Here is a 72089-nt window from a genome sequence, read left to right as displayed (position 1 = left end):
ATATTTTATTGTTTTTGGTACAATCGTGAATGAGATTGCTTTCTTAATTTCTTCTTCTTCTGTTTCATTATTAGTGTATAGAAGTGCAACAGATTTCTGTACATTGATTTTATATCCTAAGACTTTACTGAATTTATTAGTTCTAGTCATGGTTTGGTGAAATCTTTAGGGTTTCTGTATCTAGTGCCATGTCATCTGAATATAGTTAGAGTTTTAGTTTTTCCTTACCAATTGCATGCCTTTTATTTCTTATGTAGTCTAATTACTGTGGCTAGGACTTCCAGTACTACTTTGAATAAAAGTGATGGTAGACATCATTGTCTTACTCTTGACTTTAGGGGAAATGCTCTCAATTTTTCATCCTTGAGTACAACATTGGCTGTGGATTTTTCATAGAAGGCCTTTATTATGTTAAGATATGTTTCCTCTAGACCCACTTTGCGAGAATTTTTTATCATGAATGGATGTTGTATTTGTCAAATGCTTTTTCTGCATCTATTGAAATGATCATATGGTTTTCTTTTTACTCTTTCTCTTATTGAGGTGGCATATCATGTTGATTATTTTACAAATTTGATCCACTCTTCTCACTTAATTGTGGTGTATGATTTCTTAAAACACATTGATTTGGTTTGCTAATATTTTGATGAGGATTTTTCCATTTATATTCATGAAAAATATTGGCCTGCAGTTCTCTTTTTGTGTCTTTTTATCTGGTTTTTGTATCAGGGTGATAGTGACCTTCTAAAAATGAATTTGGAAGTTTTCCTTCCTCTTTTATTTTTTGGAATTGTTTGAGAAGAGTAGGTGTCAACTCTTCTTTAAATGTTTGTTAGAAATTAGTTGTGAAGCCATCTGGTCCTGGACTTTTGGTTTTTAGAAGTTTTTTGATTACCTATTCAGTTTAATTGCTGTTAATTGGTCTGTTCAAATTTTCTATTTTTTTTCTGCTTTAGTTTTGGTAGGTTATGTTTCTAGGAATTTATCCATATCTTCTAAGTTGTCTAATTTGTTGGCATATTAGTTTTCATGATATTCAGTTACAATTGTTTTTATTGCTTTGGTGTTGGTTGTTATTTCTCCTTTTTCATTAGTGATTTTTTATTTGATTTCCCTCTTTCCTTTTTTTTTAAATAAGTCTTTCTAGAAGTTTATCAATTTTGTTGATATTTCAAAGCACCAAGAGCTGGCTTTTAGTTTCTATATCATTCACTTCTGCTCTAGTGTTTGTCATTTCCTTCCTTTTGCTGGGTTTGGGTTTTGTTTGTTGTTGTTGTTTTCTTTTATATCTTCTTTATATATAAAGTTGCTTATGTGAGATTTTTCTTATTTCTTGACATAGGCCTGTATTGCTATACACTTCCCTCCTAGGACTACTTTTGCTGCATTCCAAAGATTTTGGACCATTGTGTTTTTATTTTCATTTGTTTCCATGTAATTTTTTCTTTTTTGATTTCTTAGTTCATTGTTTAGTAGCATGTTATTTAATCTCCATATATTTGTGCTCTTTCCGGATTTTATTCTATTAGTTGATTTCTATACTCATAGCATTGTGGTCAGTAAAGATGCATGGTCTGACTTTGATATTTTTGAATTTGTTGAAACTTGTTTTGTGGCCTAATACGTGATCTATTATGTCCATGCACACTTGAAAAGGATGCATATTCTGCTGTTTTAAGATGGAATGTTCCGAATATGTCTGTTATTCAAAACCATTGTGTCCTTTTTGATTTTCTGTCCATCAATGTAGGTGAAATGTACACATCCCCTATTATTGTATTACTATTGATTTGTTCCTTTACATTTGTTGTTAACTGTTTAATGCATTTGGGTGCTCCCATGTGGGTGTACAAATATTTATAATTGGTATAGCCCCTTGTTGGATTGTCCTCTTTATTATTTTATAGTGTCCTTCTTTGTCTCCTGATGCGATCTTAGTTTTAAACTGGGTGACAGGCATTAAGGAGTACATATAATGTGATGATCACTGGTTATTATACACAACTGATGAATTATTGAAAACTACATCTGAAACTAATGATGTACTATATGTTGGCAAATTGAATTTAAATAAAAAATAATAAAGTCTACTTTGTTTAATATAAGAATTGGTACCCAGTTTTCTTTCAACATTCATTTGCATGACAAATGTTCTCCATCTGCTTACTTTCATTCTTCAGGTTCTTTTAGTTTGAAGTGAGTCACTTATAGGCAGCATGTGGTGGGTCTTGTTTTTTATCCACAGTGTCACCTTGTGTGTGTGTGTATGTGTGTTGACATATATATTAAATTAAAAATTAATCCACAAAGATATTCTTAGACATGAGTTTATGTATATAAACTCAAATATATATATATATGTATATATAGAAAAATAGCTGATTGTAATTCAATTTTGTTTTCAAAGAATTTTTAAATATAAGAGAACTTAAAAATATTCATTAGAAAATAAGATGTGATGTTTCTTAGTAATAATAACTGAATTTTTCTACATTTTTATATTTTAAAAATAGTTTCTAAGTGTGTGTATATAAAATATATGTAAATATATAACTTATGAGGATTTCCCTGGAGATCATTTAAATGTGTAATGAATGAATTCTTCTCACTTCTTTATTATTTCTTTATAAAATAGTTAAAGGAGTCATTTCATGGAATAGTTAAAGAATTTATTCTTAGTATCATTTTAAAATGTATGTTTTTAAATAAAAGTTGACCTACCTCTAGGATCTTCATCTTTGTTAATTGCAGATCTTACAAATATTTTTTTTAATTTTACATGATCCCTTATGAATAAGAGAGAAAAAGAAAGAAGAAAAGAAAGAGAAAAAAAAAAAAAGAAAAAGGTCCATGTAGAAATGTCTATTTGAGTTTAGTCAGGAAGCTGCGTTAGCTTAAGATATACATTTTTATGCATGTATATATCTTTACACATTTAGGGATACAAAATTTCCTTTTGTAATGCAAGTATAAATAGAGAATGGGAATTGTTAACAAAGCAAAAAAAGTTATAAACAGGGCTCTCAACTCCTGAACAGAGTAGATTTATTTTTGGAAATGGGTGATGGAAGGCTGGCATGGGTGAGCTTTTTGGCTCTGAAAGAGTCTTTAGGTAAAAGCTCTAGAGAGAAGGTGAGCTTGATCCCTAGATACTATTGTGAGGTCTGGAGTAAGCGGGCGAGGGGTGGGGGGGTGACTAGAGAAGAAGGTTGGGCAAGTTTAAAATGCTAGGAGCAGACATAGAGATATTTAAGCTTAAAATGTTTGTTATTTTGCAATGTTTCTCATCAGAATTTTGAAATGTCACATTGAAAAATGTTTTTTTTTAATTTAACTGACATTCACATATAATTTAAAATAATTATCTATTGTGGAAAAATTGAATATTAAAGTCTATTTGCTATGTATCTGTCTTCTGGTTCTCCTTTATATTTTTATTAACACATTGGAACCACTTTGACATTTTCCTTAGTAAATTAGAAATTGTCCCACATAAATTCAAGCACAGATATACTTAATACACACTAAAGGCTGTATGGTACTAAAGTTTCCTTAAAATGTCACTCGGAAAGTGCTTTTTGTCAGCTAAGATAACAAGTAAAAAGACAGTCACAAGGACATCATTCATATTGGAAATCTGAATTCCACATGAGAGTAAGTTCTTGCCAAGCAAATTCATAATGCAGAACATTTAGCAGGTGAACTTATGTTGGAATGGATAACTAATGACATTAAACCTTTGAATCATATAACTAAATTCTCTTTTTCTAATCTCATGTTCATCAAACAACCTTCTGAATAAAACATTTCCTGTATTAGTGTGCCTACGGGAAGAGAATACATGAACTCTGTGACAGAGAGACTCTTAAATTGTAAATAGGCATTCTGCTGTTATTTACGAGACTGATAACTTAGTTAATATGAACCATCTTTAAGGAATGCAGAAACCCCCTCCTGGGTGCAGACTGATCAGGTAAATGCAGCAATACGGTGTCTGACTCTAGGTGTCTATGTAGGAAGCCTATTGGATTGTTTCAGGCTATATTCCCATGTATCCTTGGTAATTATAAGCCTTTCCTTTACTCAAATTACAATATCTCTTTTGTCCTATCTGCTATCAGTCCATGTTTAATGAGAATTTTAGTAAAATAATCACCATATATAACCTTGAGCTAGAAAAACATACAGTACCATTCAATTTATCCATCCAGTAATTTCCCCTCCAATAATAATTACAATTGTATTCATTCTTCTTTCTCTAAAATGAGATGATCACTGTATTAATTATTTTGCATAATTTCAGATGTTGAATACTTCATCTTTTAGGAATAAAATTCAAAGAAGTCCATAAAACAAATATCCCTTAGATATATCACTTATGAAAATTTATATTATCACTTATATATATATAATTCCACTTATTAAATATCTCGTCACTTCATTATTTTTAATGAAAGAAAAGTTACTTGGACATATGATTATGATAACTAAGATATATATTATTTAAATGAGAAGTAAAATATTCTGCTACATATTCAGAATATTCTGAAAATGGATTTTTCTCATTGAAATAAAAATCTACCTTAGAAATTTAATCTTTTAAGGTACTTTTTTAGTACAATAACTATATTTTCAAGTGTCCCACTAAAATAAAGAGGTATGACAGAAAAATAAAAGCTTTATATGTACAATACATTTAAAAGAAATGGAAAAATTTCACCATGCTTCAGAAATAATTATAACTTTCTTCTCATATAGGAATGAACAAGTTTTGTTGGATGCCTCAACTCCTACATTCTTTTTGGTAAATACATTCAACATCTAGCGAGATGTCATTGCCCGGTATAAAATGTGAGCACATTCTAATTTTCAATTCCACACTGCATCACATAAATGGTATGTATTCTTTGCAAGAAGAGCTGAGATCTGCTGCCCTTGACAATTTTATATTCTCTTCTTTGTTTAACTTTTGGATGGTCAAATTGTCTCTTGCCTACACATTGATATAAAATCTTCTAAGACATGAGTGGCCTGGCTAGATTTGTGGTTGGAATTCACACAGATAATTTTGGTGTATGGCAGAAATGTTTCCCAAACTTGGACAAATCATACAGATGAAGTGGGTTACATCCCTGACAATTGATGGTTTTTGGAAGTCTCATGCATCCCACATTCCTAGAAACTTCCAAAAGAGATGGCAGTCTTATAAATTGATTAGAATGATAGTCTTTAAGAAATGTTAATCATCTAATCTAAGAACTCTCTCATTGCAAATTATTTTCTTTATGGGTGAGTTCTGTGTGTGTACTTATTTTGATGTTTAATAAAGTAAAAATCCTGACTTAGTTATACCGGTTTCTTCCCTCCCTCCCTCCTTCCCTTCTTTTTGTCATTCCTATTTTCTTTCTGTATAGCATATTTTTTTAATTTTTATTTATTTATGATAGTCACAGAGAGAGAGAGAGAGGCAGAGACACAGGCAGAGGGAGAACCAGGCTCCATGCACCGGGAGCCCGACGTGGGATTCGATCCCGGGTCTCCAGGATCGCGCCCTGGGCCAAAGGCAGGCGCCAAACCGCTGCGCCACCCAGGGATCCCTGTATAGCATATTTTAATAGACTTTGGGTGGGTAATAGAGCTCAATCTAATTTCCCCTATTTCCAGTCTAACTTGTGGGAATCACCACTCTCAGAGTGGAAAAACATTGTGACATTGGAACATTGGCAGCAGGAAGGAATGAGAGCAACAGAAAAGTACCCTTAAACTGAGATCATAGGCTGCACTGGTGCATTCAAGGAATTGATACATCTGAGATTAGTATTGGTCAAGTAGGATGGAAATCAATGGTTCAACAGCTTTTATCTTCTCTTATTCCATGAAGAAAGTATATTATACTATTAACACTTATGCGAAAACACACTTTCCTTTGAAAGTGACTATCTTATTTCCTAGCAAAGAATGAGGTATTTGTTGGGCATGGATGCACAGACAGAGGAAATCTCAGAAGACACAGGCATAGGCTGTAGCAAATTGTGCCATCTAGATATGATAACTCTAGAAAATCTAAAATGTGGTTGGAGTTATCATTCCCAACACCTGTCATATAGAATAATTGTATGATATCTAGCTGTTTGGCCAGTTTTAAATCTAAAGTTTTGGGATCTGACATAAAGACTCCTAACTCTGGGAAATGAACTAGGGGTGGTGGAAGGGGAGGAGGGCGGGGGGTGGGGGTGACAGGCACTGAGGGGGGCACTTGACGGGATGAGCACTGGGTGTTATTCTGTATGTTGGTAAATTGAACACCAATAAAAAATAAATTTATTAAAAACAAAACAAAACACCTTTCATTAATACTCTAATAGATGAAAGGAGAGCAACATTCCGTAATCAAACAATCTTGCTGTTATCTAATAAAGCATATTGAACCTCCCCCCAAAAAATAAAAAATAAAAAATAAAGTTTTGGGATCTGACAGAGATAGCCATAAATTTTTCAAACATCTGAGTACATAGTAGAGGAAAACATTTTTAATAAAAATACTAAAGCTCAATTTTTCCTTCAGAAAGTATCACACCTGTTCTTTCAGTTTCTACTTCCGATACTTTATTCTCTTATCCACTCTAGCTTGAATGAATGATACTAGTCTCCACATCTCCAGTTTAAGTTCTATCCAATTCATTCCTAAATTGCCTCCAGAATATTCTTTGCAAAATTATGCTCTTGTCAAGTTTACAAGAAATAAAAGTAAAAACTGGAGATTAAGAACTCAGAATCAATTTAATTAAAAAATTTGTACAGGCAAGCACCTATATACCAATCTAATCTCAAGTTCTTATCCTCACATGAACATTCTACAATTAGTTAAACTGGTCTCCCACTGATGTAAATAAACTTAAAGGCTTTATCTCCACAGTGTTACTTGTACTCTTCCCAATTCGGTAAATTTCATCCATTTTATTCTTTTTAAATTGTATCCTTTTGCAAAGTCCAGTTTAGAGCCAACAATTAACTGAATTATTTGTGAAATACCTAATCCAAAGGCATCCCTTTGTTGTCCTCCCTCAAAACATAGCTTTAAATCGTCTAAGCTATCTTTCCTTGCCAGTAGTTAAACATTAGTGTTTTATGTGTGATTTCATGTCAATTAAATTTCATGTGTATATTTATTTTCTCCACATTAGTGAGGTGTTTCTAGAGTCCAGAGCTCTCCATTTGTTAAATTCTCAAGCAGTTAATTGATTTATATATTAATCAGTGTAATTGTGGATGTCATCAAAGCATGAATTGTTGAAATAATCTTATACCCCATCAAAATTTTCAGTGCCAAAGTTTTAAGGCATGCTTGGATTTGGTTGGGGATATTCTAAATGATATCAGAAAAGTGCTGGATATCTGAAATTAATGTATTAATATAGTGCAATTCTGATTAGGAAGCTCAGCAGTTTATTTATTTTTTCTGAATTTGTTTAAGTTTTCAAGAGTGGATAAATGCACAGGATGGAAAAAAAATAAAAAATAAATGAATTGCCTTATTTTATTCAGAAAAAAATATAACGGGGGGTGGGGCAAGATGGTGGAGGAGTAGGGTCCCCAAGTCACCCGGCCCCACCAATTTACCTAGATTACTTTCAAATCATCCTGAAAACCTACAAATTCAACCTGAGATTTAAAGAGAGGGCAGCTAGAACGCTACAGAAAAGAGTTTGCGCTTCTAACAAGGTAGGAAAATGAAAAAAAAAAAAATAAATAAATAAATAAAATAAAATAAAATAAAATAAAATAAAATAAAATAAAATAAAATAAAATAAATAAAAAAGAATTAAGTGGGGGGGGGGGGCAGGAGGAGCCGTGCTAAGGCCGGTGGCAAGAGCCTCTAGGACAAGAAAGCCTAGCCCCGAAGAAGCACGAACTTTAAAAATCTGCTCCAGATTCTTCCCGGAGGGAATGGCACTCAGCAGAGAACTCGGGCAGGATCGCAGGAGGGGCAGTGGAGCCTCCAGGTCACCGGGGTCACTGATAGAGGAAGCGCACCCGGGGGAGAGCGCGCCACGGGCTGTGGGCTGCGTGGTAAAGGGCTGGACCCGGTGGGGCCTGGGGAGCAGCTCAGGTGGCGGCTCTGGGCAGAGGGGCTGCGGCTGCTGCTTGGGAGGCCGCTGCTCGGGGCATGATTACAGCAGCGCAAGCCCCAGATCCCAGGGCGCCGGGGGACACAGCCCAAGGATCCTGCGCTTCCCCCAGGACAGGTGGAGCGGGGAGGGCACAGGCCAGCAAGGACTCTTTTGCCACCAGGTGCCCCCAAGATGTGCAGATCAGCGCCCCCACCCCGCGAAGCATCTGGACCAGTAAGGACTGGGAGATTGCAGTACTTACTGGGGAAGCTGACTCCAAGGCTGGAGAGCTGGCCACAGCCAGTAGTGTTGTTCCTCTTTGTTCCACCCTGTACCTGGGAGGGGTGGGGCCGCCAGGGAACAGGGGCCTCATGGGGTAAACAGCTACCACTGAGCCTGCACCCGGTGGGGGGGGGAGGCAGCTCCCCCAGGTGCACACACAGAATCAGCACAGCAGCCTCTCCCCTAGAAGACCAGCTGGAAGGACAGGGGTACAGCAAGTTCTTGACCCAGCAGTGCTGGAAAGCTCCAGGGGAAGACGAGGGATTTACAGTATATAGAACCAGAGGATACCCCTCCTTGTTTTTTTTTTTTTTTTCCTTTTTTTCTTTTTTTCTTTTGTTCTTCCTTTTTCCAGTACAACTCATTTTAGCCACTCTGCGCTGAGCAAAATGACTAGAAAGAAGAACTCGCCACAAAAGAAAGAATCAGAAACAGTCCTCTCTCCCACAGAATTACAGTTTGGATTACAATTTGATGTCAGAAAACCAATTCAGAAGCACAATTATAAAGCTACTGGTGGCTCTGGAAAAATGCATAAAGGAATCAAAAGACTTCATGGCAGCAGAGTTTGCATCTAATCAGGCTGAAATTCACAATCAATTAAATGAGATGCAATCCAAACTGGAGGTCCTAACAATGAGGGTTAATGAAGTAGAAGAAAGAATGAGTGACATAAAAGACAAGTTGATGGCAAGGAAGGAAGCTGAGGAAAAAAGAGAAAAACAATTAAAAGAGCATGAGGAAAGGTTAAGGGTAATAAATGAGAGTCTCAGAAGGAAAAATCTACATTTAATTGGGGTTCCTGAGGACACTGAAAGGGATAGAGGACCAGAAAACATATTTGAACAAATCATAGCCTGGAACTTCCCTAACTTGGGGAAGGAAACAGCCATTCAATCCAGGAGATAGAGAGATCCCCGCCTGAAATTGACATTTAATAGTGAAACTTGCAAATTCCAAAGATAAAGAGAAAATCTTTAAAGCAGTAAGAGACAAGAGATCCCTAACTTATATGGGGAGAGGTATTAGATTAACAGTAGACCACTCCACAGAGACCTGGCAGGCCAGAAAGGGCTGGCAGGATATATTCAGGGTCCTAAATGAGAAGAACATGCAGCCAAGGATACTCTATCCAGCAAGGCTCTCATTCAGAATAGAAGGAGAGATAAAGAGCTTCCAAGATAGGCAGAAACTCAAAGAATATGTGACTACAAAACGAGCTCTGCAAGAAATATTAAGGGGAGCTCTGTAAAAGAAAGAGGAAGACCAAAGAAATAATCCACAAAAACAGGGACTGAATAGGTATTATGATGACACTAAGTTCATATCTTTCCATAGTAACTCTGAACGTGAATGGGCTAAATGATTCCATCAAAAGATGCAGGGTTTCAGACTGGAAAAAAAAAAAAAAAAAAAGAAAAGAAAAAAGAAAAAAAAAAGAACTATCTATTTGCTGTCTACAGGAGACTCATTTTAGACCTAAGGACACCTCCAGCCTGAAGATGAAAGGTTGGAGAACCATTTACCATTCAAATGGTCCTCAAAAGAGAGCAGGGGTAGCAAACCTCATATCAGATGAATTGAAGTTTATCCAGAAGACTGTAATAAGAGATGAAGAGGGACACTGTATCATACTTAAAGGATCTATCCAACAAGAAAACCTAACAATCATGAATATTTATGCCCCTAATGTGGGAGCTGCCAAGTATATCAATGATGAACCAAGTAAAGACATTTTTAGATAATAAAACACTTATACTGTGAGACTTCAACACAGCACTTTCTGCAAATGACAGGTATTCTAAGCACAACATCTCCAAAGAAATAAGAGCTTTAAACGATACACTGCATCTGATGGAGTTCACAGATATCTACAGAACTTTACATCCAAACGCAACTGAATACACCTTCTTCTCAAGTGCACTTGGTATTTTCTTCAGAATAGACCACAGACTGGGTCACAAATCAGGTCTTAACTGACATCAAAAGATTGGGATTGTCCCTGCATATTTGCATACCATCATGCTTTGAAACTTGAACTCATTCACAAGAAGAAAATTGGAAGAAATTCAAACACCATCCGCTACAAGATGAAAGGGTCAACCAGGAAATTAGAGAAGAATTAAAAAGATTGATGGAAACTAATGAGAATGAAGATACAACCGTTCAAAATCTTTGGGATACAGCAAAAGCAGTTCTGAGAGGGAAATACATCGCAATGCAAGCATCCTTCAAAAAACTGGAAAAAACTCAAATACACAAGCTAACTCTGCACCTAAAAGAACTGGAGAAAGAAGAGCAAATAAAGCCTACACCCAGCAGAAAGAAGAGAGTTAATAAAGATTCGAGCAGAACTCAATGAAATAGAAACCAGAAGAACTGTGGAACAGATCAACAAAACCACGAGTTGGTTCTTTGAAAGAATTGATAAGATAGATAAACCATTAGCCAGCCTTATTAAAAACAAAAAAGAAAAGATTCTAATTTAAAATCACAAATGAAAAAGGAGAGATCACCACCAATACCAAGGAAATACAAACGATTTTAAAAACACAATATGAGCAGCTATATGCCAATAAATTAGGCAATCTGCAAGAAATGGACGCATTTCTGGAAAACCATAAATTACCAAAACCGGAACAGGAAGAAATAGAAAACCTGAACAGGCCAATAACCAGGGAGGAAATTGAAGCAGTCATCAAAAACCTCCCAAGACACAAAAGTTCAGAGCCAGATGGCTTCCCAGGGGAATTCTATAAAACATTTAAAGAGGAAACAATACCTACTCTACTAAAGCTGTTCTAAAAGATAGAAAGGGGTGGAATACATCCAAACTCGTTCTATGAGGCCACCATCACCTTAATTCCAAAACCAAAGACCCTACCAAAAAGGAGAATTATAGACCAATCTCCCTGATGAACATGGATGCAAAAATTCTCAACAAGATACGAGCCAATAGGATCCAAGAGTACATTAAGAAAATTATTCACCATGACCAAATGGGATTTATCCCCAGGATACAAGGCTGACTCAATACTCGTAAAGCAATCAACATGATAGATCATATCAACAAGAGAAAAAACAAGAACTATATGATCCTCTCAATAGATGCAGAGAAAGCATTTGACAAAATACAGCATCCATTCCTGATCAAAAGTCTTCAGAGTGTAGGGATCGAGGGAACATTCTTCAGCATCTTAAAAGCCATCTACAAAAAGCCCACAGCAAATATCATTCTCAATGGGGAAGCACTGGGAGCCTTTTCCCTAAGATCAGGACCATGACAGAGATGTCCGCTCTCACCACTGCTATTCAACATAGTACTGGAAGTCCTAGCTTCAGCAATCAGGCAACAAAAAGAAATAAAAGGCATTCAAATTGGCAAAGAAGTCAAACTCTCCCTCTTTGCAGTTGACATGATACTGTACCTAGAAAATCCAAAATCCTCCACCCCAAGATTGCTAGAATTCATATAGTAATTCGGCAGGGTGGCATGATCCAAAATCAATGCCCAGAAGTCCGTGGCATTTCGATACACTAACAATGAGACTGAAGAAAGAGAAATTAAGGAGTCAATCCCATTTACAATTGCACCCAAAAGCATAAGATACCTAGGAATAAACCTAACCAAAGAGGTAAAGGATCTATACCCTAAAAACTACAGAACACTTCTGAAAGAAATTGAGGAAGACACAAAGAGATGGAAAATATTCCATGCTCATGGATCCAAAGAATTAATATTGTGAAAATGTCCATGCTACACAGGGCAATTTACACATTTAATGCAATCCCTATCAAAATACCATGGACTTTATTCAGAGAGTTGGAACAAATCATCTTAAGATTTTTATTGAATCAGAAAGACCCCGAATAGCCAGAGAATAGTGAAAAAGAAAACCAGAGCTGGAGGCATCACAATGCCAGATTTCAAGTTGCACTACAAAGCTGTGGTCATCAACACAGTGTGGTACTGGCACAAAAACAGACACATAGATCAATGGAATAGAATAGAGAATCCAGAAATGGGCCCTCAACTCTATGGTCAACTAATATTCAACAAATCAGGAAAGACTATCCATTGGAAAAAGGACAGTCTGTTCAATAAATGGTGCTGGGAACATTGTACAGCCACATGCAGTAGAATGAAACTGGACTATTCTCTTACACCATACACAAAGATAAACTCAAAATGGATGAAAGATCTAAATGTGAGACAAGAGTCCATCAAAATCCTAGAGGAGAACACAGGCAACACCCTTTTTGAACTTTGCCACAGCAACTTCTTGCAAGATACATCCACGAAGGCAAGAGAAACAAAAGCAAAAGTGAACTATTGGGACTCAGTCAAGATAAAAAGCTCCTGCACAACAAAAAGAACAGTCAACAAAAATAAAGACAACCTACAGAATGGGAGAAGATATTCGCAAATGACCTATCAGATAAAGGGCTAGTATCCAAGACCAATGAAGAACTTATTAAACTCAACAGCAAAGAAATAAACAATCCAATCATGAAATGGGCAAAAGACATGAACAGAAATTTCACAGAGGAAGACCTACACATGGCCAATAAGCACATGAGAGAATGCTCCGCATCATTTGCCATCAGGAAAAAAGAAATCAAAACCACAATGAGATACCACCTCACGCCAGTGAGAATGATGAAATTTAACAAGACAGGAAACAACAAATGTTGGAGAGGATGTTGAGAAGGGGGAACCCTCTTGCACTGTTGGTGGGAATGTGAACTGGTGCAACCACTCTGGAAAAGTGTGTGGAGGTTCCACAAAGAGTTAAAAATAGAGGACAGCCTGGGTGGCTCAGCGGTAGCACCGCCTTCAGCCCAGGGCCTGATCCTGGAGACCTGGAATCATATCCCATGCCAGGGTCCCTGCATGGAGCCTGCTTCTCCCTCTGCCTGTGTCTCTGCCTCTCTCTCTCTCTCTCTCTCTCTCTCATAAATAAATAAAATCTTAAAAAAAAAAAAAAAATAGAGCTACCCTATGACCCAGCAATTGCACTGCTGGGGATTTACCCCAAAGATGCAGTGAAACGCTGGGACACCTGCACCCCAATGTTTATAGCAGCAATGTCCACAATAGTCAAACTGTGGAAGGAGCCTTGGTGTCCATTGAAAGATGAATGGATAAAGAAGCTGTGGTCTATGTATACAATGGAATATTCCTCAGCCATTAGAAACGACAAATACCCACCATTTGCTTCAACGTGGATGGAACTAGAGGGTATTATGCTGAGTGACGTAAGTCAATCGAAGAAGGACAAACATTATATGGTCTCATTCATTTGGGGAATATAAAAAATAGTGAAAGGGATTAAAGGGGAAAGGAGAGAAAATGAGTGGGAAATATCAGTGAGGGTGACAGAACATGAGAGACTCCTAACTCTGGGAAATGAACAAGGGGTAGTGGAAGGGGAGGTGGGCACTGAGGGGGGCACTTGACGGGATGAGCACTGGGTGATATGCTGTATGTTGGCAAATTGAACTCCAATAAAAATATGCAAAAAAAAAAAACAAACCTAAATCCATAAAGCCACTGAAACCATATTAAATCAGATTGTCATGGAGGGAAGAAAATAGTTATGTGGAACAAAATGTAGAGTAATAAAAATATGAATCCAAATTTACAAATGAGATTTTAATAGATATATGAGGATGATATTATAATCAGCAAAGTATTGAATATTGAAAAAATGATTGATTATTGAATATTTATCTGGAAAAAGCTAAATTCATCCCTTTTCTTAAAAATAGAATGAAAAAATAAAGATCGTTAAAACATAAATGTAAAAAATAAGCCAATGACATTTCCAAAATAAATCTTAAAAATCTACTTATACTACTAAGAAAAAAGAGAGGTTATTAATTAAAACGAAAAACTCAGAAGTTAAAAAAAAACAAATATACTTGACTGGATACATGTTAATAAAATATATAATAACTGGTATCACACATTAAATTGAATTTAATTTAAAAATGTCATTGTCTAGTAAAACAAAAAAAAAATTCAGCAATTCTATCCTTAATAATCTGTCCCATAGAACAGAAAGTACCAGTATATAAGAATATGGATATTTATTATGGTATTACTTATGTTTGCCGATAATACCAAAACAAAGTGAACTCCTACTGACAGGTAAATAGTTGAATGTATTTTGCTATAAATCACATCTAGAAACACCATGTGATTTCTTCCTAAATCATTAGGAAGAATTAAATAGAATTTTGGTGACTTAACAGGATTCTCATATTGTATATACAAGTAAAAAGAACAAGATGTCATATCTTGTGTATAATTTGATATTTTTTGTTTAAAAGTAATGACAAAATCTGTGTATTTGAATTCTGTGTTTATGCCACATTTCATGTTATACATAATTATATGAGTAGATAGAAAGTTATGAAAAAAATAAATGCTTTCATTATATGAGGTACTTGAATGTTAAAGTATAATTTGGTAGAGGAAGGAGAAAGGTTGAGAAAATAAACAAAAAGGGAAATGGGAATGAGGAGAGCCTTTAAAAATACAACTATGTATAATAAATCACGTTCATAATTTTATGTTTAATTACATATGTGGAATATACAAATCATATATTTGGAACATATATATGTCATATACACAAGTGTATATGTGGACTATATATGCATATGTAAGGATATGTGTGTAGTGTGTGTATATGTATATATGTGTGTATGTGTGTGTACATACTGATATACATATAAATAAATAAATGTTTTTTGAAACTGAACTGCAACAATGTTTTCAAATTTCCACTGCTTTTTGTTTCTTCACTTGTACATGTGTGTATTTGATGGAAAAAGTTTATGATTAGAAAACACAAAGTACTATTTTAGCAATGCCACTGATTCTTTGAGCATATATACAAAATACTTCACAACTGACATGTTTAATAAGAATTATATTTCCTCTAAGTAAAGTCATTTCTTTAATATAGCTGTAAAACACTTTTTTTAATGAGACTCTTTAAAAAAAAGATTTTATTTATTTATTCATGAAAAAGGCAGCGAGAGAGTGAGGCAGAGGAAGAAGCAGGATCCACGCAGGGAGCCCGATGTGGGACTCAATCCCAGATTCCAGGATCATGCCCTGGGCCGAAGGCAGGTGCTAAACCACTGAGCCACCCAGGGTTCCCCTGTAAGACACTTTTTATAAGTTGTGCCTTAGTTATTTTATCTGCCAAAGCTAAACAGCCTCAACTTAGTAGTACAAGAGATACTTCTAATACATGTAGCTTTTAGGAGGTTCTGAGACAGTCTAGGAAAACAATAATACTTGCTCCACATATGTATTTTTTTCCTCATTAACTCCACTTTCAGAAATGTTATGTTTTCTTTTCTATTAACATGAATTGTTCATCATTTTTAACATTTTCAACACTCTAAGTAAATATGTACAAATCATATACTTCAATGTTTAAAATTGGGTTTATTAAAAAAAGATTCAGGTGTGCTTGAATGGCTCAGTTGGTTAAAGTGTCTGTTTTTGGTTCAGGTCAGAATCTCAGGTTCCTGGGACAAGCCTTGCATTGGGCTTCCTGCTCAGGGGAGAGTCAGCTTTTCCCTCTGCCCCTCCCCCTGCTTGTGCGCTCGCTCGCTCTCTCTCTCAAATAAATAAAATCTTTAAAAAAATAGCTTCTGAATCTCAGAAAAATTGTAAAATATCACATTTTTAAATTTATTTACTTTTTCTTTTTAAGGATTTTATTTATTTGTTAATGAGAGACACAGAAAGAGAGAGGCAGAGGGAGAAGCAGGCTCCTTGCAGGGAGCCCAATGTGAGACTCGATCCCAAGACCCTGCGATCATGCCCTGAGCCAAAGGCAGATGCTCAACTACTGAGCGGCCCAGGCATCCCAAATATCACACTTATTAACAAAATGTTTCTGAACTTTATTTACATGCTTAATCCGGAATTTGACTTCATTTTCCTTGCATACAACTAACCTAGTACCCCAGATTTTCAAATCTGTGATCAGTGCCATTTCTCCTAGAAACTAATCCTGATAAGTTGTACTGAACTCTACCCCCTTTGCTCTCCCACAACATTATGGCTGCTAAATAATTAAGCACTTACTTTTATTCTACACTCTTGAATTTAGGGATATCATTTTGGGGGTTTATATTTTTTGGAGATCAAGGTTATTGTTTCAAAACTGTATTTTCACCTCCCTAGGAGAATTTTGAGCATGAAATTTAAAAATATTTATTTAATGGGCATGTGATTAAGACCCAAAGGGCTAGCTAGCATTATGTTTTAAAGAAAAATACTAGATGAATCTCTATTGAGTTCAGAAATTAAAGAGGCATATTTTTACTATGGCCTGAATTGTGTCCTATTAAAATATATGTTGAAGTTGTAGTACCCAATATGATGATATTTGAAAATGGGGCCTTTGGGAAGTAATTTGGTTTTGATGAGTTTATGTGGGAGGGGACTTCAAGATGGGATTAGTGCCCTTGTAAGAAGACACATCTGAGAACTTGTTTCTCTCTCTCTCTTTCTCCCTCTCTCTAGCTCTACAGTGTACATGGTGATGGGGTGAACTGGCCAGCTCCAGAGCCCTCACCAGAGAATGAAACCAGCCAGCACTTTGATTATGAATGTTTCAATCTTCAGAAATATGAAAAATAAAGACCTGTTGTTTATGACATCTAGTCTATGTATTTTGTTATGACAGCCCAAGCTGACTAAAATATTCTCACATTTCTTAAAATGTTAGCCAGTGAAATTAAGCAAGAAATTAAACAAAAGAAAGAAATAAGGACTTTGGAAGGGAGAAGGGAAAGCTGTGATTTAGAGATTATATGCTTCAATAATTACAAAACTGTAGAGAATCAGTAGAAGAATTATTCAACAGATAAGGAAAATCAGTAATTTGGCTGATTGAAAGTTAAGACAGAAATTGCAATTATAATTATATACAAAAATAGTCATAAAAGAAAAGTATAAAAGGATATCAACCTCAATTGTATGATACCATTTATACTTAACAAAATAGTAGAAAAGTATATCTTTAAAAATATATGTGACCCACCAAGAAAAATTCCCAAAATTAATAATAATAATAGTGATAATATATAGTAATATAAATAATAATAGTAACTAAAATTTACTCAGTGATCATTTCTAGGTGCCATGTCCTGCTTTTAGCACTTATGTTCATTAACTTGTAATATTCACAACTCTGGATAGGTATTTTCATCCTTACTTTACTGATCAGAAAATTGAGGAACAAACACAAATTTTACATAGCACATCTCAAGTCATACAACTAATAATGTAAAACTAGTCTCTAACTGTATAGCACAAACATATTAATAGGAAGAATAGAGAATTCAGGATTCACTCTATAGTATATAGCACATAGTATACAGTATAGAGGATATAGATATATAATATATATAGTATAGTTATTTAGAATACAGAATTATCTATCTAATAAAAGCCAATAAGCCATGAAGCTATCATGCCCTTTTTTTTTTTTAAGATTTTATTTATTTATTCATGAGAGACACACAGAGAGAGAGAGAGGAGCAGGCTCCTTGCAGGGAGCCCGATGTGGGACTTGATCCTGGGACTCCAGGACTACACCCTGGGCTGAAGGCAGGAGCCAAACCGCTGAACCACCCAGGTGTCCTTATCATGCCATTTCTGAAAAAATAAAATAAAATATTTATGTGTCATTTCCTATATGCCATCCAATATATCTTGAACAAAATAATATTTAAAAAACACTAGCAAACTGAATAAAACAATGTATAAAAAGAATCATAACAAATGAAATTACCCCAAGAATGCAACTTTTTCCTTAGGCTTAAAATGAACACTTTTCAAAAAGAATTAACAGAAGACAAATTTCACCATTTAGAACAAGTTGAGCCTATGTCTGACAGTGCCTGAAAGACAATCTTTTTCAAATACAACAGAACACGTGCAATTTCAAGCAGCTGCCATGAAAACATTGTTCATAACCCATTACAAGAATGAATAACAGCCTCAGGAAGCTCTAAAAGATGCTATGGCAGATACTTATTATTAGGGAAGTCTAAAACAGTTGTTTTTTCTTTAAGATTTTATTTGAAAAGAGAGAAAGAGTATTAGCAGGGCTGGAGAAACAGAGGGAAAATTAGAGGCAGACTCCTTGCTGAGCAGGGAGCCTGATGCAAGGCTCAATCCCAGGACCCTGGGATCACGACCTGAGCCGAAAGCAGATGCTTAACCAACTGAGCCACCCAGGTGTCCCTAAAACTGCTTTTAAAAGAAGCTAAAGAATAGAAAATGAAAGTGAATAAACTTATTATACAGGAAAAAAAAAATAAAACGTCTAAAGTTACATGAAGCTCCTGGGTTGAGACGTATACTTGATGAGCAATCAGACTAAGCTTTTGGGAGAAGACAGTATAAAAGGTGGGATCCTGGAATGAGGATGTAAAAAAAGGATCAGAAAATGGGGACCACTCAAGAGATGGACAAAAAATTTTTGAAGAAACTGATTGATGCAGTTGAATTAATATTTATTTGAAAACTCTTGACTAAGAAACTAATCTCACACTGAATTAACTGCAAAGAGTAAAACAGATGCATTAAAGATTGTGTGATGGTTTACCAAACTTAGAATGCTTCAGTCTGGTGTGGGGAAGAAGACCCTCCCCCATGCACACCATTAGAAAGGGAATTAAATCAAGAAAAATAAATGGAATTTTTGCCAAACATCCAATTTAGGGCAAAGTTGCTGTGTAATGAGAGTGGAAAATCTTTCTAAAGTTTATGACAAAATCAGCCATGCAGATGAGGAGCTGGCCATCTATAAAATACAACCAAAATTTTTTTTTTTAGCCATATTAAAAAAAAAATTATTTTTATTGGTATTAGTGATTATACAGTGGCTTGAATGAAACCTAATAGGATTAGAATACTCAGATAATGTTTCATAGCTGTAGATTATTTAATCTGACTCAAATTAATTCTTGCATTTAATTCTATTTTTAAGTAACATAATTACAATATTTTGTTAATGTAAATAAGTCCACCACAATAAATCAAAAACATGGCAAAAATTTAATTTTGTCTATTTTCTAAAATAATTTTGATTTTCTTTCTTTGCTTCTGCTTTTACTACTATTATTTAAGTGGTTATATCATACCTCAAATTGAGACTTGACAGATTCATAACTTTTAGGGTAATCTTTTATAAATGTGTATTATAAAAATGTGAACTTAATTAGCTAATAGTTTCTACCTTATTTGATTAATATAGCATTTTGGTTATTGTTATATGATTATAGCATTTATTGACCCAGAAACAACAATGTTTTTGTCACATCTAAAATAAGTTTGATTTTTTCTTATTCAGTTTAACTGCTATGGTTGTGATTATACAATTACTAAAATGGAAGCTCAACAAAATTATAATTCTTAGAACAATGTTTACAAACATAGTTTATTTAAAACTGGACTTCATGAGTAACTTGTGTTCTATTCCTCTACTTCTAGACATCATAAGGATAATATTTTTGTTGTTATTTAACAAGGCCCCAGAACACCAATGGTGGTTTCCGATTGGTAGTCTCACAACTGTAAATATTTAAAATTCAAAGTTTATTTCTGGTAATAAATTTACTCTAGTTTTAAGAATATGTTTACTTAAGCAATCTTAGTTTATATAAAGATAATAAATCTACAAATGATGATGGCAAATTAGGTTACTAAAGACAGGTTGGAAATAAATATGCTAGTAGAGTAAATATTCAGGCTTATCTAGCTATGAAGGTAAAATTCTCGTAGGTACATAATGTATGCTACTTGTGAACAGAAGATTATATATGCTTTTGGAGGTAAGGGTTTTCAATCTGAAAACAAATATATATTGTATTGAGAAAGAAGATACAGCTATGTACGTATTTTCAAGATTTTCAAATTACCTTAAATATTTTGATTTTTTTTTTCCTACCAACAACAAAAAAAGTACTTTTGATCTGGTACATTTAGATCTGGTACATTTTGACATCACAGGGTGTAAAGCGGCCATTTGGAAAAACTTCCAGAGCGGTCTGTTCTCCTTAACAAGGCCTCCTCTCAAGGGAAATTTTATACCAGAGTCTAACCAACCAGGGTTTTACCTTAGTCTGAAAGACCTGGTAGAAGGGAAATATCATCAGAGGGTTTCTTTTCTTTCTTTCTTTCTTTCTTTCCTTCTTTCTTTCTTTCTTTCTTTCTTTCTTTCTTTCTTTCTTTCTTTCTTTCTTTCTTTCTCTTTCTTTCTTTCTTCCTTTCTTTCTTTCTTTCTTTCTTTCTTTCTTTCTTTCTTTCTTCCTTCCTTCCTTCCTTCCTTCCTTCCTTCCTTCCTTCCTTTCTTTCTTTCTTTCTTTCTTTCTTTCTTTCTTTCTTTTTTCTTCTTCTTCTTCTTCTTCTTCTTCTTCTTCTTCTTCTTCTTCTTCTTCTTCCTTTCTTCTTCTTCTCCTTCCTTCCTTCCTTCCTTCCTTCCTTCCTTCCTTCCTTCCTTCTTTCCTTCCTTCCTTCCTTCCTTTCTCTTTCTTTCTTTCTTCTTTCTTTCATTCTTTCTTTCTTCCTTCCTTCCTTCCTTCCTTCCTTTCTTTTTTCTTTCTTTCTTTCTTTCTTTCTTTCTTTCTTTCTTTCTTTCCTTTTCTTTCTTTCTTCTTTTCTTTTTTTCCCATAGTTCTTGGTAATACTGCTGACCAATGAAGAGGTAGACCTAAGGAAGAGTGGTGAGCAAAGCAAATTTTATTGAGCAATAGTACAAAGCTACCGAAGAGGGAGGGGACCTGAGAGGGTTGCCACCAGTTTCTAAGTCCAGGGGGTTTTATGGGCTTATTTGAGGACTGTTTTAATCTGATTAACCCCCTCACACAGACACACACCCAGGGTGTCTGTTTATCCAATCAGGTTTTTGTCATCTACCTGTCATGTGGAAAAGGCTGAAGGTTTCCTTCCGGGGTGGTTGTTTTTAGGGTAGTTTCCTCTTAGGGCAAGGGCCACTTGTCCTCACCTGCTTTCCTTCCAACTATCCTTCATCAATACCCAACTCTAGTCCCTATGGACTTTCTATTTCACCTATTTGGACCTAAATGCAACCATTTGATGAGGTCACAGCCTAGCGGCATAGGACCACTAAAAGACTGAGAACTGGGACACCTGGGTGACTCAGTGGTTGAGCATCTGCCTTTGTCTCAGGTTGTGATCTCAGGGTCCTGGGATAGAGTCCACATTGAGCTCCCCACAGGGAGCCTACTTCTCCCTCTCCCTCCACCCCTCCCTGCGCCACCGCTTGTGCTTGCTTTCTCTGTCAAATAAATAAATAAATCTTTAAAAGAAAAAATAAAAGACTGAGAACTAATCATAGGAATATAACATGCTTCCCTTTTCCACATTATGTAATAATGGAAATAAAGCTAAACAAAACAAAACAAATTCTGCATATTTCAAAACTTATTTAAAAAGTCTCTAGGGAAACCCAAATATATTAAAAGGAGAAAACAAACAGAAAGAACACCAGAGAAAGCTTTAATCTCTGACACAGCTGAAGTAAATGGTTAACACTGCCCAGGTCCTAGCTAGATAAACAAAACTTGACAGTAAATATTTTATGTGAGTTCCTTTTGCCCTATACATCATGCCTGAGTTTCTTTTTTTTTTTTAAAGATTTATTTATTTATTTATTCATGATAGATGTAGAGAGAGAAAGAGAGAGGCAGAGACACAGGAGGACAGAGAAGCAGGCTCCACACCAGGAGCCCGACGCGGGACTCGATCCCGGGACTCCAGGATCGCGCCCTGGGCCAAAGGCAGGCGCCAAACCGCTCAACCACCCAGGGATCCCCCATGCCTGAGTTTCAACAAAATATTGCAAAGCACACTAAAAACAGACTTTGAAGAGAATTACAACTAGATTTAGATATAACAATAACTTTGGAATTCCAACCACCATGATTAATAAGCTAGGGTTTCTAATGGAACAAAATGGCAACATGCAAAAACAGGTGAGTAATATAAGCAGAGCAATGGAAATTCTAAAAAAGTGTTAAAAGAAAATGCTAGAAATAAACACCATAACATAAAAGTGCCTTTGATTAGCTCATCCATAAACTGGATAAAGATAAAGAATCTGAGCCAGAAGAAATATCAATGGAAACTTTCCAAACTCTTTGAAACTCTTTTTCAAAGAGAAAAAAATCATGAAAAATATGAAGAGAATATCTAAGAACCATGGAACAATTATAAAAGGTATACATATAGTGGGAATAATAGAAGATGAAATAAAAAAACAGAATAGTTGAAGAAATAATGAGAATTTCCTCAAATAAATGATAGACACCAAACCACAAAGTTCTCAGAGCACTGAGCAAGATAAATATAAAATAATTTACACTTAAGAATGATATATTCAAACTGCAGAAAATCAAAGACACAAAGAAAAATCTTGAAAGAAGCCAGAGTGGGAAAATCACTTTATAGAGGGGCAAGGATAAGAAAAAAATGAAGTGAATGTTTAAAAGAAAAGAACCACTGTAATAGTTTTCCAGGACTGCTGTAATAAAAGACTGCTAATTGGGTCCTTAAAAACACATATACTGGGGGATCCTTGGCTGGCCCCTTAGTTTAGCGCCTGCCTTTGGCCCAGAGCGTGATCCTGGAGACCCGGGATTGAGTCCCGCATCGGGCTCCCAGCGTGGAGTCTGCTTTTCCCTCTGCCTGTGTCTCCGCCTCTCTCTGTCTCTGTCTATCATGAATAAATAAATTAATTAAAAAAAAAAACACACACACATACTAATTGTTTTTTAGTCTTGTAGAAGTCCCAAATCAAGCTGTCTGCATGGCCATGTTCCTTCTTAGTCTCTTGATGGAATTCTTTGTTTCCTCTTTCTGCCTTTCTGCTGTGGCCAGCAATTCTGGGCATTCCTTGGTTTGCCTCAGAATCAGTTCAATTACTGCCTCATGCATCACGTGACCATTTCACACCATCTTTCTTCTATGTATGTCGGCCTAAATTTCCCCCTTTGTATAAGGATACCAGTCATATAGGCTCACCTTAATTTGGCTAACATGATATAATAGAGCAAAACATTTTTAACATGACATTTATAGAAATAAATGTCCTAAATCAACTACGGTAACACTTATATATTTGCTTTTATATGCAAATCTTTACATTACAGAATTTCAGAAATGCAATGACTATGTGGTTAATCATTTATATTCTATATTAAGTTTTTATTCTCTCATAAATATTACTATATTTCTATCCAGTCTTGCAGATGATAATTATGCTTTGAAATTTAAAAAATGATTAAAAATCATAGATAAAGAAATATTATAAAATGAAAAAAAAGACTTTATCTCAGATACTCTCCTTCATAGGCAAATATTCAACAATTTTTGAGTATTGTTCTAGAATTTTATTCACAAATAAGTATAGGGAATATTATATATGTGACATATGTGTATATTATGTATACATATTACATATGTATAAAAACAATATATATTTATATTTTATGAAGATGTGAGCCTACATATTTCTTTTTCACTTAATCTCAAAGAAATTTCTACATCAATTTTTTTATCTACATCAATATTGATAAGAGCTCATACTATTTTACTACTTTACTTCTGTGGAAGACCTTCATACAATAAGTATTCAGGATTTTTTTTAACTTCTTTATGCTTTTATGTTTTTGTTCTTTATGTAATGATATAAAAAAGAAGTTTTGGGGATCCCTGGGTGGTGCAGTGGTTTAGCGCCTGCCTTTGGCCCAGGGCGCGATCTTGGAGACCCGGGATAGAATCCCACGTCGGGCTCCTGGTGAATGGAGCCCGCTTCTCTCTCTGCCTATGTCTCTGCCTATCTCTCTCTCTCTCTCTGTGACTATCATAAATAAATAAAAATTAAAAAAAAAACGTTTTGTAGAGAAAGAAACAGACCTATATTTAAATATATATTGCTCAAGCATAAACATCTATCATCCTATCTTAATGTCATTTTTAAAATTTCTTTTTAGCAATTGATTTTTAAGTGTTTTAAAACTTATTTTAATTAAGTTTTCTGTTTTAATTCCAGTATAGTTCATATACATGTTATATTAGTTTCAGGAGTACAATTTAGTGATTCAATGATATTACTCAGTGCTCATCATGATAAGTGTACTCTTTATTACCCTATTACCAACTTCATGCCTCATACACTGTTGGTGGGAATGCAAACTGGAGCAGCCATTGTAGAAAACAGTGACAAGTAGAACTGCCTACAATCCAGTCATTGTACTACTGGTTATTTACCCCCAAAATACAAAAACATTAATTCAAAAAGATATGTACACCCCAATGTTTGTAACAGCATTATTTACAATAGCCAAGATTTGGAAGCATATATATATATATATATATATATATATATATATATATATAGTGTGTGTGTATGATCTATACATATATATACACACACAATGAAATGTTACTTAGTCATTGATTTTTAATTTTAAAAATTGATAATAATAATCGTAACAAGGAAGGAAAAGAATCATGAATTTTTGAGCCTGGCTTTTTCACTATACCTTGCTTAAATGCTTGCACAGTATAGATATGCCACACAAGTGAATATTCATTTTGCTGTTTTTTGTTAGTTTACTGTTTGTGATAAGCCCCGTATTGCCCAGAAAGGAAAAGAAAAAAATTTGTCATATTTTGCAAAGTATTTGTTTGGCATAAGTACAGCCACAATTCATTAAGCTAGATATCTTTACTTCTCCATAGCAATTTATTTGAAAAATCACTTTTTGACAAAATAGTGATTGCAGCATAATGTAGATAAAAGAATTCTGGATTTAATGTCATGTTAGAGTTTACATTCACTAAAATGGAAGATGAAGAACTCTCCTCTGAGAATTCTGATTTAAATTATTTTTTAAAGCAGAATTTTTTTTTTTTTAAATCATTGAAGAAATGGCTGGATCTGCAGCTTATAATGAGAATACCGCCCTACATAGCTAATTACTGTTATGGCCTAATTGAAGGTATGTGTTGTCCAATTTATGAAGTAATAAGAATTGTCTTCTGCTTTCATAAGCATCATGCCCTGCAGTCTTCCTCTGCCATCTTATACTGCAAGCAATGCCTTTCCTTAAATCCACCCCAAACTCTCTTATCTTCATAATCTACTTTTCTTTGCTTCACTCCAGCTGACCATCTTTAAGCCAAAACAGGAAAAGATCTCATGAATTATCAGTAGCATCCCCTTAAGAGAAGTCATTGACTTTATGCACTTTATGCATAATTACTCACATTACTTTTACTTCCATCAGACATAGCATGTCCAGCTTTCTATATTATAAATTTTTCTCCTTTCCTTTCACTCATCCAAACCTACTGGAATTTCAGACACTAGTCAGGGGGTTTTGAGGTAGCAGACCGGAGAACCCTGCAGTGCTCATTGTCTGCTATGACACTTGTCAACTAGAAACATCATCTGAGCCTTATAGACAATTTAAAATATTCTAGTAGTCACATAAAAAATAAAAAATACAACTAATTTTAATAAATTTTTATGTAACTAAAAATATCCCAAACATTATAATTTCCATACATAATTAATGTAAAAGATATTGAGATATCCTGCATTCTTTTCTTGTACTAAGATTTTTAAAATGTGTATTTCATGTACACAATACATCTCAGTTCAGACTAGTCACATTTTCGTGTTCACGGCTTCATGGGGCACGGTACTGGCTTGTGGCTGTCATTTTGGATATGCAGGTCCAGGGAGTGACTCAAGGAAGGGTGAGGAAATGGGGAAATCCAAGTCTGTTCTTCACAAGCAGCCCTGGGGTACCCAGAGAAGTGAGGAAACAGTTGGTGTAGTGGTAAATGTATAAAATAGTCTCAAGAGATTTCGACTGTGGAAGAGTCTGTGTCACTTCATCACAGGTCTTTCATGATGGGATTTGAGATCAATGTCTCTGATTTGCAGTTCTGTTGTCAGATTTTTCATCAGAAAAATTTCTAAAAAATTGCTAAGAAGCAGAGCTTAATTTCTATTATTCTTTAAATCTCTCTAATTTGACCCCAAAATATGATTTTCTCTATAGCCAAATCAAAAATCCCAGAGACATATGACTTCTTTTATTAATTCTAACATATTTATTGACATTTCCATTGGGATTTTTAATGCTATTGCCCCCCTTAAAAAAAATAGAACTCTAGAATGTGCCTCTGCAAATCTAGTTTTATTCTTCCTCTAAATAGGAAATTTCTGAGAAATATGTATATTTCAAGGAAGGGAATTCTTCATTATGATAGTTATTACTGCATAACAAATAAAAATGTCGAACGAATGGATGAAGTTCCCAAAATATGATGCAACCTCAAAACCACGGTGCTTTCATATCAAAAGCATTTTCAATCTTCTATAAGCACCTAAAGTTATCAGTAACCACAATGGGTAATGCAAGGTAAGTTTTAATACTTCAAACACATTTCAATCTCTACACTTCATTTATTCCACAAATTAGTTTACTATAAATCCATCATCAGTAACAAATTTTATATACTGTTTCATAAAAAGTGATTTCTTTTATTGCTTTTCACATTTGGAACACTTTTTTTTCCCTTGTACTTTTTCATTCCCAAATAAACATATAGATCTTATCATACCAATAAAATAGTACAAATTGTACAAAACCTGTCAGCATCACTAGGAACAGTTTGACACTTTCCATTATGCCAAACACCATGTGAGTGCCTATGTCCTTAACATTTATAGATTTTTTTATTACAATCAGCATAAGAAAAACAGAAATCTATTCCACCCAATAGAAGCAAATTAGCATGTTCAATGGTTTTAAAGTGACTTAGCTAGAAATTAATTTAACTGAAATCATCAGCCTATTGAGAAGTAAGAGTGACAGTTTATAAGCTTCTTCCTCCTGAATATAAATATCATTTGGAATGTAAATGTAAATCAAATGAATAAACAGTCTGGAATGGAGATTCAAGTGTTTCTTCTGTACTCAGTAACCAATTTTGTTTGAATTGACACATATAATTCCATAAATCAATATCTTTCTAATTTTTATATATTTTAGGATAAAAAAACTCATAAAAACCTCTTAGACATTCTTCTGGAGCTATGGAGTTATACATAATTTATCCTATTTTCTTCAGCTGTACTGGAGTTGGTTGGCTATTTATTTTCTCATTAATTTAAGTGCTTATAAAGTGGCAAAAAATCAAATGGCATAATTGCTTTATTAAAATTATTGGCTATGAGGGAGTTTAGAATATGATTCAAGATCATACTTTTGTGTTTATAGGAACCAGTACAAGAGGTACTTTGTAATTTAAATATGCCCATGAAATCAGTTCAAGTATAGTTTGTCTTTTAAAAATGTTTCTTTAGATATTATTCATTTCAAACCAAACAATGATCCAGGCTAGTGATTCTCAACCACTGACAAATCATACCAGTTACTCATCAATGTACACGATGGAAATAAATTATTTTTGTTTTCCCTGAAGAAGGCATATTTGTGAAAGTATTATTAATATTATAAAAGCTCTTTGTCCCACAGAGATAACACTTTGGTACCGGTGCTGGCAGGTATATAGCTTACCTGGAACAATTTTTTCAGTGGTATTCATAATCCTCATAATCTTAATAATGTAATGAAAGTATCAAATTTCCATTGCAGCAAAGAAGATAATTCACAGCTGCTACTGAAATAGAAACCAACATTTCTTTCTTTTCTCTTTTTAAAAATTATTTATTTATTTAGAGAGAATGTGAGCAGGGGAAGGAGCAGAGGAAGAGGGAGACTCAAGTAGACTCCCTGTTGAGCATGGAGCCCAACCTAGGGCTCCATCTCACAACCTGAAATCATGACGTGAGTTGAAATCAAGAATTGGTGGCTTAATCTACTAAGCCACTCAAGTGCCCCTCAATATTTCTGAAGATAAATTGGAACATATCTATTTAGAGCTCTAATATAGTATGTGTGTTACTCTGACTCAGAAACTCTAGTTCTAAAAACTTATCTTAAGAAAATGGCCAGGCATAGGCCCAGAGGATTGCTATAAAGATATAAGTAAAGAGAAGCACTTACCAAATAATTATACAAAAAAATTGCAATGGGGGTAAATAACATTGACTATATTCCCTATGCTGTGCCTTTTATCCCTGTAACTTATTCTTTCTATAACTAGAAGTCTGTATCTCCCACTCTTCTTCACTAATAATAGATTTAATGGTTTTAGTGAGAGCAATGTTCTAAGTTTAGATTCTCAGTTCACTTTAATACTTAATTGTTATTTCTATCATAGCTAAACATATAATCCCCAAGGAATCAATAAATACATTATTCAGTATCCACTTTGAGAAAGTCTCATTATTATTGAGAATGTAAATTCATATGTCAAAAGTAGTCACTTCTGATATATTGTCATTATACATAATGTAATGTGCTGATAAGATGATCATCCAAGGGTAGGAGTGAACGTATGGACCAGCCACATTGTTTAATTCTGGAGCTTGCTTTAGAAATGTCATTTTAGATTTACATTTCTCCATAGGTAATATTTTTAAGCTACCCATTTTCTGAGGATTACTATGGTTTAAAATAGATAACTTAATGCAGAAATTTCCTTAACTGGCCAAAGTAAACAATATGCTGTAAAGGCACTGCTGCCCACACTTTGGGAACTTCCCTTTTCTCCTTATGCTTTATGGGCTATGGCATGTGCTTAGCTGATGCATGAATTCAGTTAATTTTATTGCATGCATTAACATTGTTTTTGCTTATTTAGATGAACTAACAATATAAATAGATGCTTTGGTATTTTCTTATTGTACTCCATTGGATTATTTTGCACATTCCACTACAGAGAAAAATAATTTAGGATACCACAAGGTCATACAAATATAATGAAAATGCAAACAATGACCATAGTGCTTAGGGAAGAAACTTCTGATAGGCATAGATTTTTGTCATTTCAATGGCTAATCATTCTCCACACTCCCCACAATCTCTTCCTTTTTGCTTAACTCGTACATGAATTAGGTCTAAAATGTAACAAATTTGGGCAGCCTGGGTGGCTCAGCAGTTTAGCACTGCCTTCAACCAGGGCGTGGTCCTGGAGACCAGGCATTGAGTCCCATGTCGGGCTCCCTGCTTGGAGCCTGCTTCTCTGCCTGTGTCTCTGCCTCTCTCTCTCTCTGTTTCTCTCATGAATAAATAAAAAAAAATCTTTAAAAATAAATAAAAATAAATAAAATATAACAAATACATCCAAGTTAACATGAAATGTCAATTAAGATTTGTATGTGTTTACTTGCTTTATTTGTTTTGGGTTTTTTTTTTTTTGGACTAATTTATTTATGTGCTTGAATAAATGCACCCACACATATGCACAGTAAAGCATGTTTTCTAGAATGTCCTAAAAATAACAAACACATTTGGAGATTAAGAAGAAATAGGAATAAATTTCCTCATTAATTTTTGAGTTTCCAGAATTTGTTAGTGCAGAAATGTGTTCTTTTCTGGTCAGTTATTCATTAGTGATTTTCAAACTTATTTAATCCATTAACCACTTTACTAGGTCTAAAAGCATCTTGGAATATCTTTTTTCCTCCTTTTAAAATTGCTACGCCCAATAGTGAAGGGGATTATAGAGGAAAGGAGGGAAAATGAGTGGGAAATATCAGAGAAGGTGACATAACATGAGAGACTCCTAACTCTGGGAAACGAACAAGGGGTAGTGGAAGGGGAGGTAGGCGGGGGTGACTGGGTGACGGGCCCTGAGCGGGGGCACTTGACGGGATGAGCACTGAGTGATATGCTATATGTTGGCAAATTGAACTCCAATAAAAGAAAGAAGAAAGAAAGAAGAAAGAAAAGAAAGAAGAAAGAAAGAAAGAAAGAAAGAAAGAAAGAAAGAAAGAAAGGAAAGAAAAGAAAGAAAGAAAGAAAGAAAGAAAGAAAGAAAGAAAGAAAGAAAGAAAGAAAGAAAGAAAAAGAAAGAAATAATGCTTTTAAAAATTGAAAAAAAAACCTCACAATAACATTTCTGTGTTATAATGTTTGGGGGCATTTAAGTCATAGAATCTTTCTAGATATCTTTTTCACTGCAGCCTTCAGTGAAAATAATTTTACTAAATATTAAAAGTAATGTGAATTAATGAAATTATACCAAGAAATATTTAATTAATTTTTTTTTGTTAACTTAATCCCTAAACTTTTAATTGCTTTAAAATATTTTTTCTGTTTCAAATTTTTATTTAAATTTTCATTAGCTAACATATAGTGTAATATTGGTCATTTATATATATAGTGCAATATTATAGTGTAATATATAGTACATATATTTATATATATGTAATATATATAGTGTAATATTAGTCATTTCTATGGCTAATCATGTCTCCACACTCTCCACAATCTCTTCCTTTTTGCTTAACCTCCAAAATGTGTGAGGATCTGATAACTAGCCAACTATACTGGTACATGAATTAGGTCTAAAATGTAACAAATTTGAGCAGCGCGTCTGGGTGGCTCAGCTGTTTAGTACCACCTTCAGCTCAGATAAGGAACTATTATATAATCCAGCAATCCTACTTACGGGCATATAGCCAAAGGAAATGAAATGTGGTTCTCAAAGAGATATCTGCAACGCCACGTACACTGCCGCATTGTGTAAAATAGCCAAGATGTAGAAATAATCCAAACGTCTGTCAACATATAAATGTATAAAATAAAATGAGTAAATAATCAGAGAGGGTAACAGAACATGAGAGACTCCTAACTCTGGGAAACGAGCAAGACGTAGTGGAAGAGGAGGTGAGCGGGAGGATGGGGTGACTGGGTGACGGGCACTGAGGGGGGCACTTGACGGGATGAGCACTGGGCGTTATGCTATATGTTGGCAAATCAAACCTCAATAAATATAATAAAAATAAAATAAAATAAAATAAAATAAAATAAAATAAAATAAAATAAAATAAAATTGCTACCCCCATCAAAATGAACCTGCACCTACTTAGAATTAATTGAGAAGAATAGTATCTCTCTGAGAGTATGTCATTATAATGCTATCATGCTAACATTAAATTTAACAAGTAGATTATGAATTCATACCAGAAGCAACAATATGACATATGAAGGCAGTTGAGTATATTTGATAAACACAAGCACTCTCAAGTTAGACTGCATGGGTTCAAATCTTGACTTTGCCATTAAATAGCCATGTGACGTTGGATAAATTATTCCATTTCCTGCATCTCAGTTTCCCTGTGGGCATATTCCTCTCAAAATTGTTGGGAAAATATATGGTTAATATATGGAAAAATTACATTAATTTCTGGCACAGAGAACTTCATACATTTCAAATGCTATTATAAGATAAAATGTTTTAGAAACATAATAGGACTAGTTTCTTTAAAAAATCTTAAAATTTTCTTAAAATCTTAGAATTTTCTGTTCCCACTAACAGAAAAAGAAGTAATAAATTTCAGCTGAATTGGATGAAGAATAAAACAGACACTTTTACACCATACAAAATAATTTAAAAGACTACTATGTGTGACCTTACAAATCATGTTTAAATCATGAGATGAAAGCATGTATGCCCTTTCTAAAGAAGACCAGTCCACATATTGTCTCCCAGAGAAATCATTCTCCATTTATACTTTCTGTTGACAATGAAGGCTTGGAATAGTTAGTGAATTCAAGATTACAATATGTTTTTGAGTTATTTTTTCTAGTTAGTATTTCAATCCTCATAGTCCACTGGGAGATTTCTGGCATTCCTATGAAGTCCATACTAACCAGAATTAATATATTTTATTACACTACATGAAAATTTCTGGAAATTCTTTCATAAACTCTGTAAATTATATAAAGGAAAAGCCAAGTCTTAGCCAATTTTTAATGAGATTTTGAAAGATACTTATTGAAGGAATAGTATCAAACCAATGCCAAAGAGAGATATCTTTTAATTTATGTCACCATAATCAAATGATATATATGGGAGCTAGTGCAAAAATCACAGTTCTTTGAAAGTTGATATCACATATACATCTATGTTCCATTTCTTAGTTTTAATGTCATTTCCTCTGTATTAGTAAAACTAGGTTTAAACGCCTCAAAATCAACCTTTCTAATGTTGATGACAAATGACTATGACAAAATATAATTCAATTAAGGTCTGTGAGATGTTAAAAGGGCAATTTTGACTAAATTCGGTATCCTCCTTTTTGCATCCACTTAGAATGCTAATTATATTTGGCGATCTTTTCAAAAACTATGCAAATACTTTGCTGAATTAATCATAGAATATCTATCTATCCATCCATCTACATCTTCATACATATACCAGAAATGTTCTTTGATGGTTGAAGATCTTTGTAGGCTTTTAGCTTATTACTAAAATAAATCCTGCTCGAAATAGTTTACCAAAACTAATGCTTTCTTAGATTTGCATAATACTTTAAAGTTTATAAAGACTATTCATAATTACATAATAAACATTTATTTTGATCATTTTGCATTCCCAAAACCTATGAAATACTGTGGCAGACACAATGTAAAGTAACCACAATAAGTCAAACACTTGTAAAATCCCTGACGCTTCTCCAAAGGGGGAATTCAGGACTTGCTATTAGCCAATAGAAATGGCCACGGTGATAAGTTGTCACTCCCTTGATTAGGCAACTCTAAGATATCACACAGATTGCATTATGTTTTGTAAGACTCCATTTCTGCTCACTAGAGTGAGAGATCCTGCTATTTGCCTTGAAGTAATGTTGTGAGAAGATGGGTGGGGAATGCCAGGTGGCAGGCACTGCGGGCAGCATTGGGACAGGAGAATAGCCTCCACCTGACAGCCAGTAAGAAGCCAGGGACCTCAGTTATGCAACAAGGAAATAAGTTCTTCCAAACAACCTGGATAAGCCTGGAAACAGATTCTTGCCCAGTGAGCCTCCAGATGGGAATGTAGGCACATCGGACGCCTTGGGCAGCCCGGTGAAACCCTGAGGAAAAAATTCTGCTTGGTCGTTACTGGACTTCTGGCCTAAACAAGATGTAAAATAATTAATGGGCATTACTGGGTGACTTAATGAGTAAGCCACTAGCTTTGTGGCAATTGGCTATGCAGTTAACAGAAATGAATATAGTCAGATATAGCCATATTCATCTTTATTTTATAGGTGTGAAAATTAAGGTATAGAGAATTCAAGCACTTTGCCAAAGATGACATTGCTAGTGAGTTCCAAAGCTGGTTCTTTATCCCAGTTTTAATTTCTTCTTCTTCTTCTCACCTTATTCCACTTTGCAAGTATAGATATCATTTATTGAATGTACTTGGATGCTAGACAATCATTTACCATGTGTAGACATTACCTCTTCAAAAACTCTTTGAGGAACTTCTATCTTATAGATAAGGATGTTTATATGATTACCTCCCATTTACAGATGAGAAGTTACTTAACTTTCTAAGAGCACGGAACAAGAATTCAAATGCTGTTTTAATTCCAAAACCCATGCTATTAAGCATTCTTTATGATTCCACTGCTTCTTCCATCATCCCACTGTTGCCTCAGATGTTGCAGGTATGCTAAACTGCAGACTTAATACTTATAAAGGCAAATCTATGCTAATGTCGCCACATTCCTTGATTTTTTAAAAGATTTTTAATTCAACTATTTGTGAGAGAGAGAAAGAAAGAGAAAGAGACAGAGAGGGTGAGCAAGAGGAGGGATAGAAGGAGAGGGAAAAGGAGAAGCAGACTCCCAGCTGAGTGCAGAGCCTGAGGCAGGGCTGAATCCCAGGACTCTTGAGATCATGACTGAGCCAAGCCCGACTCTTAACTAACTAAGCCATCCAGGTACCCCATATTCCTTAATTTTTTAAGCCAATCATGTAAACTAGGGAGATATGTCTTAATATCTCAAGCTTCTCTTAGTGGATTAATGAGTGTTTCTGACAATAAAAATCACTGGTTTGGGGATCCCTGGGTGGCACAGCGGTTTAGTGCTTGCCTTTGGCCCAAGGCGCGATCCTGGAGACCCGGAATCGAATCTCACGTCGGGCTCCCGGTGCATGGAGCCTGCTTCTCCCTCTGCCTATGTCTCTGCCTCTCTGTCTCTCTCTGTGTGACTATCATAAATAAATAAAAATTTTTAAAAAATCACTGGTTTATAATGATTATTTATTAAAATTATATATAGTTTATTTGAAATTATAAGGAAAATATAAGGAAACAAACACTGCTCTTATAACCAGTTTTAACATTTAGTCCCATAAATATAACATCATTAAAACACATACAGCAATGGGCAGCCCTGGTGGCACAGTGGACTAGCGCCGCCTGCAGCCCAGGGTGTGATCCTGGAGACCCGGGATCGAGTCCCACATGGGCTCCTTGCATGGAGCCTGCTTCTCCCTCTGCCTGTGTCTCTGCCTCTCTCTCTCACTCTTTCTCTCTCTCTCTCTCTGTGTTTCTCATTCTCATGAATAAATAGGTCTTAAAAAAAAAAAAAACAGATACAGCAAGACAAAACTTCTTCTTTCTTGAGAAGTAGGTCTTCTATATAAGAAAAGAAAAAAATTTCCGGAGAGTATTTATATAAAGAATTCTAGCCACAATAAAACCATTTCTTCGTTTCAAACTCTTGAACTAGTGCTCCAATGGGAACTGCAAAAGATAGACTTTTATGTTGCTCTGGTTTTAGAGAAAAATAATAGTAAAATATTTTAAAGTAATATTAGGGAGACAATAAAAAGAGATAGTTTATTCAGCCACAGCATGTGGGGATAAAAGCAATTAAAAAGAGAGTCAGAGAATACACCATTTTCTTTCTACACTGAAGTTGTAATATGCTGACCTAGTTAGCTTCTTAAACAGCACAAAGACTATATCCACACTAGATCATTTTTAGGTATTCAAATATTCACTGGACATAGAATGAAACAGTGTCATATTTTCTATTGTAAGCTGACAATATGTGTGTGTGTGAAACAGTAACCCAACCATTTGAGAGGCTGAGCCCAGAAACCTTACCCAAAATGCTTTCTTTCTCTTTGCTTTGTACCTCACTTCTTTAGAAAGTAAAGAGGCAGAATTCTGATTCAATTTGCTAAATAGATGAAGAAACAGGATATGATATTTGAAGACATGTATTTCAGGTTAGGGAGCTAAAAGAATGGTAAGGAGAGATCTGAAATCCAGGGTCTCTCACAGTTTGTTCTTTGGTAGGTTAATGCTACCTACACAGCATTGATAAATTATGACCCAAACCAAATTAGCTACTCAATTATATTAGTGATTTTGTCAAACAAAAGACCAAACTATTTGCAAAAATAAAAGGTAACAGCGTTTTGCAAAGAGGAAAATAACTTAGAAACTTTATAATAGCAAGAAATCAGTAAGATCATGGCTAACATTAGAAAATTTTATGACTAATGCCATGTCCTCATGTAAGATAAAGGTGCAATAATTATATCTCATTTATAAAATACAAGATGACCTAGCACTCAAGGACATGAACAAAAATGCTTTCCAACTTTCCATTAAAACCCTTGACTATGGTCAGACACAGAGAAATAATGGACTAATATTTGCTTAAATAGAATAAAAGGCTGAGAATTCAGAGTACTTAGAGACAAAATTCTTCTGTGTGTGAAACAACCTACACATTTGAACACATTTCAAGCTTTGAAGTGTAAATTGTAATAAATTTTTTAGACCCTAGTATTGCTAATCATAAGCTTCACAATGGTACATTTACAAATTGAAAAATATATGAAGACACATTTCTATTTTTCTTTTATAAGGATTTCTATTATTTCATGTTTAGTAGATTCGCAATACCAAGCTCAAAATACAGGAAAAAAATAAGCTGACATAGAAAGTATCAAAAAAAAAAAATTTAAATGCATTTTTGTATTTCATTTATTTGTATTTTCTGTTTGCAAAGAGCTACAAAACCACCATAGAAAATTCCACGATATAGCAACAGTGCAAAAGAAGGCAAAATTATTTCTAATTATGTATCATATGAAACAATCATCAAACTGTGGAAGGGTTTTTCATAGCATTTAACTCTTACTTATGCACATAGGAATACATAGATACATATATATTTTAACGCATATTATATAAACAATGAATTTATTTAATTAACATATCTTAAAACATTTTAAGTCTAATAAATGTATTAAATTTTTAATTTAATACAGTCATCATTTTAATTCAATTTAAAATTATAAATCAAATTTAAAATATTTAATTGAACATATTAAATATGCATATTAAGACACACACTTGCATAATATAACAGGTAAAAGGTAACTATAGTATATATAAATGGATAAAACATTATTTATTTCACCAAGCTACTATACAATATAAGAGTATTTAATTTATTTCTTCTTTTTCTTTAAAGATTTTATTTAGCGATGCCTGGGTGGCTCAGTGGTTGAGCGTCTCCCTTTGGCTCAGGATCAAGTCCCACATTGGGCTCCCTGCATGGAGCCTGCTTCTCCTCCCTCTGCCTGTGTCTCTGCTTCTCTCTCAGTATCTCTCATGAATAAATAAATAAAATTATTTACTAAATAAATAAATAAAAAGATTTTATTTATTTGACAGAGAGAGAACAGAAGCAGGAGGACCAGCAGGCAGAGGAAGAGGGAGAAGCAGGCTCCCTGCTGAGCAGGACACCTGATGAAGGACTTGATCCTAGAACCCTGGAATCATGACCTGAACCAAAGGCAGATGCTTAACCAACTGAGCCACCCAGGCACCCCTATTTCTTACTTTTTATTGTATTAATACTATAGTGACAATATTTGCCCATAGACCTTTATCCATTTGTCTTAATATTCATTTTGGATTTATTAATATTAGGCTTTCTAGATAAAAGGTATGTTTGCTTTTTATTTTGATGAATATTATCAAATTGCTCTACAAAAAGATAGTAAGGTTTCTTTCCAAAGTAGCTTCATCAGCTTACTCATTCAATAGACAAGAAAAGATCTTTTTCATTTTAATGTGTGATTATTAGCTAGGTAAGTGTTATGTTTCACATTTTCTTGTCTTTTTTTTTGTAGAGAAAAAGAGTTTAATGTATTTCATATTTTTAGGCCAGAGTTTAAACAAAGCCAAACATGTTTTTATCCCACATTATAAATTAATCCTTGTTCATTTCTTTCCCCCAAATTTTGTTAGTCTGTTGGTAATAAGTACTATTGATCTAATTTTTAACTCAATTATCATTGACTGTTTTTAAAAGTTGAGGCTCTGGAGCATATCTCCCTTTGTGTTATTACTCTGAATTCTATCAGTTATTGGTACATTATGCAATTTGAACCATTAGCCTCACTTTTCTGTAAATTGGTTTCCTCATTTTGTATAATCAGGCTATTAATAATTACAAATTCCTAGCTTTGTTGCTAAGACTATATAACACAAATAAGGCATTTAGCATCATGTTTAAAAATAGTAGGTTTTAACAAAGATAGTTAAGATAATAAATATAATAATGTATTGATATAATGATGATGCTAACAAAGAATATCTGTTTATAGTACCTTGTGATATCTATTCTTTAATTCTAATAAGACACTCTAACATGAGTAGTTCCAAAGAAACATCTGAAGACAGGGTTAAAATACATCCACCTTCCTCAATCCTCTTGATTTTACAACCACATTATAAAGGTCTGGTTTTGACATGAAAGGTGGTCCACAAATCAAATTTGAGGAAATATTCTATTGAACTTAAACTTTATAGTTTTTTATTTAGCTGAGTAATCTTGGTGATTTGAATTAAATCCAACCTTGTCTACTTCCTAGCTATGTGAGATTACCTAGCTCAACTTGAATGTCTTTATCTGGAAAAATAGAGATTAAATTGTTTACAATTTTTAAGGCAAAACAAAAAGTGATTTGGGACTGATGTCAGCATCATGGCAGCAAAAGACATTCCTCGTTTTTTGTCTCCCTCTTAAGCATTCATCCAAGAACAGATGTACCTTTGTGAGAGTTGTGAGAATCAGCACAATACGCCAAGGAACCTGGGAGAAGTCACCCATCTGGGCGCTAGGTAACAGCATTTGGTGCCAGTTGTGGAACCCCCAGAATACTGCAAACCAGTTCTAGCCCTTCCTGGCGGTAGTCCTGGGGAAACTGCAGAGCACTGACTTAGGTGGTCACCTATGTATGGGCAAGGGTTTCAAGAAGAGAAGTTCCATTACTCCATTGGAGGAAAAAAAAAAAAAAAAAAACTGAACAAGAAACAAGGAAATAAGCAAAAACTCCAAACAACAACAACAACAAATGAGTTTGGATGCACTACAATGAGCAAGAGGAACAACCTGACTTTCCATAATCTCTCCTCCAAGGTGTCACAGCTTAGGGCTAAACTAGACAGCCCATGGTTTCTCCCACAGAATAAAGAGAGAGAGCCAGTGAGTAAATGCCTGGCTTCCTCAGCTGTGTAGGAAGCTGCTAAAGAGATTCTTTTCTCTCTCACAGCATCTGATCTCATAGTATTGAAATGGTAGCTGTATGTGAATGGAACAGATCAAGAAAGCTGCATATTAGACCCCCAGTGGGCATTAAAGAAACAGGATTCTTGCTAAATGCATTCTGAACGCCATCAGGAAGCCTGCTATGGAGCTGTGGGAAGAGTTTCACCCACAGATTCCCCCCAAGTGACTCAAAGACAGCCCAGCTCCCAGGTGCTGAGCAACACCTCATGCTGCTCTTGGCTGGCTTCCTCTCTGTGCACTCCTCAGGAAGGCTGCGAGAGTTCTGGTAGACAGGGAGCATACACAGAAGTCTGTGGGCCAAGGAAAACCCTCAAACTTGAGCTGTAGTGCCACTTTCAGGGAAACAAGAGAGGCTTAGGAGCAGCCAGCCTGGTGTGTTGTGAGGTCTGAGATACAAAACCTTAAGAATCCTGCCACAAGACAGAACAAGAAACATGAAGCAAATAACATTTATTCATGGTCTGAGGAAGCCTCAGAAGGTATAGCAGGAAAGAATGGAGCTAGAGACGTGACACTTCCTCATTTTAAACTATACTATGAAACTATAGTACCCAAAATGGTGTGGTACTGGCAAAAAATAGATACACAGATGAGTAGATCAGAATTGAGAGGCCAGAAATAAATGTCTGCTTAAACAGTTGACTAGTATTTGACAAGGAAGCCAAGAATGCTCAATATGGAAAGAATAGTCTCTTCAGCAATGGAGTGGAGGAAACTATATAAGCACATACAAAAGAAAGAAATGGACACCTATCTTCCTTCACTCACAAAAATGATCTCAAAATGGATCACAGACTTAAAATATAAGACCTGAAACAAACTCCTAGAAGAAAACAGGGAAAATCTCCCTGACAGTAGGTCTCAGCAAAGTTTTTTTCAGTATGATAACAAATGTGCAAACAACAAAGGCAGAAATAATGAAGTGGGACTATATTAAATTAAAAAGCTTCTGCACAGAGGGGCACCTGGGTGGTTCAGTCAGTGAAGAGTCTGCCTTTGATTCAGGTCAGGATCCCGGGGTCCTGGGATAGAGCCCTGCATGGATTTCTCTGTTTCTTCCTCTCCTTCTGCTGATCTCCCTACTTGTTTTTTCTCTCTCAAATAAATAAATATTTTTAAAAATTAAAAATAAAAGTCTTCTACAAAGCAAAATAAACTATGTTAAACAAAATAAAAGGCAACCTACTGAATGGGAGGAAATATTTGCAAACCATATATCTGATAAAGGGTTAATATCCAAAATATACAAAGAATTCATAGAATTCAGTAATCAAAAAAACAAAAAACCAAACAAACCAAGCAATCTGATTAAAAATAATCTGAGGAACTGAACAGACACTGAACATACACATGGGCAGCTGCTATACAAAAAGAAGCTTAATATAACTAATCAGGAAACTGCAAATCAAAACTTCAGTGAGGTACTGCCTTAAATCTGTTAGAATAGCTAGCATCAAAAAAAACCCCAAAACCAAAACCAGCTAGATACCAAGTGTTGGCAAAGGGAACCCTTGTCCACTGTTGATGGGAATGTAATTGGTGCAGCCACTATGGTAAATAGTATGGAAGTTTCCTAAAAAGTTGAAGGTACAACTACCATATGATCCAACAAACCCACTTCTGGGTATATAATCAAAATAACTGACAACAGAATATCAAAGAAATATCTGCACTGCTATGTTTATTTCAGTGTTATACAAAATAGGCAAGATATGGAAACAACTTCCCTATCTATCATTGGATAGGTGGATAGAGAAGAGTTGAGATATATATATCTATTATATATATTTGAGATATATATATATATATATATATATATCTATTATATATATTTGAGATATATATATATATATATATATATATATATCCACATGCAATTACGTATAATGAAATATTATCCATCCTGGAGAAGAATGAAATCCTTCTCTCATCCATGCTGAGACAACATGGATGGTTCTCAAGAACATTATACTAAGTGAGGTAAGTCAGATAGAAAGACAAATACTGCATGATCTCACTTATATGTGGAATCTAAAAAAGCTGAAATTGCAGAGGCTGAGGGTAGGAGAAATGGGAGATGTTAGTCAAAGTGAGAAGAGGAGTAAGTTTTAGGGATTTAATGCACAGCATTGTGCTTATCTATAAGCACATAGATAACAGTACTGTACTACATACTTAAAGGTTGCTAATAGAGTACATCTTACATGTTCTCACCACAAAAAAAGAGAAAAAGAAATAATTAACTGAAGTGACAGGTAACTTTAGCTAATACTAAGATGGTAATCATATTGCAAAATATAAGTGTAACAAATTAACACACTGCACACATTAAAGTTACACAATATTATATGTCAATTATATTTCAATAATGTTGGGGAAAAGCAATTAAAATTAATTTACATTTTTAATAATAATCTTAAAATGTGGTATTTATCTTTCTCTTTTTTCAAACTTGGACTGAGATCACATACACAAAAATAACATTTAACCATCCATAGAGTCAACATACTATGACTTTTGTGATTAAAAAAAATTATGCCAGCTATAAACATCTCAGAGAAATGTCCAAGCATCCATAGGAAAATGTACAAGTAAAGACAAAATGTCACACTTTTTTCAAACCTTTTAATCCTTTGAGAAGAATCATAAACATACTCCCTTATTTCATTCCTTCTCTTTAATGTTGCCATTTGAAAAGCTGTATTCAGTTAAAAATTTATTAACTCATTCTGCTATAAGACAAACCATAATTGTCTTAAATGTTATTGGCAGAATCAAAAATGAAGAATCTATCTCAATGTTCAATTAGGAATACACACCGAGGTGCAACTTTATCTATGTTGACATTTGCACAAGCTCTGCATATTTAAAAAGTGATAATACCCTACTGAAATGAGTGCTTTTTCTGTAGACACAATATAACATACTTTAATGATCACATTAATATTGACATATCATCATCCTGGTCAAAATAAAACCGTAAAATAGCCATTTAAATTAAATTACTCACAGTATTGACTTTATTGCTATTTCTACAGATATGAAAGGATGCTTTAATTTTAGGACCAGATACTACAGACCACTTTAATTCTATCAGATTCAGAGTCTCAGGGTGTTCTGTGTAGGTGTTCAAAGTCTAAAAATATTAAAAAATTGAATTTCTTCCTGAATATCATCAACCTGATTTTTTTGAACTAAAATAAAGTTCCCAAAATAGGTTTCTAAAATCCCTTTTGCTTCCTTTTCCACTGACTTCTTTGTTTATTCTGCCTTATGAAAAGATATAATATATAATATCTACTTAAAAGTGAATATATATATATATATATATATATGGATAAGACCTTTCTCCATATTTCTTTCGTGACTTTTGTTTAAAATATCATTTCCTTCCAGATATGGTAAATAATCTTGAATATTCCAGGAATCTTAAAATGATCAATTATTGAAGGGGTCTAAAGATGCCAAACTATAAATATCATGATATCTTATAATTTACTGAAAAATTCAACTTAAAAAAAAAAAAATCAGGACTTATCTCTTGGGTAGTGGCTATGGACCAAACTGGGAATTTAAAGTTAAACACAACAGAATTTGTTCCCTTGAGAAGCACTACTGTCTTATATTGTCTCCTTGGCAGCACATTAGTGTCAGAAATTTTGAACTTTGGAAGATTTGATTGTCTTAATGTTCATGAAAACTCTCTTAAAACATTAATAACTATGTTTATAAAAATGATAATTTCCTTATTTTTTATTAATAGCACTAATGTTGAAATTTGGGAAATGTCAAAAAAACAAAACAAAACACTGTCCTTAGCTTCCAGGGTTATAATCTATTCAGAGACATAGTTACATAAACATTTAACTACAAAGAAAAGCTAATGCAAATTAAGGTTCATTTTGAAGAACTTTTTAATCTCCTTCTTTCTCAGTTCCTGAGGTAAATTGGAAAGTCTTCAAAGATTAAGGAAAAGTGATCCGAGGCATTTCAATTGCCAATAAATTAATTTTATTTCTCATTGATAGCAACCTGGAGATAAAATTATGTAAAATTCAAGTGAATGCCAACTCTATTGGGGGCACACTTCTTTCCCTTTGGGAAGACTGCTTGTTTGGGTTTGGGTAAGTTTTTAACTACAAATTCATTGTCAACAAAATCTTGTCAGATTCTCACTTGTGCGTCTGCTCATAAAAAGGTATTTGTTGCTTCTTTCAAACAAGGAAGGACTAACCTCAAGTAATTTCTGGAGGTTTTGGAATCTCTTATAATTTGAGAGCAGGACAGGCTGGAAGGGAACAGAACTCACACAGTTCCAATTCAATTTTTTACTGAGATGATTTGAAATTACTTTGTGTTTCCTAGGCAACCAGTATTGACCAGATACAAAATGGTGGCAGCCAAATCAAAATTGGCTATGGTGATGATCCCAAGAAGAGGAAGGAGAGAATAATAGAACTGAACGCAAGGAAACCAGACGTCTATGTAATAATCCTGTCATTAATTCAGAAAACATGCCAATCTTTTTAAGTCTGAAGCTCAGGGAATGTTAAGTTAAATGAATTTTCCAAATCCATATAAGACAGCAAAGCTGTGACTAGTTTTCTGAGGTTTCCTTTCCCGGGAAAGTCCAGCAGATACAAGTTATTACTAATTCCTCTACTCTGTCTAGAAGGACAGTCCAAGATCTTCTAAATTTCATAGGAAATTTATTACAAGATTAGACGGCCATGCCCCCTTTTTTCACATGTGCTTTTGCATTCATTCCTTGGTTCATTCACTTGTAACAGTTGCTACTTTGAAAAAATAAAACAATGTTTCTGGCCTTATGGAGTTTCCATTTTGCAGAGGACAGCAAACAGACAAGATAATTTCAGATAGGAGCAAATGGCATGAAAAGAATAAAGTGAGAAACTGTTTTACAGTGGAAAGAATGCCTTCTGTCTGTGCAGTGAAGTGTACAGTAAAGATTGGCAGAGCAAGTGCAAAATTTTGAATATGCTTTATAAAAATACATGACTCCCAGAAAAGTCTCTCTAAGACTCAGCATTTTCTAAGAACGGCACTTACATATATTTTAATGATCTGTTAAAGTCATAAATGCATGCTTTTTATGGCTTTAATTACAGAGTAAATTTCCTAATGTTATAAAATGCTGCATAGCTGTTGGGAAGAACTCCTCATAATAGTTTGATGGTCTTCAGATAATACACAGAATGGCTATTAATGAGTACTGTGCAAAATGCATTGCCTGATTACTTGATTGCTTGAGGCAATTTGACATGGAAATGAAATTATTAGCTGAACTGGGCTTTGCTCCTGGCCTTGGCCCTAGCTAGATGAATGTGAAGTAACTATTCTGGACCTCGGTTAATTATTTGTGAAATAAGAGAATTGACTAAAGGGGAACCCTCACTACTCAATCTTGTGTTAGAAACTGGTTAAATGAGAAAAACAGAGATGCAGTTCACCTCTCTTCAGAGTGTAAATGCAAAAGAGTGTCAGGGTGTTTGATGTAATAGGAATATTAGCATTTCTTGTCAGAAGAGAGGAATAGTCAAAAGCTCCCAATCTTCCAACTGGATTTGCTGATAAGACTGTACAGAGATAAAGAGTTGTCTCTTTCAAGAAAAGCATGAGGATCATCTGGTTGGATTCTCAAGTTCTGCTTCACTTTAATTTAAATATCTTTATGATCCCAAATCTATCTGAATATTTTATCAATATTTCACTCATTTATCATACAGTTGAAACCTTACGGTTGATATTGTTGGGGCAATAAAAACATTTATGGTTCTGTAAGAATATGGTTTTACAGAATGGCATCTTTTGTGCATTACTTAATGTAAATAGTGAATAAGAAGACATGATTGGTCTGCTCAGATGAACTAAACTATGTGCTGTAATGAAGATAATAGTACATGTGGGGGTGATGCACCTGTGGTCTGATTTAGGTCATAGTCTACCTATTATAAAAGTAGAATTGCATAGTTTTATGTCTTGAAATCTTTTTTTTTGTTTGTTTTTAGTTTAATATATGTTTGATATACTTAAAACAAATCAAGGCATTAATTAAATAGCATGTGTACTAAAACATGGCACACACGAAATATGTAATTACCTTTTTTTAATATACAAGGTAGTTAGTTATACAACAGCTATTGATTTTTGTCTTCACTTTTAATCAGTGACATTCAGCTGGAGTTGTTTGATGCATATATCAGAATCTCCTGAGGTAAACTGTATCATAGTTTCACTATTAAGCAGGTAGTAGTATTATTTCATTTTCTGATTAAGTCTTAGATATTCTATCTGATGCTTTTGAAATTTAAAACCCTGTGAGATCACACAATGGCTAGGTTTATCCAAAAGCCTGGTATTAAAGTGATTAAAAGCAAGGCTAGCTGATCACTCCATTTTTAGATTTGGTGATGAACCTTCCAGTTTAATGACATCGATGCATGATCTGCAAATAAGAAGCCATCATCTATTTTTCCCCCTATTGTTCTCAAATTCAAAACATTTATAACTCTTGGACAAACCTAACCATCATCTGGTTTGAGGAAGACTATTCCACAGGAGCAAATTATGTTCTAGATTTTTGTAAAACCGAGGAAACTAGCGCAATCCTGAAAGGAGGTGAGGCCTCTGCAGCTACAAGTTCTGCAACATCAAGAATTTATTCAACACACAATACTCCGATGAATGTAGGCCCCTACACTCAAAATATATACTGTGTCACCTAGAAAAGCAGTGTCTTTTTTCTCCCTAAGGGTAGCTGTAATTTTCTCCCACAGATAATATCACATTTACAAGAACATATTCCAAGATTATTTAATATATTAAGGTATGTCAACTAAAGTTTCTCAAAAATAGAGTTTTGACTAGTTTATGAGGATTCTTGTTTGTTTTTTAAACTCTGAAAAGCCTTCAACTTCACCTAAGCAAAACAAGCAATTCTACTTTTCAGTGTAACAAAAACTGTAGGAAGACTATTTTAGTATCTTTCAAATAACTTTTCATTTTTCCTTTCAAAACATAAGCATATATTTGTAAATAAAGTTAACAGTAATTGTCAGGATTCACAATGGGGTATCTATCACATGCCTGTTTTGTACTTGATTACATTTAAGTGCATTCTATAGCATAATTATGATTATGCTAAATGCAGGTAAGCATTTTCCTTGAGGCCCCTTTTGCAGTATATTACAAGTTCACATTATTTTCCTTTCTATTAGAGCTGCAACCACAACTAGCAGTCAATAACTACAGGCTACCTCTTAAGGACATTGGGAACTCTCAATTATTTTTACATCTTAAAAGCCAGAAATCACTTTTTCTCTTTTCTTAGTAGTGAATTTTATTTTGCAGTGTATAAACTGTGTAGAAGCTATTTTTACTTCCTGCATTAGGTTTGTTGAGTATCTGTTATTTTCTCAAATTATTCTGAACTTATAGTCACAAAACCACCTGATTAGCAACCTGCCTGAACATATGATAAGGGAGAAAAACCAGCAGTACCTAGATGAGAAATTTATTCCAATTTGCTGCTTGCTGCTTAGCTGATTGAAACTTTAGAATGGAAAAAGCTGTTTTATTGATGACAATGGATTTGGACAGCGACCTTTGAAATCAATGAAATCTGCCCTTTACCTTCAGGGCTTTTAGACCCAACATGAATTCCTTCTCAGCCCCTCCCAATCTTGCATTTGACTCATGAAAAAAGTTACCCTCAGCACTTTAATTTTAGTGATAAGAGTAAAGGAAAATCGGGATAATAACCTCCAAAACACTCCTGGCTGAGTTGAGACATATATTTTCATCTGATAAATCTTAACTGTATCTTTTCACATATATGGGATCATACATATTTTCTACCTCTGCTACCTCATAATCAAAGAGATTTTCAGGTCATGATCAGAAATATTTCTGGTTTATTTGCAAACAGATAAACAAATTTTTAAAAATCATCTTTGATTAGATTATGACAAAATATTTCCAAGGCCAAAAAGATATGAAAGTACACATGTAAAATATAAAGGTAAATGGCAACTATACAGAAAAAATGGCTTGCGTGTGCACATGTATTTCTAGATATTTAAGTTAGTATAGAAATAATAAGCAACTCCTGTTAATCATAAGAAGAAATTATAAATTTATCTTTGATCTTTAAATATTTAGCAAACTTTCTTTGAATAAGAATAAAATTATTACCAGTCAAGAATGATTTAGTCACAATATTCAATCTGCATATTGATCCTATAAAGGTATGTACATTTTTCTTAAAGATTTATTTGACAGAGAGAGGGAGAGAGAGGGAGAGAGGGAGAAGGGGGGACAGCAGGAAAGACTCCCAAGAAGAACCCCCGCTGAGTATGGGGGCTCACATGGGGCTCAATTTCAGGATCCTGAGATCACAACCTGAGCAGAAACCAAGACTCAGATGCTCAACGAATTGAGCCACCCAGGTGCCTGGGAATTTGTATTTTTAAAGGCAATTGCTTTTTATTTTATTTTATCTTTAAGTTTCAAACTCAGAGAACTAACCAGAATATTTAACGAGATAGAAGATGATACATGCTATGATGTTCCCAATTAGAGGTTGACAGTTGCTAATTTGGCATGGCTTGATAGAAATCAGTGTTATAAAATTACAGAAAATGTAAGGGGCTTACTATTGGAAAGACAGAAAATCAAGCTTATGACAAGTTACAGGGACAACCACTTTCACAAGATTGTGGTAGGAAGCATAGTCCAAATGGTTTGTCAAAGGAAGAAGTTGTAAGGTGATTCAAGGTCTCCTCTAATCCTGTAGCTATACAAATAAGATTTACTTATTCAAGAAGTCCCTTATTATGTTGTGCATCCCCAGTAATTCAACAAAGCTGGTGAATTCATAAACTTGGTACATTGGAAAACTGTGGAATTGAGAATTTAGACATCAAATAAAGAAATTCATGTCAATTGCATAGTATCTATCTCAAATTCATCACCATTTTATTTCCTAAATATTAATTCATGTGATTACAAATATAAATTTGATTAGTTACCACTGCCCTTTGTGCTATTTTTATAATTTGTTTCTCTCTAGTAACTTGGACTCTTGTTTCTTTAACACCTAGTGTATTATATTAGTTCACTAGGACAGCCATAACAAAGTACCACAAACTGGGTAACTTAATCAACATAAATATATTTACTCACAGTTTGAAGGCTAGAAGCGCAACATCAAAATGTCAATGGGGCTGGTTTCTTTTGAAGGTCTCTCTCATTGGCTTGTAGACAGAGATCTTTGTCCTATATCTTCTAACGGTCCTCCTCTGTTTTTGTCTGTGTCATAATCTCATTTTCTTATAAGGACACTGGTCATATTGAATCAGACCCATCCATGCCACCTCATTCTACCTTCATCACCTCTGTAAAAGACCCTGTCTCCAAATACAGTCACATTTTCAGGCTCTGGGGATTAGGATTTCAACATAGAAATTTGGAAGGGGAAACAATTCAACTCATAACACCTAGCATAGTTAATTATTTTCTTACTGCTGTTGAAGAATATGTCACATAAAATTTCAAATATGGTGATCATTACAAAGCTATCTGTATTGCTTTCCTCTATGTATTAATAGAACACACATAGTATGTGCTATGGTTCTGGATGAAATTAGTGGGATGGTGGAATTTTCTCCATTCTCCTTGAAAAGGTGGATTCTAGTGTAGAAGGATCAGATAGGTTTTTATTTACTAACATGTATTATATCTATAAATTTTTAATGGAATTAATTATGGAAAAAATACGAGGTTTCTTAGTGGTATTTTTTTCCAAATAAAATTATATAAAAGAAAATCAAATAATTCCTTGTAATTTTAAGCATTAAAATTATAACAAATGAGAGTTTACACAAGCAACAGTGTTTTCAAATGCAGGTGCTAAAATAGGACCCTTAGATAAGTTTGTGAAGTGGAAAATATGCATTTACTAATGTCTGAGTAGTGAAAAACACAATCCTGAATGCTGAATGGATAATTATGTTCTCAAACAGCCTCCAGGACAGCAAAGCACCAATTTTCATGTGCAATCATCTACCCGAATGTGCAATACTTAATCATGTGTAAGTATTTGGTGGTGGCAGTTTCCGTTGTCTCCCTCTCATATCTCTCTCCCTCTCATATCCTAGCGTGTGTCCTCTTGGTCTTGCTCTTTCTCTCTCTCTCTCTCGCTCTCTTTTTTTGTATGGCTGTTTGTCTAGTCTGTGAAAAGTGTTATGTACATTTTCTGTCAGTGCTCTGTATAATTAAAGGGGAAGATAGTAATGGCAAACCTAAAGCTGCAAATTAACTACAGTTAATAGAGATTTCACCTAAGAGAACTTTACTAGCACATCTGATTTGAGCATTCTTTACTCACTTGGGGAACTTTGGTTTCAGTCAACTGATGTGAATTTAAAAGATCACTTATCCAGGATGAGAGTAACTTCAGTGGAGATTATCTGAACAACACCCTAAGCTGAACTATAAGCATGTATCTTGACCATCATAGTTAATAACAGGTTGTTGTTTTTTAACATGATTCTGTAGGGTAGTGGCATCTCCAAGGAGAAGAATAGAATTGGAGAAATTGAAGTGACCTTCGACTTTTATCTTGTTTATGTGCATCTTAATGTAATTTTTCAATCACATCAAGAATGTTTTCATAAGTGACTTATCTAGTAATAAACATGAAATAAGTAAAACACTATTACTACCTATATACAACACTGCTATAAGGGTTGGAAGCAATATATGTTAAAATGCAAGGCAGAGTCCTTGGCACTTAGGAGACAAATAGTTGCTGTGATTACTATTATTAGTTGCTATTTCCAATTTTACATAATAGTTCCTTTAATATTATTAAGATCCAATCAGTTTTATTACCTGTTATTTTTAAAAGTTTGTGCTGACTTCTGTATAAATAAACAAGGCAAACTGAATGTATACATTTATCACTCTGTCCTTTTAAAATCACATTAAAAGATGGCAATAGCAGAGAATAAACCCACAAGGACAAGAGATTGTCTTTTTATTTTTTTGTCATAATTTTTATGAATTATTAGGAAAGAGTGGCAATCAATGCCAGTGTCTGCTCTATAAAGTTTAACCAAAAACACAGAAGAATTTAAGATGACTTTGAAAGTTACATTGAACCCCACCAAAAGCATCCATTAAAGGTAGAAAAAGGAAAAGTAATAATACATACCACAATCTTCTAAACATTTATTTTTGTATCTACAAACATAGCAGTAAGTTTTCAAAGGGCCAAAGTGTGAAAAGAGACGGTCAGTCATTCAGGAAACCTGCAAGGCCCCACAAGACAAAGACTAACTAATTGTCAAGAGGAATGCAACTGTTGTGGATATGTTTCTCCCACAGGACTCACAAAGAAGCTTTTGAGTAACAGGAATAAATATTCTGAAAAGTATCCTTAAAGAAATATATTAATTAATTTCACAAAAAGAAATTTCAATCTAGAACTGCTGGTTTCTTAGAGTTTGATAAAAAATAGTTCTTCAGATGGCAGTAAAATATGACCTTTAGTGTCAAACTGGCTTTAAAATGTAATAAATACTTCTTCTGAGCAATTTCCCAAGGATTCGGTTATTTTATAGATAAATGCTCATACATGTTCCCAAGAACACAAGTCTATGTCACATATCTTGCTCTATAGCAACTTTCAGCTTCAGTATGACATATTCCTGGAGTCAACCTTTTTCCCACAAACTCCCAAGATTCTGTCTTGTTTCTGGATCACTAAATCAGTATCCATCTTCTCACAGTCAGAGGTCTTGGTGACTTTCTTGCTAGTAGACTTCAGTCAAAGCTATCCTAATTTAAAAACTGAGGAGTTCCAATTAAAGTGAATCACCAAACGGAAAGCAATAGAATTTTAACTATTTCCTCCTTTGGAGCTCATTACCATATGGGAGTTTATACATTTTCTTCCTAATAACCAGACCTATATGACTATGAATTGGGGTAGAAACATTCTTTGTAAAAAAAAAAAAAAAAAAAAAAAAAGAAACATTCTTTGTCAAGAGTGAGTCTCATAAGGATATTTTGAATCCATACAATTTCCCCAATAGCTAGACTGCCTCTCTTGTAGCAGGGAGTCTTGATTTGGCCTGGGAATTAGTTCCTTTCATCCATAAATGAGCTTCCGAAGCTTTAATCTCCAGTGGAGATTACCAGTACTTCCTCTTCTGGAAGCACAGGTAAGATTTTCTAGTCCTTAAGCACCACAGAGAAGTCAGCAGAAAAATAAAGTAAAATACAATAAAATAAAATATGATGTAATATTATATTATATTATATTTTTTATGAAGACTCATCAATTTGAGTGGAAACAAATTTCCTATTGACCTCAAAATATTCTTCACTTTTTGTGGATAAACATCTAAACAGTAGTAAGTCTTTCCCTCCAGAACTATATCAATAGATTTCTCATGTTTCTAGTCAAATTTTGTAATATTTTCTGTGGAAGAATTTCACACCACTTTTTGAAGCTCAATTGTATGTATTTTATGTTCTTATGGTTGTTAGTATAATTTTTCATTGTATTTTCTGTTATCTTTAAAATATTATTCTTTTTTTTTCTATAATGAGATATGCTTTACCTTTACTGAATTCACTCTTTTCTTCTAAAAAATTCAGTTATTTCTCTTGGACATTCAGTGTACATCATTATATTATCATAGACAGACATTTCTGGATATTCATTAATTGCCCAAGAAGCTGTCTTTAGGCAAAAGTACTTATGAAACCACAAAAAAAATAGTAACCAGAGAGTCATTTTACTGAGAAGTGGATCTTTCAAAGTTGGAAGGCCTAGTAGACACCTAATAAGGTTGTTAAAAATATATTCCAACAAGTTTCTTAGAAAGAGATCTTAGATGTCATGCTGAGTTTGCCTCCTTATCTCATATGTTCCTAGATGTTGGCATAACTGTTATAACATATTATTTGCAGTTGGCCCTTTAAATACAAATATGAGTCGTAGTGTGATTTCAAAAAGGATCTTTGTGAAGTTTGGAAATCTTTTTAGGACTCAGAGAAACTAGCATTTTTAATATGCTATTGAGTTACTCTTTCTAAAGTATAATAATGATATTTTATCTTCCATTAGCAGCAGCCTCCGATCTTGTGACATTTGTAAACACTTTATATGAGATTGTAAAGGTACTAAAGCTATCAGACAAAACCATTTTGATTTATTTTTTATATACTGATGAATTGCATATGTCTGTTTCTTTCCTGATTCTCTTAATGCAAAACACATTAAATAGTTGGAAAAGTACCACACACTAAATGCCAAATATAAAGTTATTTCTTTTCTGAAGTGATTTCTGTTTATACGTTATGCTTATATTGAAATTCATAATGTGAGTATAATCCTTTCCTTATGAGTTTTTCCCCTACCTTATCTCAACTTTTATTATAGTACTTGTGACAAAGGTGTGGTGTTTGCAGTGTATTACGCCTACTTTAGCTTTAGAGTCCTCTCATTACTATGCGTAATTTGAATTTCTTTTGTGTCTTTAGAAAATCATCTGTCAATAAATTATAGTTTGGTGGCCTTAGGTGATTCATGAGATTAGGCATTACATGCAAACAATGTGGCTTGTTGAAACCTGTGGTTAGTTTAAAAGTTTGTAAACAATGGAAGATTTTTTAATGCTTAAAGTATTCAGGAAAAATAATCAATGGAAGTTTCACTAATTTGAAAATTGGGAATTTTTTGTGAGCTTTGTTTGAAAATCAAGGGCAAGTGTCTACAAATTGTTCTACTTATTTTCATTCTTGATGAATAAGAAATTGTTCTGACACTTACTATTTTATTAACTCATTAAAGAAAGATGTATGAGGAATAGTTAAGCTCTTGAAAAGTCTAATAACTTAAAACTTATTTTTAAGATTTTTATTTATTTATTTGAGAGAGAACCTGTGCACATCTGAGGGGGCAGAAGGAGAGAGAGAGAGAACCTCAAGCAGACTCCATGCTGAGTGTGGAGGCTGACAAGGAGCCTTGATCTTAAAAGGTTGAGATCACAAACTGAGCAGAAACCAAGGGTTGGATGCTCAACCAACTGCACCACTCAGGCATCCCAACTTCATATTTTTTTCTTAATGTTTAAACCAATTTGTATGCACACTTTATACTAAACAATTATGCATACATAAATATGTTACTCTCTGAACCCCAATTTAAATTTATATCTACCTAGAATCTGGAATCTAGTTAAAAATAGAAAAAATACTTTTTTTTCTTTTTTTTTTACATTTCTAGCTATTGGATGTAAAGGATTTACTAGTGTAAAAATTTGTTCAAAATACTCAATTTCACATAAAACTTCCAGCTCACACCTAAGACTTTATCAACATTCTCATCAGCATGCACTGATTGCATGGTATTAGAATTCCTTGACAGATGACAAACAGGAGGAGGGAGAGGCAGTGGGCTAGATCTCTTTACGAATCCCAGAACTTTTCCAAGCTACTTTCCTCATAGTTGGTAAGTTTAGTGATGAATTGGCCATGAAGGGTAGGGGTGGATAGGAAGAATCAAACATATGTTTAGGAGGTATACTGTAACAGATACTGTGCTGTGCTCAGAGATCCTGAGTACTGAGCCCTCCTCTGTCACCATCTATGAAGCTTAAACCAAAATGTAACCTACATCTCTCTCTGTCTCTCTCTCATATGTAAAATGCAAATATAATTTTATAAAAATTTAGATTTTTTAAAAAAGATTTTATTTGTTTATTCATCACACACACACAGAAAGAGAGAGAGAGAGAGAGGCAGAGACACAGGCAGAGGGAGAAGCAGGCTCCATGCAGGGAGCCCAATGCGGACCCAATCCTGGGTCGCCAGGACCACACCCTGGGCTGAAGGTGGTGCTAAACTGCTGAGCCACCCAGACTGTCCAAAATTTAGATTTTTAAAAAAAGTATAATATACTACATAAACACTAGGCATGATAAAAAATTATGAACTCTCTTAATCTAAGCCAGTGACTGTAAACTAGGGTAAGAACTCAAAACTAATATTATTATCCAGTTTAACAGCTAGCCTCTCACCTAATACTTTGAATGATTGGTTATTTTACCTCATAACCAATTCTGTTTTAATTATCTTTGATTGATTTTGCTCCTTTTTATCATTTTGTAGCCAGTTTGCTGAGGATCTACACTTCCCACTCCTTCTTCTCATTATAATCTACATCATCACTATTAAGATTTAGTAATTTCTTATACATGTACAGTACTTTGTGAAAGATAGAATTGATTTGTATTATTGTGGTTGCCTTTTTCTTTTCTTATTTTTTAATCTACTTTGAAAACTCTATGGACCTTTTAGCCAGTTTGTCATAGTATAGAGATGACAGTTTCACACTGAAGGCCATGCTGTTGCCCTGCCCTTTGGTCTAATGATGTCAGTTGCATATAGTTGAGATGCTCTCAATGACAGTCACAATAAGCAAGGGAAAATGCAGAATGAGGTGTGAATGGGAGCAGAGAGCTGAACAACATCTGCAGCTGCAGAAAAAATAGCAAAATCCTGAGGAAAATATGGAGATTATCTACGGGTGAAACACCAAATGGTAATGTTTGCTATTGCTTATATTTTGTCTCCACAGCATCTGATATTGACATTATTTTAATCATCTTGTACTTACAAATCCACTATAACCTAATTAATTACAGGTTTTGGAAAGGTAAATGCATTGGTTTAAGTAGAATCCTGACTGATTCATCTCATTATTTGTTCTGCCAAAATATTATTTTTTTCACTGAAAAAGAAACAAAAGCTGTGGTATTTATTAATTTGATTTATAACCAGATAAAGGGATCCTTACCAGCAGGAACAAAATGGGAAATTATTTCCTATAAGGAGTGTTATAAATTAGATTAAACTCTATTGCTTGTAACTTATAATTTGGTAGAAATACTTTGAAAGAAGTTTTTTTTTGTATATTTTTTATTGGAGTTCAATTTGCCAACATATATTGAAAGAGATGTTTTTTGAAATGCATTTATAAATGAATTAAAGAGGTAGCTGGCTGGTTCGGTAGAACATGTGACTCTTGACCTCGGGGTCATGAGTTCAAGCTTTACTTTGAGAGTAGAGCTTACTTAATGATAAAAAAAAATGAATTAAAAATGTAAGTGTAACACATGATTTCCAATTTTGCATATAAGAAGCTTGGAAGTGGCCACTTCATCCTAGAAAGTAAAAAGCTGAGTAGACTGAAAAATCAACTATTCTCAGCTCCATGAGAGGAGGAATGGCACTGTCAATCCATTGACCTCAAGATCAGAGAGACAAGCTGACAAATATAGGGAGCTGCTGCTTACCAGAACAGTAACTTCAGAGCTGAAAACTGTAGAAAACCAGTGCTGGGGTAAGAAAATTCAAAGAGTGTTTGACTGATTGCTAGAGGCTCAGAGCTGACAATTCTGAGTGTTAAAAACTCCTGGGGTATCCAGTGATGGAGCTGGGGGCAATAATAGCTTGAGATTTAACTCCAGGAGCTCAACTAGACTTCCACAGTAAACATCAGGGAAAAATCCCCACCTGCTTCCTGAAGAAGGAAGAGTAAAGAACACATTTTGAAATACCCTGAAACACTGTTTTTAACAAGGCATGATAAAAACAATAATCACTAACATTTGTTGCTTTTTATCACATGTTAGGTGCTGTTAAGTGTTTTTCCAGCAGTGTTTTATTGTAGAGATGAGGAAACTAAGACTTAAAAAAGGGAATTAGAACAGAAATCAGTGAAATAGAAAGAAAAACAAACAAGAAATTAATTCAGAAACCCAATGAAACCAAAAGCTGTTTCTTTGAAAAGATCCATGAAATCAATATGCCTCTAATCAAACTAAGAAAAAAAGGACACAAATTACTTGTATAAGAAATGAAAGAAGGGACATCAGTAAAGATTATAAAAATTAACAGGATAATAAAGGAATACTGTGACCAACACTACATACAAAAATTTGATAGTCTAAATGAAATGGACCAATTTCTTGAAAAAGTCAATCTGTCACAATTCACCTAAAAGAAATAGTCTGAATAGGCCTGTATCTATTAAAGAAATTGGATCAATAATTAGTAGCCTCCAAAACAGTGAAAGCCAGGTCCAAATGGGTTCACTAGTGAATTCTACAAAATATTTAAGAAAAAAAAATTATACTGGGATGCCTGGCTGGCTCAATTGGAAGAAAGTGCAACTCTTGATCTTGGGGTCAAGGCTCAAGAGTTTGAGGCCCATGTGGGGTGTAAAGATAACTTAAAAAAATTAAAACCTTAAAATATTTTTAATGAAAAAAATTATACCAATTTTTATAATTGTTTTCAGAGACTAGAAGCAGAAGAAATACTTCTTAACTCATTCTATGAAAACGGCCTTATCCTAATACAAAACAAAACAGTAATATTATACAGAATTATATCAATATCTCTTATAAACATAGGTGGAAAATTCTTCAACAAAATGTTAGCAAAGGATGAAAAATAAATATACACCACAATCAAGAGGAATTTATCCTGGGTATGCAAGACTGGTTCAACATTTGAAAGCCAATTAATCTGATCCATCACATCAACAGACTTGAAAGGAAAAAAAAAAAAAAAAAAAAAAACATGATCATATCAATAGATTCAGAAAAAGATTTGACAAAAGTCAATACTCACCTATGATAAAAACTCAAACTCAGAATGGAGAGAATTTCCTCAACCTGATAAAGACTATCTACTTTATACCTAATATCGGGGTTAATGGTGAGAATTTAGGATTTCCCTCTAAGGTCAGGTCAAGGCAAGAAATTCTCTCTCATCACTGCTTTTCAATATCCTACTGGAGGTCCTTGCTAACTCAATAAGGCAGGAAAAGGAAATAAATGGCAAACGGATTGGGAAGGAGGACATAAAGCTGTTTATGTTCACAGATGATATGATTGGCTATGTAAGGAATCTGAAAGAATCAACCAAAAAACTCCTGGACTAATAAACAATTATAAGGATGCAGGATACAAGATTGATATAGAGAAGTTAATTGCAACAATGAGCAAGCGGAATTTGAAATTGAAAACCCAATATCATTTTTAACAGCACTTGCCAAAATGAGATACTTGAGTATAAATCTAACAAAATATGTATATGGTTTATATTAGGAAAACTTCAAATCTCTGATGAGTGAAATAAAAAAGAACTAAATAAATGGAGGTATATTCCATGTTCTTGCATTGAAAGAAAGAGTCAATATTGCCAAGTTTCCTATTCTTACCAAATTGATCTACAGATTCAATGCAATCCTAATCAAAATCTTAGCAAGTTGATCTATGATATCAACAAACCAATTCTAAAGTCTATATGGATAAGAAAAGATCCAGAATATCTGACACAATATTGAAAGAAAAACACAAAGATAGAGGACAGATTCCCCTCAACTCCAGGACTTTGTATAAAGCTATAATAATGAAGACAATGTGATATTAGCAAAAGAACAGAAAAACAGACTAATGGAATGGAACAGAAACTCCAAAAATAGACCCATGTAAACATAATCTACTGATCTTTGAAAAAGAAGCAATGTCAATACAATGAAGTGAAGATTATCTATACAATAAATAATACTGGAACAATTGGCTATCAACATGCAAAAAAGTGAATCTAGACACCCAAACCTCATATCCTTCACAAAAATTAACTCAAAAAGGATCACAGAGCTAAATGTAAAGTACAAAAAGTATAAACCTCCTAGAAAATAATAAGAGAAAACCTAGATGACCTTGGGTGTAATGAAGTCTTTTTAAATACAACATTACAGGGATCCCTGGGTGGCGCAGCGGTTTGGCGCCTGCCTTTGGCCCAGGGCGCGATCCTGGAGACCCGGGATCGAGTCCCACATCGGGCTCCCGGTGCATGGAGCCTGCTTCTCCCTCTGCCTGTGTCTCTGCCTCTCTCTCTCTCTGTGTGTGACTATCATAAATAAAATAAATAAATAAATAAATAAATAAATAAATAAATAAATAAATACAACATTACAGACATGATACATGAGAGAAATAATTGATAAACAGGACTTCATTAAAATAATAATTTAAAAATACTTCTGTATAAGCTAGTATCAATGTAATTAAAAGACAATAGATTTCAAGAAAATGTTTGCAAAAGACATATCTGATAAAGAACTGTTATGCAAAATACACAAAGAAGCCATAAAACTCAATAGCAATGAAGAAAACAGCTCAATTAAAATATGGGCCAAAGATATTAACAGACATCTCACTAAAGAAGATATACAGATGGCATATAAGCATATGTAAAGAGGCTCCTCATTATATGTCATCAAGCAAATGCACATTGAAACAACAAATAGGTAACACTGTGCTTGCTTATTAGAATGGCAAAAATTTGGAACACTGACAGCACCAAATGCTGGCGAGGATGTAGAGCAATAGGAACTCTCATACACTGTTGGTAATACAGCCATGTTGGAAGAGAGTTTGATGGTTTCTTACAAAACTAAACCTTCTCTTACCAGCAATTGTGCTCCTTGGTATTTACCCAAAGGCGCTAGAAACTTATGCCCACACAAAACCTGTGCATGGTTGTTTATAGTGACTTCTTTCATAATGTCCAATCTTTAGAATCAAGCAAGATGTCCTTAAGTAGATAAATGGATAAACTGTAGTATATCCAGATAATGGAATATTATTCAGCACTAAAATGGAATGTGCTCTCAAGCCATGAACAGACATGTAGCGACGGTAAATACACATTCATAAGTGAAAGAAGCCAATCTGAGAGAGGTTGCGTTCTGTATGATTCCAACTATATGACATTCTGGAAAAGACAAAACTGTAGAGACAATGAAAAAGCTTAATGGTTTGCTGGGGGTGATGGTAAATAGGCAGAACACGAAGGATTTTTAATGGAGTGAAAATACTCTGTATGATACCATAATAATGGATACATGTCCTAGAAGTCCAGTAAATGTTTAGTTTGTTGAAGGTAATAACAAAGTTGTATTATAACCTTTACCAAGTTACCTGGAGCAGATTCAAGATGTATATAAAAATGTTAGAAAATACACAATAATTATTTTTTGACAAGTTGAATAGAGATATCTGAGAAATTGGCCTGAATATTGGGACTTTGACCGTTTGTGTTCTGTATCTTCTAATTTTAATATATCTTCTGATATATGTACCTTCTAATTCTGAAATATATATATTATATATCACATATAAATATATACTAAAATAAACATAAATAATAAAATAAAAATGTAAAATAAGTAATAAAAAGTAATAAATATATATTTATATAATAATGTAAATATGTACATATATATTGTGTGTATTTATTTATTTATTTATTTATTTATTTATTTCAGGGGCTGGATTATACCAGGCAGACTGTGGTTACATTTAAAATAACTTAAGTCTGAAACTTAACACTGAACCACCATGGTTAGAAAAGCTTACATATGCACACACTCCTTACTCCAACATTATCCACCACTGTGGCTGCTGATGAAATTCAGGATGTTTCACTTTTCTTGGACAATCTTGCTGATCCCTCTGGTTCTGAATCATCTGAATTGCCTTGTTGTTATATATTCTATATGATAAATCTTCTTATTTCACTTCACCACAAATTTTGTGTATGTTATTTCCTTAAATTTCAATTAATATTTGTCAACAATGTGGTTGAGCAGTACATTTCTTTTCTGAATAATGGCAAACCTTCTAAATGGCAGACTTCTAAATCCAGCAATCAATTACTGGATATCTTCACGTAGTACAAGTATTGGAAGATGAAAGAAGCAAGAGGAAACTCTAAACCTAGTACTGAATCAGCAAAGCTTCCTGACCCTGGCAATAAGAACTGGACACTATGTAACTCAATCAAAGATTAACATTGGACAAAAGATTGAATTTTGAGAAAGCTAAAGCTTCTGATCATGCTGGCACACTGCTCACTGCCAACACAAATCTCAAGTTTTTCTTCATTCTAGTTCCCTAGAGATAATAAGATTCATGGAGGGAATAATTACTGAGCCTCAGCTGATTCGGAGAAATAACTGTCACAATCTGTGATGAGACCATATGCCAAAGATTAGTTTTCTCCACTCACAGCTCAAAAATAATCATATTATTTTTAGGAATCAAAATGTAGGATAGGAAATGAAAAGCATTCAGAAAGAAAGGGGGGTCTTTCTCAAGCCTGAAAGAAGGAGAACATCGTGGATAAAGTATCTTTTCCACTTATCATCTGTCTTCAAGTATGCTTTAGGTTAGCCTACTAGAAAACAATGTAATTGTTGTAACAACACTGATCTGACACTCAGGAGATGGCATTATGTTGTAGGAAGAGCTCTAGCAGAATTTCCTGGCTGTAGATAATAGCAAAATCATCATCAGTTTTGATTCTAAGGAGAGAACAGAAAATGATGAGTGTGACATTTGAGATATATGAGAAACAAGGTATTCTAGATTGCTATGATATATTGTGAAGAAAGATAAATAAGGATGGGAACAAAAGGATGAATAAAGGTGTGTATCAACCCATTGCAGTGTACTTATAGATAAGCTCTATTGTGTTGGCATAAGATTTTTATGGTATAACCAATATGGCCAATCTTTAAGTAGCGATGCCTGTATCCTAAAGTAATGTCCACCATTAAAGGGAAGATGAATAGATTGGTGATCACTGACTAAACATTTATCGAGTTAATCTATGAGTAATAAAACCATCAGCCACCTTTGCAGTACCTCCCCACAAAGGGGAAAGATTTGAGATTTACTTAAAAAAAAAAAAACAAAACCTTACTCATATTTCTATAGTTTATATCTCCAATGTATTTTTTTTTAAGATTGTATTTATCCACAAGAGACACACAGAGAGGCAGAGACATAGGCAGAGGGAGGAGAAGCAAGCTCCATGCAAGGAGTCGGATGTGGGACTCATTCCTGGGACTCCAGGATCACTCCCTGAGCCAAAGGCAGATTCTAAACCACTGAGCCACCTAAGTGTCCCTCCCATGTATTTTCTAGAGTATACTGAGACAGGTGGATCATATGCCAGGTCTTTGTGGCTTTGTTGATCTTAGGAAAGTCTCCAAACATATTTAGGTTCAATTTCCTTTATCTATTTAATGAAGTACATAAGATTTTTTTCTAAAAATTTTTATTGCTTTAACAACCTACAGTTGCTCTCCAATGTTAGCCCATGGTTCAGATGTTAGCCCTGCTTGACTTTGGCTTCTTGCAGGAAATTGATTGATAAGACCTAACTGACCTTTGCCATACCACCTTTGTCACAGGAATTGGTCTCTATTAATTGAAGTCACAGATGGATATCTATTTGCTTCTACTCCATTCACTTTCAAAATTTAAAAAAAAACAACAACAACAAAACCTCTTGATATTGAGGACAAAGGTAACAGCTTCTCTTTAATGTTTATTAGGGATGTCAAATATGGTTGTAAATACAGTATTTGCCCTGCAGAAATATGCTTGGCCTAAGGGATGTAAAAGAACAAAATGCCAACCACCTTCCGTTTGTCGAATTTGTACAAAGGGAACATTGATTTGATTTACTCATACCCTATTGACATAACTTAAGTGACTAATAAACTATACTCTCTATATTAATGGAACTTTGGGTCATATGTTCTAACTCCACATCTAGGAAAGACTCTCCAATGGTAGTTGTTCTGTCACTGGAACAACTTCTCAGGTGTCAGAAAAATGATATTGTTCCCTTAACTATAGATATCTTCCAAAAACTGATTTAGATTGCATGTCTTTTATATAGTCTATATGTTTAGGTTTGTATGCATGTGGGTTTTCAGCATGTGAGTACCCATATGCACTGCAAGTGTTTCTCCAATCATGGCTAATGGGATGATGAAAAGGATATTGTTGAAGGAGAGTCAGAAATATTTTCCTATTCCACCAAATCAAACACAAAATTCCTCATTATTTAAGTAAAGATCATCCAGATTTCTGTGTCCTTCCCTTTCCACATACCTCCTTCTACTGGTTTTGTGGGAAAAAAAAAATATATATATATATATATATATTTACAAAGCACTTAAAACCTTGGTTGCAAAAGTGGGCAAGGTCTGTGTAGCATGACCTGATCATAAGAAGCTTTCAATCTGGTCAAAGTAAATAGGATCGTATGAAAGTGTAAAAGCCACCCACTGCGCCACAGTGCAACCTCCCATCTTACAGAAAATGAAACTTTGCTTAGAGTGGTCACTTACAGTGTCTGAGATCACACTGATGTTAGTGGCAGAGAAAATGCATCACAACAGCCCTGGACTTCCTCTCAGGACTTGTCCTAAGTCAATCTAGTATATTGGATAAGAACATGAACTCCGGATTTCAGATGCTTAAGTCTAATGATGGCTTGACCACCTGCTACCTCTGTGACACTGAATAATTAAATTAACTTCTCAGTGCCTCTGTTTTATTTTCTGTACATGAGGGAAGATCATAGCACTTACTTCCTTTAATGTGGTTTTGGTGAGTTAAATGTCTGAAATGTTTAGACTAAGTCCTGTAACATCATCAACTTCATTATAATAGGAAACAAGCAACAAGCACATTTAATGATAATGATGATGAGTTTTTTCTTTCAGTGGTTTTGAAACAACAGGGAATTCCTTTACAGGACAGTGGAACACTCCAGTATTCCTGCACATGCTGTAGTCCATTGCTTCAAAATAAATCACCAGGAAAGAAAAATGGTTACAAACTATGTTAATCTGATGAGTCCCAAAGTTAAACGAATCAAAGTTAAATTAATTAAAATACACTGTTGTGAAAGAATTATAAAACAAATCTTTCTAATGGTATCCCTCTGAGCCATTTGGACTATAGCCAGTTGTTGAGACTCATGGAAACAGTGAAACATCCTTCCCATACATGCCAATGCAGAATATTGCCAGAGAAATGAGGAATTGCAAAGAACTACTCCTGCATTTTTCTTCAAAGTCTCATTTCACTTCAAATAAGATGAAATATTAAGGAATTGCAATGATTGTAATAATAGGGAGCAAAAATAAACCTTAGTCTGATTGATATTTTTAATTTACATATTTTGGTAATTAGCTTTCTTACATCCTTTGTTCCAATTTGCAGATTTTTAACGGTACTGATAATTCAGATCATGAAGGAAAAAAAAATTTACAAAAAAAAAAGGTTTAATTAGCATATTTTATAAAATTTAACCATCTTTGATTACCCTGAACTCATACTTTGTTGGAGGTTATTACAATACTCTAAACATATTTCGTGGGATCCCTGGGTGGCGCAGCGGTTTGGCGCCTGCCTTTGGCCTAGGGTGCGATCCTGGAGACCCGGGATCGAATCCCACATCGGGCTCCCGGTGCATGGAGCCTGCTTCTCCCTCTGCCTATGTCTCTGCCTCTCTCTCTCTCTCTGTGTGTGACTATCATAAATAAAAATTAAAAAAAAAAATAAATAAATAAAAAAAAATAAACATATTTCGTAACCATAGTATTTTGCTCAATAAGTAAACCAACAAGAAATCATGTGATCACTTTAATTGATAACCACAGAAAAATAAGTCTAAGTATGTTCGAAGGAGCATTACAGAAAATTAAGTGAATATGTTATGGCAAAGGTAAATAACCTTATTTTAGCAAGCTACATTTCTTTTCATGTTTACTTTTATAGATTTTTCTTTCCACATTTTAGAGAAGTGTGAATAATACTTGCATACGTCTTGTCATTTATAAGTGATGATAGAGGGTGAGGATCTTTTCTGGGCTTTTTTGGATTCTCATACTTCTAAACTTGGATTAACTTCCATCATTCTACCTTTTATACTTTCAATGTGTAATATATCCCTGAGATTTTCCTTAATGCAAGGTTTTTTGTCAACATTACTTCCTCTGGGATATCTTCATCTTTTCATTATTTTCCCCCATTTATATTGATAAGTTCTCCTTTTTAAGTTCCTCTGGCTGCATAAGTAGAGTGTCTAAAATGGAAGTGTCAACATTCCCACCAGATATTTCTTCTGTAACTCCATTTGCACTTGATTATTATTTCACTTCCAGCATGATCACTTCGTGTTTCCTTGCTGTATTTTCATCTCTTTTGGGCAATCCATTTTTTGATCATTCATTTTGAAAAATGTCATGGGGGCTTGTTACAGGGACATAAAGAGACAACACAATTACACACTTTTCTCTATGAGTATGAACTAAATAAAGGATGCAAACTGACCAATCAACACACTGTAGAAGAAGTGACATCATTGGTTACTGATCATGCTGTACATCTGCTTATTTGTGCAGAAAATTGTGGACTAAAGAACTAGCACCAAAGTTTATATTTTATGGACTCAATCATGGTTCATATATCATGGTGACTGAATTTGACCTGTGTTTGAGATACTGGCATTATTAAACTGAACCATGATGCCTGAAATCTGTGCACAGTGGAACCATACTAATTGAACACTGCCTGGTTATGCAGCTTTCATGTGTAATATCCTTCACATATTATGTATATAACAAAATACTTCATTGTGCTTTTTTTTAGAGTATTGTAAATGATACTTGTTTTTAAATTTTTCTAGCTGATTATTGTTAGTGAATAAAATACAATTGCTTACTTTTATTACCTTGCATCCTGAAAACTTGCTAGCCTCACTTCCTAGTTCTAATCACATTTTACTTTATTTTGTGCTCTTTGGCAAATTTTGGGAGATGATTCTACTTGGGAAATTATGTGGTCTGTAAATATCAATATTTTTATTTATTTTTTAATATGTATACTTTTTATTTCTTTGTATTACCCTATTGCACTGACTGGGATCTCCAGTGTAAAAGTGAATAAACATTCTTGCATTAATTCCAATCTTACAGAAAAAATACTATTAAAAAGGATATTAATTATTAAGATGGTAGGCGAAGGTTTTTATAGATGTTCAATGTCAGGTCAAATAAATTCCCTTGTAGTCAGAGTTTTCTGTGAGTTTTGAATCATGAGTGGGTATTGAATTTTGCCAAATATTTATTCTTCATCGACTAAGATAATCATATTTCTTTCTTTTTAATTCTTTGATATAATAAATTACACTTGATTGATGTTTTAATGTTGAATCAAACCAGTCTTGCATTTCCAGTATAAATCTCATTTTTCACATTATACTACCCTTTATATGTACTGGATTAGATTTGCTAATATTTTAAGGCATTTTACATTTACAATCTGGTTTGTAGCTTTCATTTTTTGTAATATTTTTGTCTAGTTTTGGAGCCAGGGTAAGAAGGCCTCATAAAATGAGTTGGGAAGTGTTTCTTAATCTCTTGCTTTCTGGAAGTATTTATGTAGAATTGGTGTTTCCTCTTTTAAGTATTTGCTAGTATACACACTAAGAGAGTTAAGCTAAAAATGGATTTTTTAAATTAAGATTTTAACTCTAAGTTTAATTTTTTAAATAGATTTAGAAATATTGATGTCTTCCTTATATAGTGAAGTTTTGGAGTTTGTATCATTCAAGGAGTTAATCCAGTTAATCTGAATTGTCAAATTTAAGCAAAAAGTTGTTGGTAATAATTTTATTTTCCTCTTGTAGCTTTACTTTCTGTGGTTATATCTCTTCTTTAATTTCTGTGTCAGTATTTGTTTCTTCTTTTTTTTTTTAATTAATCAGCCTGGCTAAATGTTTATCAATTTTATTGATTTCTTTTAAAAAACGGCCGTCAGTAATTTTTCTCCATTGTTTTCCATTTGTATATATACCTTACCATTATTATTACCATCCCCTGCTTAATTTTATATACTCTTCCTTTTATAATTTTTTAGGGATGAGAGTTAAGATAATTTATATACATGTACACTCTGCTGTTGTTGGATGGAATGTTCCATAAATGTCAATTAGATCAAGCTTGTCGATACTTGTTTGGTTCATCTCTAGAATTACTGATTTTCTGTCTACTTTTTCTATTTGTTGTTGAGAGAAGGTGAAAGTTTCCAATTATGATTACAAATTTGTCTATTTTTTCTTTCAGTTCTATCAGGTTTTGTTTCATGCATTTTGAAGATCTGTTCTTAGATGTCTGTGTATTTAGTATGCTATGTCTATTTGGCAAATTGACTCTATCATTATGATGTATTTGTCTCTAAAAGTATTCCTTGTTCTAAAGTACATTGTGATATCATAATAGTCACTCCTGCTCTTTTCTGATTGTTTAGAATTAACCATCCTTTAATCCATGTATTTATATTGGCTGCAGATTTCTTCTAGAGAGAATGGTTAAGTCTTGTGTTTTTATTCAATAAGAGATCTTTCTTTTATTTGGTATGTTTAGAATTAGGGCTGGCAGCCTACAACTCTGAGCTAAATCCAGGCTGCTACAGGTCCAACCTGGTCACATCCATTTGCTTATGTATTATTTGTGGCTGCTTCTGAAACTTATTGGCAAAATTAATTAGTTGCAACACAGACCGTATGACCCACAAAGCCAAACATATTTCTTATAGAATTGCTTAAAGAAAAGGTTTACTAAGCTCTGGTTTACATTTAATGTAAGCTTAATATTTCTAATAAGTGTAGTTTTCATACTTATTTTTTAAAAACTTAAGGGAAAATTAAACTAATCTTAAGTTAATATACACTAAAAGTTATACATTTTCAGTTGATCTTTATACATTCTTGAAGTTCTATGTTCTTTTGTGGTATAATTTCTCTTCAGCCTGAAGATATTCATTCCTTCACCACTTTTATCTTAAATGTGCTAGTGAATAATTTTCTTAGTTATTTGCCTTCCTGAGACTGTATTTATATATCCTTATACATATTCTTAAAGGATATTTTTGTTAAATATAAATTTCTGGGTAGTTTTCTGTTGTTTGTATTTTATTTCAGAACTTAAAAAATGTTGTTCCACTATTTTCTTTTTCTAGCCTTTGTGGTATTTAATAAGGAATCTTCAGTCACTCAAATCATTGTACCTCTTTATATAATGCAACATTTTTTTTTTTTCTAGCAGCTTTCAAGATATATTCACATAGCTACGCAGATACATAGATGTATATATGGACAGATAGAAAGACACATACAATATGTAGATTCAACAGATATATTAATGTGTATATATAGATTAGATAAATATATGATATGTATACTTTGTGTATCTAGTTATACATAATATGTACCTATATATGATATATACTTATTTTACTTCTATATGTAACAAGATGTCTAATCTTTATCTATAGCATATATATATAGTTGTATATTTATATATTTTATCTCTAGTTTCCAAGAGTTGATTATGCTGTGTCTAGACATGGTTTTCTTTGAACTTATTGTATTTGTGGTTTTCTGATTTTCTTGATTTTGTAAATGTATTTCTTCCACCAAATTTGGGAAGTTATCAGCCATTTTTCTCTGTATTTCCTCTGAAACAATCTCTACTCTCTTTTGGGGACTCAAAATGACATAAATGTTAGACTTTTTGTTGCTATCCCAGTTCTGTTTGTTCTCCAGAATGAATAATTTCAATTATTCTTCAAGTTCACTGAGTTTTTCCTCTTTCATCTCTATTCTGTTATTGAATCTAACAGTTAGCTTTTTAGCCAGATATTGTATTTTCTGAGTTTTAGAATTCCCATTCAATTATTTTGCTATAATTTTTATTTTGTTACTGAGAATGTGTCCTGATTTATTTTAATCATTTTAATTTTTATCTCATGGAACATAGTAATAATTGATGCTATAAAGCCTTTATCTGATAATTCCAACATCTCTGTCATGTGGTGTTGATATCTGATTGTCTTTTTTTCCTAATAATTAGTCATGCTTCCTCAGTTTCTTGTATGAAAAGATATTTTGAATATTATTTTTTAATTTTTGAGCTTTATTTTATGTGTAGAAGCTTCTGGAAAATCCTCATTTTCTGAATTAATTATATTTTGTCTTAAAAGACAGTCAAAAACACTAAGTTTTCTCTTACCATTTTAGGAATGGCGATTCAGCCTTTGGTATACTGCTTTGGTCTGTCATATGCATGTGACTTTTAAGGATGAAACTGAGATTTCTGTGTGATATAAATATTAGTTCAGTTCTCAAATCATTTGTTGTGATGCTTTGGAACTTTCCAATGTATACTCAGTTCAAGGTTGACCCCAAGACTTGTAAAGGTTCACATGAAAGCTTACTGGTAAACCTCTACAGGTCTCCCCTCTAGAATTTCTACTTTCTCCCAAACTTTGGATAGTTATCTTTTATGTTTCTCTGACCTGAATGTGGAGTTTCTTTTAGAGTTTTAGATGGCTATGCTGCTGCCACTATGGGCTCTATTATTGGAGCCCCCTCTTGGGGTAAAACTACAAAAGTAAAGAGACAAAAAAGCAACAGAATTCTGCTCTCAATGCACACACTTTGCATAGAAGGAAGACTTGTTCCCTGTTGTCTGGCCAGAAAGATAAGGTTTCTCTGAGTTTTCAGCCTTTGGCACCACTACTGACATTTAACTACATGAATGAGCTTACCTTTGAGGGAAAAGTTGCAAGAAAAAAAAAAAAAAAAGAAGAAAGAAAGAAAAATGGAAAACTCTCTTCTACAAAAGTTACTTTTTCATATTTTTCCCCTCCAAAGATCATTGGAGTTTTAATTATTTATTTTTACTTTTTTGAGTACTCAGGGAGTTGATTTATATATTTTGTCCAGATTTTACTTGTAATCAAGAGAAGAAATAGGTTGACTTGTGCTATTCCATCTAGTCCAAAACCAAGACATCTTCTAGGAGAAACTTCTGACATTCAGAAAGTAACTATTTTTAATTGTTCAAATGACATGGCTTAGAGCAAAGAATATGAAATAATAATAACAATAATAATGAGAGTTAGCATATTGAGATCCTATCATATATCAGGTACATTTTCTTTCTCTTGTATTGTTTTCACCTTTTATTTTATTTGTAATTGAATTATAGTTGACATATAATATTATATTAGTTTCAGAGGTACAATATAATGATTTGGCAATTACATATATTACAAAATACTCACCATGGTAAGTATAGTTACCATCTATCACCACAAAATTATTACAATTTTATGGACTATATTCTATATGTGTGTTTTTCATCTTCCTGACTTACTTATTTCATAATTAGAAGTTCATACTTCTAAATCCATTTCACCTATTTCACTTATGCCCCGATTCTCTTGCCCTCTGGCAACCACTATTTTGTACTCTATATTTATAAATCTGTTTCTGTTTTGTTTGTTGGTCAAATTGTTTTGTTTTGTTTTTAGATTCTCCACATAAATATATTCTTTTGAATTAGTTTCTATTGATAAAGATGTCATTGAAACACAGTATTGTAAAATGTAGAACTTATTTAGCCTGTCTAGTCACTTTCTTATTCTGCTTTACAGACTATTCTATTTTTATGTTTATTTATTTATGAGAGACAGTAAGAGAGAGAGTGCACATGCACATGCACAAGCAGGGGAAAGGGCAGAAGGCGGGGGAGAGGATTTCAAGAGTTCCAAGCCCAGGTGGGACTGATATTATAGTCAACCAGCTGAGCCACATGGGTGTCCCTGCTCTCCAGACTCTTCTAAGGAAACATAAAAAGAGGCTATGAATTGTTGAAGACCTATATTTTAATTTTTGGCTGTGTGTCTCACTTTTTAAGTTTTCGAAACTCTATTCCTCTATCTATAAAGTAGAGATAAACTTATAATGTTTTTATAATTTAACAACAACAAAAAAAAAACAGAGAATAAACATGTAAAGTACCTGTCTCAATTCATGGAAAATGGCCAACATACAATAAGCTGTAACTATTGTGATTTTTTCTTAAAAATCATGAGTATAAATTCTAGAGATTGCTCATATAGAACTATTGCTACCAATGACATCCAAGTTAATTTTTAAAACTGTTTTCTAGTCAATATTTAGTCTGAGAAAAGATAAAAATTGGCATCAAAAATCATAAACTATCCTAAATAATGTATATCACCTAAATGTCAATATGCAATTTTTGAAGATGCTGCACCATCACTACACTTATTTTGGTATAAAAATTGATTTAAGAATAGTATTCTGGAAACTGAAGAGAAAATAAAATACAAGATAAGGGCTATGGTTTTTGGTTATGCTAATAAGTAATATAATATTGTACAATCCTTTGCAGCTTGCTGACATTCCCAACTACTTATCCCACTAGGAATTTCCTATGCTTATTATCAGTGGAGATACTTATTCAGAAATCTACTAAATGTTAAAATTTTACCAAAGTGGCCAAGACAAAAACAGATTCTTCTGGTCACTAGAAGCTGAAGTACTAGCTAAACACAATGAAGAAAACTTCTGCAGTGGGATTATATTCTTATTATACTCAAAATAAGCAAGAAACTGTGCGTGGAGGTGGCAAACAAGCATAAATCTATTTGTATTAAGAGGAAAAATTACATTACAATTACTTGGGAATTAAATTAAAAATTCAGTGAGATCACTGAGAGTATCTAATAGATGCACTAAACAAATAAATGGAGAAAAGAATAATGAAAGTGAAAGGAAGCATTCTACCTAAATTCAATATCAGAGAGAGTAGGTAGAGGTAGGGGAATTGCATCCTGACCTTTACAAGGATCTGGAAAGGTCAAGTGATCTGGAAGTCAGATTAGTCTTCTGTGGCAGAAATTTTCTGAGACTTGACTAGGTTTGCCCTTAGTTATTTTAAGTAATGATGCCTATATTGACAAACAAATATTTTGATCAGCAAAATGACCACCCTCAAATGAATGCAATTATGTTTTTAAAGATCTTTTTTTTGGCTGTACAACCTAATTTTTTTCCTCAAAGAACTTTTTTAGATTTTATTTTGAGCAATATCTGTTGCTGAAATGTAATGAGAAAAAGTCAGCAAATGGCCCACCTTGGCTAATTTAGAAAAAGAAGAAAGAAGAAGAAGAAGAAGAAGAAGAAGAAGAAGGAGAAGAAGAAGAAGGAGAAGAAGAAGAAAGAAGAAGGAAGAAGAAGAAGAAAAAAGAAGAAGAAGAAGAAGAAGAAGAAGAAGAAGAAGAAGAAGAAAGAAGAAGGAAGAAGAAGAAGAAAAAAGAAGAAGAAGAAGAAGAAGAAGAAGAAGAAGAAGAAGAAGAAGAAGAAGAAGAAGAAGAATGCCTGGGGAGTTACTGATATAAGAGAACACAGGGCATGCTAACTTGAATCAGAATTGCAATTCAATTTTTCCTTCAACTTATTTATTGAGTGCCTATAATTTGCTAGAAGGCCTGACTAGACACTGGGAATATAATGAAGAGCACAGGAGACCTGGACCCAGCTCTCATAGAGAATGGCATTACATGAGGTAGACAGTAAGATAATTATGTAAAGAAATATAATATTTTAACTTTCTGAGAAAAATTAGAGTATTTTTTGAGACTGCTAGTAATGGAACTACTTAGTTGAATAGGTTTTTCCTGAAACAATAACAGACTGAGCTAGCATTAAACAAAAAGAGTCTTTAATTATATGCAAGGGGCCAGGGTAGGCAAAGGAGGAATGGTCCAGACATTTCATTGTGGGTCCCATTTGGAAACAGATAGCACATTCAGAATAATGTAATTCAAAATAATTTAAGGCAAGAACTATTTAGAGAGGTTTGGGTAGATTAAAGAAATCAACAGGGCAATGATGAAGCATACAGAAAGTAGAATCAGCATGAGGCCCTTACCATTTTATTTGTCCTGACATGGCAGGGCAAAGGTATCATCCCAAACTAGTAAATCAGGAACCATGGAGAAGACCCAGAGACAAACTATAACTGATAGAACAGGGTCAGAAAAACTTGCATGGCACAACGGAAAAGAGGCAGGCTTTGTTTATATCCCTATACATCCTGCTAGTGAGTAGGGGTGAGGCCAAGAAGGATAACCAGAAAAGACAAACAGAACATGTGCAAAAGGAGCCAAGAATCCAAGAATAAACTAATAAATTCCATTTGATCTAGGGTTGTGTAAAAGATGGTAAATGCCTACTCTTTGAT

Source organism: Canis aureus, chromosome 4, assembly GCF_053574225.1.
Source record: "Canis aureus isolate CA01 chromosome 4, VMU_Caureus_v.1.0, whole genome shotgun sequence".
NCBI classification, from domain to species: domain Eukaryota; kingdom Metazoa; phylum Chordata; class Mammalia; order Carnivora; family Canidae; genus Canis; species Canis aureus.
This window is presented reverse-complemented; position numbering follows the sequence as displayed.